Source organism: Apodemus sylvaticus, chromosome 5 (genome assembly GCF_947179515.1).
Source record: "Apodemus sylvaticus chromosome 5, mApoSyl1.1, whole genome shotgun sequence".
Taxonomy (NCBI): domain Eukaryota; kingdom Metazoa; phylum Chordata; class Mammalia; order Rodentia; family Muridae; genus Apodemus; species Apodemus sylvaticus.
This window is the reverse complement of record NC_067476.1, coordinates 131,764,131-131,836,219: the sequence shown is the minus strand read 5'-3', so window position 1 is coordinate 131,836,219 and position 72,089 is coordinate 131,764,131.

The following is a 72,089-nucleotide window of genomic DNA, read 5'->3' as shown; positions in this document are numbered from 1 at the left end:
TCTTCTATTTTTCTTTTACTGAAAATATTCTGATTGTAGTTTCTCCTCTCCTGGCTTCTCCCAGCTCCTCTCCACCTCCATTCCCACCCAAATTAATACCCTTTCTTTCTTTCTTGTTAGAAAACTTACAGGCATTCAAAAATTAATAATAAAATAAAATAACACAAAACTAAACAAACCAGAATATGACAAACTAAATCAATAAACACAAAAAAAGAGTCAAAGAAAAAGCACTAGAAACACAAATAGATGCACACACACACATTCAAACACAGAAATCTCACAAAAACTCAAAAGTGGAAACTACAACACATACACAAAAGACCTGTTATATAAACAAACAAATAAAAACTGCCCCAATGGCATTGAGTTCTTTTTGTGTTGGCCATCTACTGCTGGGCATGGGGCCTGCACTTAAGCGTGCTTTGTATAGACACTGAGATACCCGGTGAGACTCATTGGAGAAAACTAACTTTTCCTTTGCGAGCAGTTATCAATCAGAGACAGCTTCTGGCTTTCCTAGCTGGGTGCCCAGTGAGTGTTTGTACCCACTTCCTCTCTCAATGCTGGGATTCCAGCTGGCTCGGGCCCATGCAGGCCCTGTGCATGTTGCCACAGTCTCTGTGAGTTCATATGTGTGCCAGACCTGCTGTGTTTAAAAGGCCTTGTTTTGTTTTGATTTGTTATTTTTTTTTTTTTTTTGGTGTCTTCCATTACCCCTGGCTTTCACAATATCTCTGCCTCCTCTTCCACAGGGACCCCTGAGTCCTGAGGGGAGGATACAATCCCAGGTTTTACTAACACTAGATGGCCTTGGATGGAAATAAGATCTCCTATGTATTGAGCATTTAAAAGACTCAGCACGTCCTAAGTGTTACAAATTATATGCTTTATTTAAAAGTGAAGAGACATGGACTTAGACTTTTATTTAGGTTATTTATTAATAAACGGAATACAATTAAATAGTTACATCAGGACTTGGATTGAAAACTGGGATCCAACCCTGGAGTTTTAGTCATCATGTCCTTTTGTGCTGAAAAGACTTAATCCCTTCTTTCCAAGAGCACCTGTGTATATATCCCTAATGTAAGTTCCATATTGTACTGGGCTAAGAACAAACCTACTCCCTTAATTCATAGAACTATGGACTGGTCACTTTACAATGTGACCAAATGGGACCACATTCTTAGAGTCACTGACTTTGTAAGTAGTTAAATAAAGACAAGGGTACATTGGAGCAGGATTAACCTTAATACAACCGAACTGGGGTTCTTATTCTTATAAGAGGGAAATACACACACACACACACACACACACACACACACACACACACACACACACACACTGAATATTCTGAAGTGTAGACTCAGTCCCCTCAGTGGTCCCCTCCCTTCCCTTCCTTTCCTCACTCTTCCCCTCCTCTCCTCTCCCTCCCTCCCTCCCTCCCTTCCTGCCTTTCTCCCTTCCTCCTTTCCTTTCTTCTCACTTTCCTTCCTTCTTTTGTATGTGTGGTATTGTAAATGCATGCTGCAAGTGTGTGTGTGTGTGTGTGTGTGTGTGTGTGTGTGTGTGTGTGTGTGATTGTGTGTGTGTTTGTCCATGTAGTTAATACTGGGTGTCTTCCTCAGTCTTTCTCTACGTTAATTTTTGGACAAAAATGTCCTGAGGAACCTAGAATTACCTGTTTAGCTAGAGGGGCTGGCCAGTGAGCTTCAGGGATCCGACTGTCTCTCCTTCTCCAGCATAAATGTGATTGTAGAGAAACACTGCTTTCACATGGGTTCTGGGAATTTGAACTTAGGTCCTGTGAAATTCCAGCCTCCCTTCCACCCTTTTTTGCCTGCATGAAGCTACAGTGACTCTTGATGTAGGATTTACAGACTCGTCTTTGGTTAGTAAAGGGATATATATTAATGCTACCAGAGAGCATGCAAAATAAGTCTGCTTCAGGAGCAGCGTGGGGCTCCAGCAAACTGCTTTGGGAAGCTTGCATTTCCCAAACAGCTTTGGCAATCGGTGACTCACTATTTCTCTCAGAGGGTGTTGTTTTTGCTCTTTTATTATGTGTTATGGAAGCCACCAGGTCTCAGAGCTGAACAGGTTGCCAAGCTCTTTCAGGCTTAGTGTCAGAAGCCTAGTGTAGGGGCAGGGCATTCAAGGCTTTAACTAGGGAAGCAAGAGCCAGTGTGGACTTTTTATGACAGCTAGTGTTCAGAATCTCTGGAGCCAGTTGTTAAATACAGTCATTCGGAACAATTTATGTAAACTTATAACAAAACAAATCATGGTAAAACACAATGTATGCACCAAATATTACTCTGACGCTTTAATGTCTGTGCTCTTAGGTTGCATGGTGTCTGTGCTGATGGTGCTTCCAGGTCCTTCTTCGCCAGCCTCTGTGCTCAGTGACATCCTGCTGGCGGCCTGGAACTGGCCTCAGTGGAGCATTCACACCCGAGTAAGGAGCAAATGTGACACATCGGTACTTTTCCACTTTCATTTTCCAGCACCAGTGGCTGGCCCAGGATCCTCGCGTGTCTGGAACGTTTTTCTGGAGATAATGATGTGGTCAGCCAGGCTCAGTCTCCAAGATCGGGTTGGAGAATGCTGAACAGCCCACCCACCCATGTGCAGCTCTGCCAACCTGTGTCTGCTTGGCGTTTGAATACCTTAAAGGCAGGAGACTCACTCCTGTTCAGCAGTCACTGGAAGTTTCCTACTCAGGCAGAGCTGGAATCTTTTAAACATTAAGCTATTTAATTGTTGCTGATATATATATTTAATTATATATAGCATAATGAATATATATTATAATATAGTATATTCAAGTATGATGACTGATATACATATATGCTGTATATGATTTCCACAATCAAGTTAATCAACACCCTAACATTACCCATGGTTACCATTTTATATTAGGTAATGAGGGACAGAAATCTCTTTTCTTGTGTTTCAAGCACACTATACAGGATCATTTCCTATAGTAAACACCCTGTGGATTAGATCCTTAGGCCATCATCCTTTTTTTTTCTACTGTTAAGTTTTTATGGCAGTTCTAATACACAGATACAGATACAGATATAGGAGATAGAGAAAGAGATAGAAAAAAGAGATAGAGAAAGAGATAAAGAGATAGAGATAGAAATATATAGATATAGATAATCTCAGTTGAGTTCAAATACTAAAGAAGTACACATGACCCAAGATAACTTAGCATTGTTCTGAGGCATTTCCTGATTCTCCAGGACTAGATGAAAACAAGTAGTAAGAGCAACTAGACCTTATGGAATATAAAATAACCTTTTGCTTATAATTTATTAAATGTTTTATTTTATTATTATTACAATTGGTGATCCTCTCATGACCTGCAAATACAGCTGCATAGATACAGAAATTTTAAAATTCAGAAACTCTTTTCTAAAACTTTAGGGTGAATAATTTATTTAAAAATTAAATACACAAAGATTTAGTGTATTACAACGTACACCATGCAACTATTTCTTCTGTCTTCTGTTACTGAAGTTTTAGGACTCAAACTAATTGCACATGCCAAAAAACCAGCAAAAATCCTTAAACTTGGCATATCATAAAAGTATTAATTTGTTAGTGTTGTGTCTTCTTTGGATTAGACAGAGAGTCTTTCTCAGCTCATTTTGTGTTTTATTTGTAAGGATAGGGTCCTGGAAAAAAGTCACTGACCACCAAAAACACCCTGAACCAGGGGTTTCCAAGTCTGTTCTCTCTCACTCAAGAAGAATAAGGGAATACAGAAAAGAAGTGAGCAGTAAAAGTAGAGTTGTTAAGGAAAAGTAGGGAAGAGCTCTCAGGAGTAGGAAGGGCTCGAAGGGAGGAGTGGTGCGTAATGCCCTGCTTCGTGAGCTTTTACGAGTCTTATGAGGGAGACTGAGGTAATCTTTATTGGTCATTTATGAGAGCATCATGGGCTGAGCCGAGTAAAGAGGTCACATGCCCTGTGGATGTTCCCTAAACCTGATGAGAAGGCTATAATTTCATGCAGGGTCATGGCCAGGCTAGGCTCTTAACTGCTATCTTATTAGAAGGGAGTTCCGTTGTCTAACTGCTAGGTTGTACTCTCTGATCAGTGTCTCATTCTACCTTATATCTATGGGTTTTTAAATAGAATCTATTTCTAGGTGTCTTTGTTTGATAGCTGGCCCTCAGTGCTCTTGAATGCACTCTCAGTTCTGAGACCACTTTGTCTCTTGAAGCTATCCCTTACATTGGCATCTTGGTGACCTGGATCCAGGAACTAAATGGCTCTGTAAGCAGCCAGGGACACTTTTTTAGTGCCTAGAACATTGTATGGTTCACTTGGAACCTTGATTATGCTCAGTCTATGATGAGGTCACTACAAGGGTCATTGCTCCTCTAGAGAGGAGTCCTCCGAGTGATTGCAAAGAAGTCCAGCCCTGCTCTTTGTCTGTCCTCTCCTCTATCACATATCACTGCTGCTTCAACCCGTATCCCCTGGCCTCTAGGTGCCATCAAATACTCTCTTGTTTGCTTGCTACTCTTCCCAGTTAGCAAAAACCTTTGTGAAATTAATTTCCCCAACCAGTCTTTTCTTTGTACAGATAGGTCAACTATCTGTCTGGCCACCCATGAAAATATTACATGGGGTGAGACCTAGCAAAAAACAACTTTATATGAGTTAGTCAGCATCTAATTTGTTTTCCAACTGCTATAGACAGTTTAGCTATCTGTCAATAGCATTCTCTACTTTTACAATGAACCAAGTTAATAAGAAACAAACCAAAGAGCTATGTTTCGCCCACTGCCAATCCAGAAAAAATTTTTGTCATAAGGTTGTTTCCAGGCACACAAGTTAGGTCTTGTACCTATCACACTCTACTCTGAAGACGTCTCATCTGCGTCTAATCTGTATCCAAGACTTATGTCAACAGAGCTGGGGTCTTGTTTCCATGGAACCTTCTTTCTGATTGATGGTTCTCCTTCCTTGTCCCTACTACTCAACAGCGATTGATTAAAAGTCAAATGAATCATCAAGATGAAATAGATAGTTCTGGAATGTCACAGGCCATAAAGATGGACTTAAATGACATTTATGGAAAATACCAAAGAGTTCTTATTCAATGACAGGGTGACTGAAAATGCTGGGAACAATGAAGCTATTTGCCTGTCTCCCATGCGCTTTTGTGTGTTGTACATGAGGTAGAAAGATGTCTCTGGCTGCTGAAAGAATCTGGGGAGGCATACTAGGACCACTGAGTCAAAACATTCTGATGAGAGTCCTTACTGTTTAGACCCTGTGATATCAGAGATATTGGTTATTTTCAAAGGTCACTTTCCTGCTCAGGGCCTGCTGCTCTCCACCACTCTGGAAAGGTGCTATTGTATGCTTCTCTTCTGGACTTGCAATTCAGGCTGCTCTGGGTCTTGGGGGGAATGTAAGGCTAGACCTGTTGGGATAGTAGGGGCATTTCACTTGATGTATGCTGCCCTCAGTACAACCTGACCACTTCAGGTTCTATAGGACTTCACAGATGACTCTCCTGGACAGTTTTTTGGGTTTACCCTCACTGGGGCTGCCTGTGTCCACATCCTAGTTGGTCTCATTCACTCCAAGGGCCTCGCTTGCAAGTTACCTCCGTTGCATTATGTCCACCCCTGCCTACTCAGTATCTCAGCAGTACATTAGTACTGCTAATTAGTGAGCCACTTCTCCAGCTACCTCCTGCTTCTCTTCCTTTAAAATATTAATGGGGATTGACAGATGGCTCAGAAATCGAGAGTACTGGCGACTCTTCTGGAGACCTGAATTTGATTCCCAGCACCTATATGGCAGCTCATAACTATCTGTAATCTCAGTTCTAGGTGATTAAATGCTCCTCTTCTTGCTATACCACTCCTGGGCATATACCCAGAGGATTCCCCAGCATGTAATAAGGATACATGCTCCACTATGTTCATAGCAGCCCTATTTATAATTGCCAGAAGCTGGAAAGAACCCAGGTATCCCTCAACAGAATAATGGATGCAAAAAATGTGGTATATATACACAATGGAGTACTAGTCAGCCATTAGAAACAATGAATTTATGAAATTCTTAGGCAAATGGATAGAGCTGGAGAACATCATACTAAGTGAGGTAACCCAGTCTCAAAAGATCAATCATGGTATACACTCACTAATAAGTGGATATTAGCCTAGAAAACTGGAATACCCAAAACATAATCCACGTATCAAATGAGGTACAAGAAGAATGGAGGAGTGGCCCCTTGTTCTGGAAAGACTCAGTGTAGTAGTATAGGGCAAAACCAGAACAGAAAAGTGGGAAGGGGTGGGTGGGAGAACAGGGGGAGGGAAGGGGGCTTATGGGGCTTTTAGGGAGTAGGGGGCCAGAAAAGGGGAAATCATTTGAAATGTAAATAAAAATATATCAAATAAATAAAATAAAATAAAGGACAGTTCAAAAAAAATGCTCCTCTTCTAGCCTCTGTGGACACTGAATGCACATGGTACAGAGACATATACCGTCAAAATACTTACATATGTAAAATACTAAAAGATATTTTAAAAAACTGAATGTATTTATTTTATGCATATGGTTGCATGCCTGAGTCTATGTTTGTGTACCATGTGGATTCAAGAGCTTGCAGAACTCAGAAGAGGGCATTCCAATTTCCATCTGTTGCTGAATTTGTTAATGTTTGAAGATGCAGAACCCTCTTGGCAGCTTCCACAGTAGTCTAGCTCTGCAGGCAATTAATTGGACAGGAGTATGAACCCTGCTTTTGCTTTAGGCAAAAGCTCTTAAACTTCTTTAAGTTCTATATGTAATATCCTCTCATGTATAGAGTTGATGCTTCATTAAATTGTTTGAATTTTTAGAAGAGAGTGAAGTTAATCAGGGGAGTATAAAGGCTTGAGTAACAGGGGCTGATAGAAGTGGCCAGACAAATACAGCTAGTTCTTGAAGCTGGCACAGGCAGAAAAACCACAATCAAGGGTTTGGTGACAGATGTTTAGATACAGGCATCTCCTCAGAACTCATTTTATGACAGAATTACTACTTAAATAGTTTATAAGACAACATCAACTGGGAGCCAGCTCAAGAGCCCGCAATTCCTTCATTAGATTTCAAAGTCCTTTCCCTACACAGAAAAGAACAAGGAGCAGAGTGTCTCTTACTGGGTGGGGAAGGTGTGCTCTCTACAGGTGGTGAGATATGAAGGGATGTGACTCTTCTGGGTGAAAGCCTGGTAATATCCAATATCAAGTACAGTGCAAATGACCATGTATTTTGACCCTATGGTCCTTCTAAGACTCAATCATCAGAAATTAAATATGATCTAGGAGAGTATGTGGTGATGTCACTAAGATTGCTTTTAGTACTAAAAATGAGAAGTGGCGTATGTCCAAAGTTGAATTTGAATCTCCTTTGCATTTCCTGCTTCTGCTGATCAGGGAGAAATGACAAAGCAGGTTTTTGGTCAGAGCACCAGTTCAACCCCCTACCAGGAGCAGGAGGAAGGTGCTTCCTTACCTCAGCCTCCCATACTATTGTTAGGATCCTCAAGGCTCATCAGGTATTTGCTTTCCACAGGGATTGTGTGGGAAGGCTCAGATGAGCAAGGAAGATGTGACCCAAGAAGAGGAAATGACATTCTCAGAGAGACCAAGACGACTGGGACTGCAGCATATGCATAAGCATATGGGAAAAGCAGCCTTTCAGAGAACTAGGGATGATGGGATGTTCAACAATGACATTTAGACGCAGTAATGATATTTGGATATGCATTTGAAGGGAAGCAAAGCCATTTTAATGTCATTAATGCTTCTGGAAGTTATCACTGAGAAGGAAATAGAAATAAAAATCGAAATCTGAGTTGGCACACATGGGACATTGATACGAATACGGCAAACCCTGTAAAAGGTATCAAGCAAGAGATCGAAGTACAGTTCCTTCACTCTGCCGGACAGATTCTTGTTATGCAGCCCACATTGTCCTTGAATTTTTAGTCTCATGTCTCCGCCTCCCCAATGCTGTGATTACAGATGTGTACCAAGCTATCTGACGATCTTCTCCATCTGGTGAATGAACAGGCCGTTCCCCAAAGAAGAAAAGCAAATGGCCAACAAGTACTTTTCGAAGTGTTTAACATCCCTATTTCCCCATTTCATCAAAGAAATGCAAATTTAACTGCTTTGAGGTAGAGTTTCCCCCTAGTCAGAATGGCTATCACCCAGAAATGGCAAGTGCTGGCAGGGATGCAGGGAAGGAGGTACCCACTGCTAGGGAGAATACAAACTAGCACAGCCATTGTGTAAATCAGTCTGAAGGCTTCTCAAAGTACTGAGTTGAATATGACTCAACTGTATCACTCCTGGTCATTCATAGATATCATATGAATATTATATGTTAGCATTCTGTCTAAGCTCCACCCCCTAGTTGCCTGGCAACAGCCAGCTAGGTCTGACCCACTATAAAAGGGGCTGCTTGTCCCCTCCTTGCTCTTGCTCTTCCCTTCCTGCTCCCATTCTCTCCCCTTCCCCTCCCCACTCTCACATGCTCATGGCTGGCCTCTTCCCTTCCTCCACTTCTCTTCTCTCTCTTTCTATGCCTCTACTACTCTCTTAACTTTCCTCTCCATGCCCTTAATAAACTCTCTTCTACACTACACTGTTGTGTGGCTGGTCGCTTAGGGGGAAGGGATGCCTCAGCATGGGCCCCATGAGGCACCCCCTTCCCCCATACTTGACTACACCTCCATAAAACATATCCTTCGTCTCTTTATCTTTTTATAAACACAACAGTGGTTCAATATTGTCAATACTGAATTGTCAATATATACAGACATACACACATACATATTAAAAGGTCTCTAAATCCTATCATAGAGACACTTGCACATCCGTGGTTATTACTACCCTATTTGTGATAGCAAGGAATTGAACCATTCTAGACGTCTGTCAACAGATGACTACATACTGAAAATGCAATACACATACATGATGGATTTTTCAACTGTAAATAAAACTGCAACTATAATATTACTGGATGGATCTGGAAAGGATAGTATGAAGTGCGGGACCACACTCAAAGAAACGAACCTCGTGTTGTCTCTGGTATGTGGCTATGTGTATGAACGGGTGTGATTGTGGGCAAAACCTAAGAGAGGAGAACAGGAGACGGCAAAAAAAGACACAGAGGAAGTGGGAGGGGAAAAAAGGACTTGCTGACCTGAAAGCAGAAGATTAACTAAGGGGACAAGTCAGAGACAGATAGGGACATGGAGATGAGGAAGGAGGAACATTTACTAAAATATACTTGGTTGGAAAATGTCATAATATTTAGTATGGTGTTTGCTAATGTAAGAAAAAATGAGAAAAAGACAAAAAACTTCTTGCTATAAAAGGTATTCTACCATCTTCAGGGACATGTAAATTAGTAAAAAAAAAAAAAAAAAAAAAGAAGATTAGCAACAGTGGGGAAGAGATGTGACCAGGTTGCTCACAACAGAAGGAGTTCCCCAGCCAATGCAAACATTACTGGAGTTCAGGGAAATCCACACTGGAACATTCATGAGGTAAGACCTTGGGTCTATCAGTCAGCAAGCATTAAAATGTGTGGTGATTTCAGATCTGAGCAGGTGTGGGAAACAGCTGTTTTCAGTGGGGGAGAACAAGTAAATACAGCTACTTTGAGAAAAGACACACGCTTTGATTCAGAGAGCTCATTTCTTTGCATTTCTTTGCATCCGTTCTAAAGAAACAGATGAGTAGAGGGTGGTGTGTGAAGATGTTAACCGGGGTGGTATTTAGTGGAACAGGAAGTCACGGGAGGCAGGGAATGTATGAGTATGGGGCTGTCCTTTTCACCTGGTAGGATTCTTGCTGTATTTTCAGGTACTGAAAACAAATCACTGTGTAAACAGATTGGATAGCAGAAGGCTGGGGATGTGGTTTAGCAGTTGAGTGCTTGCTAAACATATGCAAGCATACATACAAGCTCAGAAGCTTATTTTAGATCTGTGTGTGGCTCGAAGGCTTAGAGCCTATAATCCCACTACTTGGGAAGCAGAGACAGGAGGAGCCCAAATTTGAGGTTATCCAGCATTACATAGCCAAATCCTGCTTCTAAAAAGAGCATTACACATAGGCATTACATTTTGTGGAAGGCAATGACATATGTAGATTACATGAGGGAAAGAAAAATATGGGAGGCTTAGTGGGTGAATGAGGTCACAGTAAAATGGGATGATAGGCATTTTCAACTTCTTGTCTGTGTCTTTTTTTTTTTAATTTTAAAAATGTTCTACAAAAGTATAGGTCACAAATGCACTTTTTGTTTTTGTTCTTTTTGAGATAGTGTCTTGCTACAAAGCCCAAGCTGGCTTCAACTTCCTATGTAGCTTCAGGTGGTCTCAACCTCAATATTCCTGCTTCAGGGTCCTGAATGTTGGGGACACAGGTGTGTGCAAACACGCCTAGCCTGCACTATATGTTAAACAAGTGTCATCACCTAAAAATTGTCCTGGTTACCTGGACTGAATATAGAGCACTTGGTCTTTTTGGGAGGGGCTGTAGACTTAACCTGAAAGGGGTGGGGTCATGGGTTCTATTCTAGTTTGTTCTCCATTGTGTAATAACCTCTATAACCAAAGCAACTTGGGGAAGAAAAGGATTATTTTTCTTCAGCTTCCAGGTTACCATCCGTCAGTGAAGTCAGGGCAAAAATCAAGCAGAGGCCAAGGCAAAAATCATGGAGGAGAGCTTCTTACTGGCTGGTTCCTTCTGCTTGTGTTTAGCCAGCGTTTTATACAACTGAGAACTACCTGCCCGGAGATGTATCATAACAGTGGGCTGGGCTAATCTGCATCAGCCACCAATAAAGGAAATGTCCTACAGACACACTCACTGGTCAATCAGATCAAGGCAATCCCCTAATTGAGACTCCTTTAATTACTATGGCTTGTTTCAAATTGACAGCTGAAGCTAAGTAGGAAAGAGTCTTTAGGAGAATCTGAGAAGTACACGCCTAAAAGAGGCTCCTCGCCTAAAAGAGGCTCCTCTGCTGTTTGTTTCCAAAGCCAGGGTCTTCCTATCATTCCTGCATGTAGGGGTGGAGTCTGTCATGGCTGGAAGCCTGTATGCAACATGGGCTCTTCTAAAGTGTCCAGTGACTCAGCCTCTTCACGTGGCTTTAAGGGCATTTGAAATGCAACAAACCCAAGGTGCTCGGTTCCTGAAGAGGCAGGACTGAGTGGTGGCAAGCATCCAGGCCAAACCCTTCCAGTTAACCCATCTCCATATCCCCAGCTACTGCCTACTGGGCATTTTAGGCCCTGTTCTCTCTACTCACCTGACAGACTGGGCTTCAAATCCACCGGCTCCTAGATATGTGTCCACAACTTAGAGCTTCTAGGTAGGAAAACCCCTTAGACAGAGACCTCAGGAAGAAGTGTGAGCTGCAGAAGAGCATGGAGTAGCCACAGAGACCTGTCACAGCTGGTGTCGTAGGAGTCAGAGCTTTCTTCCAGGTGACAGAATGGACATTTGAGAGAAGGAAGAGCTAGCAGGAACAAGGTGCTATCCTGAACAGGGAATCCGCACATACAAATAGGGAAAGATAAAGACACTTCTTACCTTGATCTTTTAAAAGGGGACAGTCGCCAACTAATCCATGTCCTGTGATTACCCTGTTCTCTGAGTGAATCCTGGAGATGGGACAGGACACATGGGGTCTTGGTAGAAAGCCACTCCCTAGTGTAGATAGGACTGGATTGGGAAAATGGCTAAGAAAGGAGACATATGGATATGTTGGGTACATGTGTGATTGCTAATGTGCCTCTGAAACTAACTTGATGTGGGTAGGAAGTGACTGTGAAGGAGGTGTGGAAGATGACGTCTATCTCTACACAGGAGAAATTGGTGGAGGGTTGCCATGGTGACCAGACACCCAGTGTTATAGTACCAGTTCTTCCTTTCCCCATGGGTTGGGTCACCCTCTTGTCAGGCACCGTCCTAGAATACTGGTTGTAGTCAGAGGGCCAGTTTGAGGTGTCAGTTCAGCTGCACTGGGGTTACAGTGGCCTTTGGGCTCCAGGACTAACTGGGCAACCCTGACAGTGATACACTTCCTCAACAAGGCCACACCTAGTCCAACAAAGCCACACCTCCTAATAGTTCCACTCCCTATGAGCCAAGCATTCAAACGCATGAGTCTATGGAGACCATTCCTTTATTTATTTATTTATTTATTTATTTATTTATTCGATAGATTATTTACATTTCAAATGATTTCTCCTTTCCTGGATCTCCCCTCCCTGAAAGTCCCATAAGCCCTCTTCCCTCCCCCTGTTCCCCAATCCACCCTTTCTCCTGCTTCCTGTCCTGGTATTCCCCTACACTGCTTCACTGAGACTTTCCAGGACAAGGAGCCCCTCCTTCCTTCTTCTTGGACATCATTTGATATGTGAATTGGGTCTTGGGTATGCCGAGCTTCTAAGCTAATATCCACTTATCAGTGAGTGCATACCATGACTGTTCTTTTGTGATTGGGTTACCTCACTTAGGATGATATTCTCCAGTTTCACCCATTTGTCTAAGAATTTCATGAATTCGTTGTTTAATGGCTGAATAGTACTCTATTGTATATATATACCACATTTTCTGTATCCATTCCTCCGTTGAGGGACATCTGGTTTCTTTCCAGCTTCTGGCTGTTATAAATAGGGCTGTGATGAACATAGTGGAGCATGTGTCCTTATTATATGCTGGGGAATCCTCTGAGTATATGCTCAGGAGTGGTATAGCAGGGTCCTCAGGTAGTATCATGCCCAGTTTTCTGAGGAACCACCAGACTGATTTCCAGAGTGGTTGTACCAGCTTGCAACCAGCAGTGGAGGAGTGTTCCTCTTTCTTATGGAGACCATTCCTACTCAAACCACCACCACACTCAACAATATGATGGTGATTGACTAACTTTCTGAAACTGTAAGCAACCTCTCAGTTAAATGCTTTCTGTCATAAGTTGCCTTGATTTTATCATAAGCATTGTCACTTTCTGGGCTGTATTAGTGACACCAAATTTGCTTTATAAATAGTTGATTTGTTCTCATTTTGGAGAGTTCTTTGATTTAGTTTTTGATTTTGGGGCAAAAAAAAAAAAAAAAAAAGACCAGATTCACCATGGGTATAAGAATTACTGAGATGTGCCCAGATGTCAGAGCACCCACTGGCGTGCTAAATCAGGAAAACAGCGAAAGCAAAGCCAACAAACAAGAGCTACAAACGAGAGCTTGGGAGGAAAGTCTCAGCATCCTGTAAACCACAAGCACTGTGCTTCCAGTCTTAGCTGGGCTGGCTCCTGCAGTTCAGTGCATGTACATAAGGGAAAGTGAGGCTAGCACTCCACCTACCAGCACAAGGGCCTCTGCTCTTGCAAATAAACAGTGTTCATTTAGGAACAAACAAAACAGCAAGGATGGTGATTGAAAGACAAGTTTCTGAAACAGAACTTGAACTTTTACAAAGTATACCTGTTAGTTTTTTGTCAGCTTGATGCAAACCTAGTCATATCTGGAAATAGAGTCTCAGTTGAGGAATTGCCTCCATCAGATAGTCCTGTGAGCATTTCCAATGCCGATGGAGTAATATTAACTCCTATGGTAGGATTCAGGATTTCAGAAGAATCTCTCTCTCTCTCTCTCTCTCTCTCTCTCTCTCTCTCTCTCTCTCTCACCTTGATTCCCTCTCTCTCCCTCTCTTCCTTCCTCCTTCCATCTATCTATCTATCTATCTATCTATCTATCTATCTATCTATCTATCTATCTATCATGTCTTTTGTAGAATCATCAAGTATACCTCCTGTATACAAGCATGTCTGTGAGTCAGATCCCAGTGTGGTAGTGTGACACACAAGTGATCATAATTCCTCTTGACTGCAATTCCCTGAAGGAATGTGAACACAACTGAAGCAGTTCTATTTGCATCGTTAAAGTATGACCATGAAGCTCCACACAGATTCATTGCTGGTCACAGTTCACATGCTAGATCTCACATACCACAGCTTACTACATGGGAATTTTCATTGTAATGTCTTGCTCGGGAACTCACGGGAAGACAGAAACAAGATGTTGTTTTGAACAAGAGAGCCTCCAACCTGCAGTTTCTGCATTGACCCCATGGCTACATGCTGTGCACTTTTCTTTATTTGAAGGAAATCCAAGGGAGGGCTTACGTGATAGGGCACCAGGACCATTCCTGGCCAGATGCAGCCCCTACCCCATATCCTATTTTTATCTTTGAATAATATTTTTATCTTTGACTTTATATTCATAAGGTAAATAATGAGATTGGCCATAAGTGGTGAGTCAAGGGATACCATGTAGTTTCCTGAACAAAACACCCTCCCACCCCAAAGCATCCTGGGGATAGTGCAGCCTCCTCTTTACCACCAGGGCTAGGAGAGGCCTGGACATTTGTTTTTGTTTGTTTCATTTGCTTTGTTTTATTTTGAACCAAACTGTGGCAAGGCGCAGTGGTGCTCCAGGTGTGGTTTGCCCTGGTCTCTGCCTGGGCAGATGTAGTTTTTCTAGAACTGTGTTTGCCGTAAATCTATCAGTTCTGCTCTGTTGCTTCGGGGTCGCTCAGTCTCTTTGTTAGGTTTTTCTACACACCAATTAGCTTGATATTTTCACTTCGACTCTCGTGCTATGTGGTCCAAGCTGGCCTAAAATTCATAATCTTCCTCCCTTCCAAGTACTGGGATTATGAGCATCCTCCACCACAGCTGGCAGAACCACTTTGAAGACACTGTATACATATAACAGATGGCATACTCTGGCTAAGTATCCACTTACCTGAACTATTAGGTATAAAGTGTGCCCAGGTTTGATTTGTTATCTTATAACTATATATCATTACTATAGTCTGTCAACTAAATTTATGCATTTAGTCATGAAGGATTTAAAAGGCTGATTTTTTTGTTTTATTTATTTAATTTTTATGTTATATGAAGAACATTATAGGGATAATTGGTGGAATCAAAGTATGGACTGTGGGTTAGACAATATCAAGGCAGAGTTTTCTGGTTTTGAGAACAATTGTTTAGATGTGTGCTAATAGGTTGTCTCTTTTTAAGGAATTAAACACTGCAATCAATGAGAGAATATACTTCCAACTTAGTGTCAAAAGTTTTGAAATTAAACGTGTATAAGTGTGTATTGGGTGGGGGAGGACAAAGCATGTGGAACAATATGTAATTAATCTGTATATCTGAGTAAAATGCAAAGAGGAATTTTTGCGCTACTCTTGCAACCCTTTAAAATTTGAAACAATATTAAAGTAAAAAGTTATCTCAAGTGGTATGTTGGGAAGAAAACTGCATGGGGTATGACCCAGAAAACAAATAGAGATGAAATATGGTCTTCGTATTTATTATCAATAAAATACGTATTTATTTTTGTTATTTGTCTTAACGCTTTAAAAACAGGCAGATAGCACAGTGTTTCTTCCTGGACCATTGCCGGCTTATGACAATACAGACTCCCTTAGCCCATATCTGCCATTCCTTTTAGGGCCACACGGTGGTGCTATTGGCAATGGAGCTTACAGTCTGTGGCAGAATGACTCTGACCTCTGCAAAGGCTGCCTTGAAAGTGCAGGGTAGCTGACATGTAGGCCATTGTGGTGCAGGAAGAAGAGGGCAGAAGTCCTTGCAGGGAAATGTGGCAGGGCTTACTGTGGTGATAATTTTAACCTTGGTGAAAAGGTTTTGTTTAGAAGGAGACCAGAAGTCCCAATTGCATATGAAACAGCAAGCAAATGTGGAAATGTAGTGAATGAATGATTTTGATGGGCTTTTCCCTGGATACTGAGAAATGTGTTCCACCTCTTCCAGGGTCTCAGCATTTGCAGTAGAACTTGGAGGCTCAGCCTCTTTTCTCCCTTTGAACCTGATCTGACTGTCTGTCTATTGTATTCTAACTGGAGAGTGGGACCTCAACAGCAGAGCTGGACTTTCCACACTGAGGTCAGAAGAGTATCTCTCCCTAGCAGCTTCTCTGTAGACAAGAGTTAGGATACCCATGGTTAAAAGGGCAAAAGGAAACAGACAGACAGACAGACAGACAAGCAGACAGACAGACCCCCAAACCATGACAAGACAAAACAAAATAAAAAATCAAGAGAGAAAACATGGAGGCTGTTTAAAAGCATTCTTGTAGGCTAAATCATGGACATTCACTGACAACAACAACAACAACAACAATGACAACAACAACATGAACTAGTAACACTACTACTCCTCCTCTCTACTGCCCAGAGCCTGTGAATAGATCCCCCTATGGAGTAAAAAGATTCTGACTAGGCTCCTGACAGTATCCTGGATGCTACAGGCAGGTTCTAGTAAAAGGATCATAAGAAACCAGCAGAACAGGGCTGGGAGCAAGGATGCCAGAGGTGTCAGAAGTCTTGAGAAACCAGAAGAGGGGAAGGAAGGGTTTCCCCTTAAGCCTTCAAAGGAAGAAGCCTTAATTCTAGCCCAATGTGGCTCACTTTGCATGTCTGATGTACAGAACAGTAAGAGGATTAATTTGTAGTAGCTCTGTGGTAATTTATTACATCGGCCATGGGAAACACATTTAGCCACTAAGCTTCTAGGGATCTCATTATGCACCAGAGGGTGGAGAGAGAGAGGAGAGAGAGAGAGAGAGAGAGAGAGAGAGAGAGAGAGAGAGAGAGAGAGAGAGAGAGAGAGAGAGAGAGAAGGGAGGGAGGGAGTCACTGAACTTGGAAAGGGGTTGGAAAGGGGTGTATTGAGAGAAACTAAAATATACCTTGCCAGATATTTTTTTTATTTGATATAATTTATTTACATTTCAAATGATTTCCCCTTTTCTAGCCCCCCCCCCCACTCCCCGAAAGTCCCGTAAGCCCCCTTCTCTTCCCCTGTCCTCCCTCCCACCCCTTCCCAGTTCCCCGTTCTGGTTTTGCCAAATACTGTTTCACTGAGTCTTTCCAGAACCAGGGACCACTCCTGCTTTCTTCTTGTATCTCATTTGATGTGTGGATTATGTTTTGGGTATTCCAGTTTTCTAGGTTAATAACCACTTATTAGTGAGTGCATACCATGATTCACCTTTTGAGTCTGGGTTACCTCACTTAGTATGATGTTCTCTAGCTCCATCCATTTGCCTAAGAATTTCATGAATTCATTGTTTCTAATGGCTGAATAGTACTCCATTGTGTAGATATACCACATTTTTTGTATCCACTCTTCTGTTGAGGGATACCTGGGTTCTTTCCAGCATCCCTTGCCAGATATTTTGAGGAAAATTTATAGCATAACATGCTGTTTTAATGTATATTTGAACAGGCATCTCAGAGACACTAATTTTCTTGTGACTTCATTACAGAAGCTTATGTACAATATACTGGAAGTGAAGAAATGAAACAGATTCTGTGCATGTTAGAGTTTGGGTGCATGCTCTGCTAAGGTCATCTGTGAGCCTGTAGTGATCTAGGAGGGAGTGAGGCCTCGTGGCTGGTGTAAGGTCACTGGGGTGTCTGGGGTGTGTCTTTGAGGTGGGATGTTGGAACCCTGATTGCCATGAAGAGAAGAGAACAGCTTCATGCTACACCGTGTTTCTCTCATCGCTTTCAGCTTCACCACCAGCCCTGAGTGACAGGCTGGGCTAACCTTGGAATGAAAACTTTGAAAGCGTGAGCCACACAACTCTCTCCTTCCTTTAAACTATGTCTGGTGCCTTGCCACAGCCAGAGAGCTGACTAGTATAATGCCCTCAGGGAAACTTCCCATAGTAGTGTCCAATCCTATGTCCCCCATCCTTACCCTCATGACCCCCCTCTCCCCTCCTCTTCCCCCTCCCCATCCTCTAAGGATAAGCTCCCGTGACGGGGTAAAGGCAAGGGCTTTTACCCATACACATCCCACATGCTCCCTACCTGGGCTGGCTTTACCTTTTCATATCTTGCCTCTCTCCTCATCAGCTCCTTTGCCTCTACAATTTCCTTCTTTCTTTTTTTATTGCTGTTATTGTTGTTGGATAAACATTCTGTGTTTCTGCTGTCTTTCTTCTAAGGTGAATGGACCTTCAATTTTTCTTTTTCTCTTTGAGACAGACCGACCTCAAAAATTCACTTTGTAGCCCAGGATTGGTTCAAACTCACTGGGATCTTCCTATCTCTCCGCTAAAGTGCTGAGATAACAGTTATGTGTTGTTGATACACCGAGTTGGGTTTAGACTTTCTGAAGCAGCCATTCAAGCTGTCAAGTTTGCAGTGTTGGGAGAATCTAGATGAGAGGGTCAGTTTTGTCTACAGAGGGCCTCAGCGGATCCAGGGAATGTGGTGTGTTGGCCAAGCCTTCTAAACCACAACACTCATGTTTATTGTCCCACTCACCACACACAGGTCTTGTGTTGACATGTGGCCGCTGGCGGCTGGGGTGGGGCTTAGTGATAAAAGCACTTGTAAAGGCTGTGGGAAATACTGGGATCTAGCCTCAACACCACCCACACACGTCAAGGAGCTGCATTTTAATTAATCTACATTCTTAAATAAATAGCTCCAGACTACACCAAAACACCCTGGAAGAATTTTTAGAAGGTCAAAGAAGCAAGTTTCTTTTGTGAAGAGATGTGATGGCTTCTTTAAATGACGGGTTTGTGCTATTTTGATGATGAAGTTGTACAGGGATGGAAGCAGTGATTCGGATCATTTCCGTCTAGAGGGAGTATCTTTGAAAAGCAATCCTTTTGTCACCCAGGGTTACACACATCTTTAAAAGATGGCCAGAGTGAGCACTGACTCACTTCGTTTTTCCTTAAAACCCAGCTGGACTGTATGTCGGTGACTAGCCCTTGTCTGCAGGGGGCAGTCGAGTTGAGCCATTATTGTTTTCTTTTTATCAGATAAAACCACCCATCTGAGAAGGCCATGCTTGAGTCCATCAGAAGCAAGGGGTTATGGGCAGAGTGTGATGTGGAGATCCTTCTGCATAAGCTCAGTTGCAGAGGAGACACATCAATCATAAGACCTGCAGGTGGGGGTCTCAGGCAGCCCACCTCTTGCTGAGGAACTCCTGGGCTCTCTCAGAGTAACTCATGTTCTTCCAAGTTTGCACCACTTGGCCGGGGGAACTCATCTTTTCATTCACTCTCAGAATGAATTAGCATCTTAGGCAGAATAAATCTGGAGAAGACTGGGAACTTACCCCATGTTTTGCTGTGCTGTCTTGCTCTTGCTGGGACCATGCTCACCTTAGAGTCCACTGAGCAGGCCCGTGGGACACTTATAGGAACAAGGTCTGTATGACCTGAATGTGGCCCATAGCGTTACCTTCTGTAGGCTCAACCTGATGCTGTATATCGGAATCAGACCAGCTGCCTTAGTCCACGCACGGTGCTGAAACCCAATGACAATGAGATGTTAGGCTTAGTTGCAGAGGAGATAAATCATATTCCAAGTATAGTAGATACTAATGCAAACGAGAGGGCTCCACTCTTAAGACCCAGTTGCCTCCCAAAGACCCCACCTCCTAATGCCATCACTTTGAGTGTTTGATATATTCTGCACTGGCACAAGTCAGTGCTTAAATGAAGACACAAACAGACCATGTATTGGCAGAATGTATGGCCAACACTGTCACTTGACAAAGAAGGTGGTTCTAGGCTATTGTGTACTGATGAGAGGTCTTCTGCATCACCAGGCACTAGGCTGAGTATCTTGGATAAATGTCTTTGATCCTTGTATTTTTGTAACGTAGATGACTGATAGAGATAATGGAACTAAGACTTAAAGGGCTAAGACCTCAGGTTGGAGCATGGCAGAGGCAGGAGATCAAATGGCCGCCTCTAATTCCTAATGCCTGTGATATGTGCACCAGGTCAACACCTCTCCACTTCTCTCCTACCTTGCACACTTTACCTTGGCTGTGGGAGAGGACATCCTTCCATCACAGAATGATTCAATTTACTATGAGAAAATGTCAACCTAGAGGTGTACAAGTCGGTTGTCAAGTGTCTGATCCCCCCCTACTCAGGCCGGGGAGGGGGATGTGAGGCTTGCAGGACAAACCTTTGTGGAGGCTTGGGGTCAAATGATTTGCAACTTCACTCTGGCCCTTCCTTGGCTTTTTCTGGGTAACTGCCAGCTCAGGAGCAGGTCTCCGGTGTGAATACACCCTGGTACAAGTTGTCCGAACACCACAATGAATTTGGAGGATTTTTATCTCATCTTGGGTGCCAGATTCCTAAACCATGGTAGACCCATAGAGCTTAAGTTTACATCCGCAGAGCCAACTAGGACTTCCTGTTTTTAACTTCTGGGAGGTTTAAAAAGCCTAAACAAATGGAGGTTGTTTTGAAGCAGGAGTAAATATTCCCTCAGAGTATTTTGCACAAATAAGCTTCCTTCAAAATACACACATTTCAGAGGAAAGGGGCTCAGGAAAGCATATCCTGGACTGTTGCCGAGTGGAAAATATAGCTGGTTTTGTTCTCACCTCTCTCTCTCTCTCTCTCTCTCTCTCTCTCTCTCTCTCTCTCTCTCTCTCTCTCTCTCTCTCTCTCTTACACACACACACACACACACACACACACACACACACACGCGCGCGCGCGCACACATTCTTTTCCTTTCTCCTTCCCTCCCCATTTCCATCCTTCCTTCCTTCTCTCTCTTCTTTTCTACCTCTCCCTCCCCCTTCTTCTTTTGCTCAGTAGTTAATCCTATCTTGAATTTCTGCAGCAGAGCCCAGCTCTCCTAACATGTGTCCCTTGTTAACATTCTCTTGAGAATTTACACATACTGTGAGTAAAACTTGCTGTCAGTCCTAGGGCCCCACCTGTTCTAGTTGTGGGCAGGGGAAAGCAACCCTGGATCTGGAAGATGAAGAATGGACTCCCGACACCCAGGGAAGTTGCTGCAGTAGGTTCTGTCTGGCTCCACTTTGAGTCACCAATCCTAGTCTTTGCTTCTCACAGCTGGTATCATCCCAGAGAAGCCCTAACAACAGGCAGGAATGTAAATGTGCATCATGCTGGGTCTTACCCTGAAGAGAAGGGAAGCTTTTGAGAGGAGATCCACGTACAAAGAGAACTTTGAGGGAAGGAATTGGAGGATAAGTGGATGGCCAGACTTTAGGAACTCTCCTATATGTAGTCATGGTGACCAGGATGTGACCTTAATCCAGACTCCCAGAAGCAGGGTATTAGACTCTAAGGTGTATGACCCATCCCTAGCCCAGGAAGAGACCTCACTGCTATCTTTCAGCTTTGAACAAATGGGTGTGTTCCTAGTCATTCAATTCCTCACCACACTCTTATCTGTGTACCCTGTGTTTTATTTTGTGTATACTTTGAAAGTTTCGACCAGCCTCTCTCTTTCCCTTCCTTCACTCTTTAAAGGCATGGATGTCTATTTTAAACAACACAGCAGCAAATCTTAGCCCAGCTGTTTGCTTGCTAGGTACTGGAAGCTGGGTTAAGGACTTGTGGGCCCCGTCCATTCTGCACACACCCCACAAGTGTCATTCTTGATTTATTCCAACCATCACCATGTTAGAACAGGGAAACTGAAGCACAGGGACCCAGTGAAGGAGTGAGGACAGAAACAATGTGGCTTTTTAGCTTGCCTGTTCCTTGCCCCATAGAAACAACTTCAGTCTAGGGTCACAGTTGATCATTTTGCCCCCAGCACACCTCAGCACAGAGCCTTAGGCAGAAGGGGCTGTTGTCTCTGGGAGAATTACACTGGGTTTCTGGGCTGCTCGCAGGAGTGTCTGCCCTGGCAGTGGGTAGAGAACCAGGAGAAGAACAGAGTTTGGTGAACTCTGAACTGATTTAAAGTAAGATAGCTATATGTGTTGTCCCAGCAGGTACACAGGCAGGATATGTGGCCTTCACATGAAGCACTATGTTATTCTTGACTGCTGTCTCCTTTGTGGGGTGAACTTCGCCAAATTCAGAGCAAGACAAGTTCATCCCAAGGCCCAGGAAATGGTAGAGCCCCAACAAAACTCTGCTCCCACATAGGGGGAGAGAAGACAGGGATCATAGCATAGGGTGTCATGACTTCAGTTTTTCTTTTGTTGAACAGCCAAACTTGCAATTAGAAAATGACTTAGTGACTAAAGAATTGTTCTAGTGGCTGTGTGGTAGCGACATCCAGATGCTGAGATAAGAGTACTGTGAGTTAGAGATTAGTCTAAGTTACACAAAACCACTCTGTCTCAAACAAACAAAACAAGCAAACAAACCTTAGTAACTGAAGTCATTGATCATGCCACAAATGATTAATTATCCTGTGAGCAACTATCAGTACCTTCTTGGTTGCCAGGCAGGAAGGGGAAGGAAGCCCATAACCCAGGAATCCTGATCTCTAAGCATTGTGGTATAGATGGGAGCCCAGAATGCTCACCACATCAATGAGTAGAAAGTGGGTAACAGGATCACCAGTACCTGAGAGTGCGAACACAGGCATCTCATATGGCCAGGCCAGGACTTAAAGGGGAATGAATTCTATACAGCATTTCATTTCTGTCAGGATGATCTATGCATCCACTTTTCAGTCTTGTAGAGGGAAGCAGAATGTGACCCTCTCAACACATCTTGCTGTGTATTTAGTTTCAAATGCAACATTGGTTTTAGCCACATGGGAGTGTGTTATGAGGTTTATAAATCAACACTGCAGGGCTTTAGACAGCGTAGGTTTTCTACAGTTCTAATTTTGATCTATTAGATTTAAAAGGCCCATTGAAGGGCCCTATTGGTTTTTCATTTCTGAGGTTACAAATGACCATAAACACAGTGGCTTAACACATTAGTGTCTAACTGATGTGAACTGACTAACAGGCATTATTCAGAAGCCCAACACTGGTCATATTGTGCTAAGTCCAGGGGTTTGCAAGGCTTCTCTGCTCTGTAAGTTCTAGAAGCAACTAAGCAATCTGCCTCCATTTCCATGTCTGGGCACCCTCGTGTTTTCAAAGGCAGAGCCATTGCTCCTACTCTTTTGTCCCTTCTGCCACTGTTAAGGACTCTTGTGATCATGTTGGTCGGATCTAGATAAGAAGGATAATCTTTTCCCTGTGTAAACATTGTTATAATTGTTTGTTATTAGTTATTGTTGTCAATCTCTTTCTCTGCCTAATTTATAAATTAAACTTCATCATAGATGGGTCTATACAGCAAAAGATATCAGATCTAGCATTTGGCACAAACCCTAGTCTTTTGGCATCAGCTGAGGGTCATGGAATGTGTCCCCTGGGGATCAGGAAGGACTAGTGGGTAGCATGCTTCAAAGGAATCATCAAAAGTACTAAACTTATAATGACTATTTTAAGCAGTTTATATGAAATTGCTCAACTACTAAGCAAAGAAGAAATTAAAGTCTACTTAGATTTACATGTATTTTCTAAAATGTACAAGTAATAATTTGTAATTCAAATTTAATATTTATGGGGACATTGAGGATTCAAATTTTAGCACAAAAAATCTCTCCTCCTTGGACACGGGAGTTATTGATGGAGCTCCCACCCCAGTGCCTCTTTCAGAATCTACTCCATAACGCATCTGTAGGGCTTCTGGTGGCTCAAGCCTTCTAGAGAATTGCCCTGAGTTCATAAGGCCTGTAGGCCCAGCCACCCCTTAGAAGTGGGACAGCCCACTTTAAGGTCACAACAGGAAGAGCAGGCTTCCCGTACTCATGGAGTCAGATGCAGCTGACTCTGGGGAGCTTCTTGTTGACGGTGTCTTCTGTGGTTCCTGTTGGTAAAGCTCCTCTTGGGTTTGGCCTCCTGTCAGAGAAGCACCACCTTGGCCTTGGGAAGCCCATGGAGGTTAGATTCACAGAAGCTCAGGTGAACGAGTTAATTTCCCTAATGCACTTTGGTCACATTTGTTACCTGTGACATTTCCTCTAATAATTATATGGAAGTAGCCTTCACTGTTTCTCAGGATTCACTTTTTCATATACCAAACAAAAACAGTTACGGGAGGTTTTCTGTTAATGACCTAGAGCTTTATTTATCTATTTGGTGACAATTAACCCAGTGCCTTGTGTGTGTACTCTAACCACTAAACTACACTTCCTATCATATTGATTTAGAAATAGAAGTTGGCACTTTAATTATATGTTTCTTGACTTTCAAAATATTAGCAGATTTTATAAAACAATGTGGAGCTTACAGGAGAAGGTTGGGGTCTTATTTGTTATCTCTATAGCTGTGTGTCCACAATTATGCCTGTCCAGCACATTTTAGTAATGCTTTCAGCAGCCAGCAGAGGGTGTCAGATCCTCTAGAACAGTGGTTCTCGCCTTCCTAATACTATAGCTCTTCAATACATTTCCTCATGTTATGGTGACTCCCCAGCCATAAAACTGTTTTCTTGCTATTTCATAACTGTGATTTTGCTATTGATCGTAATGTTAATATATGATATGCAGGATATCTGATATATGACCCCTGTGAAAGGGTCCTTTGACAGCACCCCCCCCCCCCGAAAGCAGTCGTGACCCACAGTTTGAAAACCATTGCTTTAAAATCAGATTTACAGATGGTTGTGAACTGACGTCTAGTTTCTGGACATCAAAGTTGGGACCTCTGAAAGAGCAACAAGTTCTCTTAACCACTGAGCCATTTCTCTAGCCCAATTTCTTAGGTTCTTATATGTGGCATGACATCAATTGGAAAATATTTTTGCTTATGCTGTTTGTATCTATATTTGTGATCAGTGGTTTGTTATTGTTTCTTCTATCATTAACCATGTGCAGTTGTTTTTTAAAAACTTTTTGGGGCTCTTCTGTTCTCTGAAGTATGCTGGCCAGTCTAGGTGGCCAGTTGTCATAGGTGGGTGGCTACTAAGCTTGGCAAGTGCCATTAGCAAGTACTAAGGCACACTGGATTTCGAAGACTTTGCACAAAGCACTAAAATATGAAATATCTCAGCAATTTGCATCTAAGAATGGTAATATTTGGGGTATACTGAACCACATAATATTTATTATAATGTTATAACCTAAATACGCATGTGTTGTCAACAGGAGACAACTCTACTCTTCATAGAATGCCTTCATATAACAGCACTGGAAGTAGAAAAGGACCGGGGGTGGGGTGGGGAGGTAGGAGTGAAGGGGTGATGTGGAGGGGGCTGTTTCTTCTGGGAACGGGCCCATGTCACATGCATGCTTCTCTTTCAGCCCTGGTTTTTAGGAAGATGAACATGGTGAGAGTTGTCTCCATATGAATGGAAAGCCCCTCCAGGGCCTTCCCCTCAGGCTTCCAACCAGTGCTTGGAGGAGACTCAGACCACCAACTGTAAGAAAACAGGAGGAGTCAGTACAGTGCCCGGCACACGGCAGCTTACTCTCCAGGACAGGCTCGACATGACATGCACACCAACTGGGTCTGTAGGACTCTCGCAGTGTGAAAGTGGAGCATGGTGACTTCATGACCTTGCTAAGCCAATTAGTCATCTAACTCTGAGGAGAAGAATAAGCACAAGGGTGGAGAAAGCAAACAGAAGATTGTTCCAGCTGCTCCTAGAACAAACAGATCATTTTATTCGACATTTACGGGGAGCTATTAATTTCATCCCAGACAATCAAATAGCAAAGGATTTTCTATTTATCCTGACAGCAGGAATTCCAGGCTGATACCATCCTTTCATTACAAATGTCATCACTTCAGCTATCATGGAATGTCCTAGGCAGATAAATAAATAAACAAAAAAGAATGAAATGAGAATCTGGTTCCTGGGGTGGTTGCAACTTTGATGTTTTTTTTTTCACTTTTCTCTATGTGGAATGTCTAAGGTGATGGTCACTATAATAAGCTGGGTCATCTTTATAGCAATGACACTCATTTTCCTGCTCTCACAGGTTATATGATAGAAGCCTCAAGATCCAGGGCTTGAGCTCAGGGCTTATCTCAAAGTGTAGGGGTACAACTTACCAATTTATTGGGCTGATATTTGATATCTGTGTAGTGGAGACTGTAGATCCCCAAAGAAACATAGAATACTTCTTTTCCAAAATTCCTTTATAAGAGAATGAAAAAGCACTGAAAGCCTCCCAGGAAGTAGCTAAATCAAGATACCACAGCCCATTGAGGCACTTGCATATTATCACAAATGGACAACTCACTAAAATGTGTGTATCTTGACATTAAGTTTGAGTCAGTGCATAACTTAGTACAAAAATGAATTCCAGGTTTGGATGGATGCCATGATTGTGGTTGGGGACAGAGGGCTGTGAAGTCTGGACTTGGGAATACAGAAGGTGTCCTGATTCTCCTAGAAAGTGAAAGTTCCTATCTAAGCAGAGCCTCTATGAGGTTACACCTACAACAGGTGCTGGCATTGAGGGAGGTGTGGAGCAGAGAGAGAGAGAGAGAGAGAGAGAGAGAGAGAGAGAGAGAGAGAGAGAGAGAGAGAGAGAGAGAGATGATTACCAAGGGAAAGAGCATGGGCTGTGGGCTCTGGAAAGAACTTTTAAAAGAAGGAGACTCTCAGAATTTGAGAAGCAGCCCACTATGGGAAATATGGAGAGGCAGCTCTCAAAATCGAGTCTGAACCCTGGCTCAGGAAGAACTTTGGTGGCTCTATTGGGCGGGAGAAATAATGCTTTGGTAGAGGAAAGAGGAGGCTTTGGTTTGGCTCAGAAATCATAGGCATTCTTAGAGTCTAACAAGAGTTTAGATCTTGATATAAAGTCAGTAGGAAAGACACGTGTAGCCGGGCGGTGGTGGCGCACGCCTGTAATCCCAGCACTCTGTGAGGCAGAGGCAGGTGAATTTCTGAGTTCAAGGCCAGCCTGGTCTACAGAGTGAGTTTCAGGACAGCCAGGGCTATACAGAGAAAGCCTGTCTCGAAAAAACCAACCCCCCCCCCAAAGACATATGTAGCTGGGGTTAGGTGGAGGGGGGGGGGCTTCGAGTAGAGGAATAACAGAATCCGTGTAAAATATCATTATGGATAATGGAGAACAAGGGATAAACTATAAGAGGAAAGATGAGACAGACAGAAAGAACAAACTGAGTGGTTGTGGAAGTGGCCCTAGAAATTAAGGAGGGTTGTAACATGGGGTAGAAGCAGTATAGACATAGTCTTGTGCTCAGAGTCAGCTTTGCCTTATACCTGGTTTAGCATGTGACTTCAGAACCTCTGCGTATTCTAAGCTCCAAGGCAATGGCTTAGACCCCCTCTCCCTTTACTAGTCTGGAGGTTTGTCAATACGAGGCTTTCTATTGGTCCAGTACTTTAAATGACTCATTGCGTCATTTAAAACTCACTGAGATGTTTTCTCAGACTACTACAGCAAATGGCTATAGACTGGGTGGCTTAAGAAATATGTATTTCTTACAGTCCTGGGGACTTAAAGATGGAGTTCAAGATATTGACTGATTCATTCTCTACCGATATGGATTTATTTCCTTCTGTATCTTCAAGTGACAGAAGGGCAAAGAATTCTCTAGAATGTCATGATGGCACTAGTCCATTTCATCAGGGACTTCTTCATGACCTAATGTCACCTGCTAATACAATCACAGCAGGGTGAGTGTTTAAATAAAAATCTAGACAAACCTATCCAGTCTATATAGTTCCAATCCTGTACCCCACCCCATAATCATATTCCTCTTACATAAAAAGATTTTATCCCAAGAGCTCCTAATAATCTTAGCTCATTTTAGACTCTAAAGTATAAAATCCAAAGTTTTAATTTAAATATTATATAAATAGGATATGTATGAATCTCAAGGTTTGATTTGTCTAGAGATAAAATTCTTCCTCATTGGTGAATGTTTCAAATCAGGCAATGTGATTGCTTTCAGACTAAGGTAATGGGATGGGCATAGGATATATGCTCAGTGAGAAGAGAAGCTGGGGAGAAGACAGGAATGATGAATGGAGACAAAGAGTGACACCTGCAAAGTTCATGGGCAACACAATTGCTGTGTCTTTAACCTTGGAAAATAATCCTCTGCGGCTTGATGTTTGACTTATAGACCCACCAGAGCTGTGGTCCTGACTCTGCACCTCTGCTGAGCAGAGGAAGAAAGCTGTGGCAGTGGACAAAGGTCATCTGGCCTGCTGAAAGTGAATCAGTCGCCTCCCTTTTTAAAACCAAGGAGGTGATCTCTGAATTTCCTGTGAGGTCAGCCTTTCCTTGTTTTGAAGAATAGAACACTTTCAGGGCCAATAGCACCATGAACTTGTCCTATAAAATCCTAGACATCAGATAACTTTGCTTCATTCCTTCATATTCTTGTCCAAACTGGCAGTTTTTCCTGCTGGGGTAGCTGATTATGTCCATGGTTCACACCCATACTAACCTTATCAAAGGGTCAGTTGGCCACTTTCTCTGTGTTCTCTTCCAGCTGCATTTCTCCTTTTTGGCCATATAAATAGCCTGAGAGTTTTCAAAGATTGAATGTCTGTTGGTCTCTTTGCTTAATAAGTTTGTCCTGGAGTCACTTCTTCCTTTGGCCTTTGCTATAAACAGCCAAGAGGAACTAAGGCACTCTTTCAACACTGCTTAGAAATTTCACCACTAGCCTTCTCAAACCCTACCTTCCATAGAACACAAGACCACAAAGATGACCCAGCCACGTTCATTCCCACTTCATAGAAACCGTGCCTTTCCTCCAGTTTCAAAAACACATTCCTCATTTTCAGTGGAGATCTCACCAGAATGACCTTGATCATCTGTCCTTTGCTTGCTTGCTATTTTCCTTTTTCATTCATTTTTAGATAGAATCTCATTCTATGGACTTTGCAGGCACTAACCTTGTGACTGGTTTGGGTTCCCAAATGCAGAGGCAGGGGAATTGGGAACATGTCCTACCATCTTTCCTGCTTCATCTGTATTTCCACCAACATTCTGCTCACAGTTACTTACATGATGTTTGAGAAGATGAAGGAGTTCTCTGTAGCTTTCTAGTCTTTAAGAGATCTCACTAGAACTGATTTGAAACCTCACTTCACTATCCTAAACCTTGTCTTCTTCTACCACGCACCCAAAGCTCTTTCAACATCTCATTACCCGTTTCCAAAGATGTTTCCACATTTTTATGTATTTCTTTCAGCAGCTCTCCCATTTATCAGAACCAATTCCTGGCATCATCACCTACATGGACATGTCTTTTCTTCTCATGGTTCTAGAAATCAGAATGTTCAAAGTCAAGGCCCTGGAAAGAGCACTATGTTCTAAGGCCTTCTTGTTCTTCCAATGCTAATCTCCTCACGGAGCCCTCACGTTGTGGAGAAATAGAACAATTATTCTTCCCTAGGAGGGTCTGATTGGTTATTTATTCTTCCTAATTGCCATAAGGTGGATTTTTTTTTTTTTTAATCAAGGGGAGACATTGAAGACGTCAATGACATAACAAATACCCTAGAGTTATGTAGAGGGTGGACACGTGCTGCTATCTATCCATCAAAAGCATAGCCAAGAACACGCAGGTGACTGCAACGCACTTTGGTAGCTTGCCTAATAATTTCTATCAGGATATTTTCTTCTTTTAATGGAAAATTCCATTATCATTGTATATCTTGTGGCCTGGAAGGTAGCCAGTAACTCTAAAATTTTTCAGTCTGTGGCCAGGCTTCAGTCACCTTTTGGTGGCATGCAGCAGATGGAACAGATACATATGAGTATCTTACCTGATGGCTAATGTGTGGGATACCCTCACTAGGGCCAACAGGAAAGAGACATACCTTCTATTTCCTCTGCCTCCTTCATCAAATTATTGGCCATCAGACAGAATTTTTTGTTGCTTTGAGTCTGCATAGACATGAGATTTTGAAGTTTATATTGGTCAGATACAAACTTAGCATATCACTCACTGATGCTCCCACCCTGTTGCTGTAGATAGAGTGGAATAGAGCTTAAGACTATCACATATGAAAATCAAGAGCAGTAATAATAGAAAAACTAAGTATGGACTGTCAGGCAGTATACTCAAAATTATTATATATTTCCAATAAGTCCTTTTAATAACCTTTGGGGTGGGTAATATTGTTACCCAAAGCCATTTTTCTATACAACAAACTGAAGATTACAATGGGACAATCATCACTCTGGTGTTAAATAAGAGGACAGTGGGATGTCTTGTCCCCATGCTAGTCTAGACATACAGTACTATGGAGCTTACAATGACTAGGTCAGTCACAAAGGTTAAACAATGAAAATAGTAACTCAGGACTCCTAGCAGGGCATAAGTGATCCAGTTGCTCCCTTAGTTTAGCTTGGATCCTTGAAGTTCCTGCAAGTATATGTGCACTTGCCCCTGTGGATCTGAATATCACTTGTTGAAACTATTATCCATGTGTGAGGACTTTTTACTTCTTTTGATAAATACAGCAACATGATAAGCTATCTTTCTTCACGTAATAATAATTTCTAATGAATATCTGACAACAGTGGCTTGATATACCAAGGAGGTATACCATTGTTGAGAGCCTCTCAGAGTACACTGAACTCCCTTCTCCCAGCTTCCATTCTTGTTCATACAATGCAGTTTCAACTCTCCACAGAGTCTGCATTCCTGAAGTCCTGAAAAGGTATTTCAGAAACTAGCGGCCACTGGAGGGTCTTTACCTGAGAAAATGATTCTCTGTGGAGCAGCTGAGCTGAGTCATATTAGGTGCTTTTTAAAAACATGTTGTATACTTTGTAAAAGAGAGAGAAGGGTCAGAGCCCATATTGCTTGTGGCAGAAAGATCTGATTATGTTTTGCTGAGATGGATTGTTCTTTTAAGCCATGGGCTTGCTGGAGGGAGCCAGGCTTGCTGCATCTCCAGTGCCTTCTAGAGTTTGGCTCTGCACTCTGGCTTCAGGGCAGGGTGGTAAGAGTTGAGCTGAAGGTTTGCTTTTCTACCATGTTTCAGGGATCATGCAGGGACTGCTGGTAAAGACCAACCTCTCTGCCTGGTGAAATAGGGCATGTTACAGATTTCCAGAGACAGATATTTCTACAGGCCACTGACATATTTTCCTGTCTTTGTTGCCAAATATGGCAGGGTGACCTGGTCATGTGGAATTCAACACTATCCCTGGAGGGGTGGAGACTGATGTATGCTCATGTTTGAACTGCTTCTTAGGAGATTCTCTCTATTTTACAGCTGAGATAACTCAAGGTCAGTAATTAACGGACAAACTAGATGCAGAATCAGGCCTCTTGACGTGGTCAGGGCAGCCCCCCACCCTAGAAGCTTTCCTTCCAGCAATGCTGCACCCTGGTTTTAGGTGGTGGGACAACAGGAGGTTGTATAGTTTGTACTGGTGATCTTTTCCTCTAAAACTTCTCCATTCAGGCACGAGTCTCTGCATAGGTCAGCTCTACAAGGAGAAGATGAAAGCAAACAGGCCAATTGGCAGAGTGAATAGAAAAGCTCAAAGGCAGGGAGGGGCTTGATATCTCACAGTGAGGCACATCTGGGCTGCCAGACCCTGAATTTCTCCTCCTCAACCAAATGAACAATATCGAGAGTCTGAGTAGTGCAAACTATAGAATCTAGCCATAAGGACCTTGAAATGGCTGGCAGATGGGCCATGCATTTTTAATGCTTTCCTACAAGGTGAAACGAATGTTTCAGAGAATAACTAAAGTGTTCTGAGCATCCACATCCGTGACACAGTGGCCATCTTTATAAAGAGAAACTGAGAACTGTGGTTGTAAAAGAGCTGGCTACTTAATGAGGGAAGTTTGTCAGCCCAGAAAAATGCATTTATGAGTGTTTGCGTTCAGGCTGGACTCTCTTTTACAGCATTGGGATCCCAGAAGACCTTCTACTGGGACAAGTGTCCTTGTATGGGAAGCCATAGGAGAGCAATGGTATAGGGCAATCCTAGGCCACTATTCCTTGTTCTGTAGTGGCACCTCTCATATTTGAATGTCATGTTCATCCCCAAGAAACCATATTAAAAAAATTACAAAGTTTCTATAAAGCAAAGGACACCATCAAAAGGACAAATAGGCAACCAACAAATTGGGAAAAGATCTTCACCAACCCTACATCAGATAGAGGGCTAATATCCAATATATACAAAGAACTCAAGAAGTTAGACCCCAGAAAACCAAATAAACCTATTAAAAAATGGGGTACAGAGTTAAACAAAGAATTTTCACCTGAAGAACTTTGAATGGTGGAGAAACATCTTAAAAAATGCTCAACTTCATTAGTCATCAGGGAAATGCAAATCAAAACAACCCTGAGATTTCACCTTACACCAGTCAGAATGGCTAAGATTAAAAACTCAGGAGATAGCAGGTGTTGGTGAGGATGTGGAGAAAGAGGAACACTCCTCCACTGCTGGTGGGGTTGCAAATTGGTACAACCACTCTGGAAATCAGTCTGGCGGTTCCTCAGAAAACTGGGCATGTCACTTCCGAAAGATCCTGCTATATCACTCCTGGGCATATACCCAGAGGATTCCCCAGCATGTAATAAGGATATATGCTCCACTATGTTCATAGCAGCCCTATTTATAATAGCCAGAAGCTGGAAAGAACCCAGGTATCCCTCAACAGAAAAATGGATGCAAAAAGAATGTGGTATATATACACAATGGAGTACTATTCAGCCATTAAAAACAATGAATTCATGAAATTCTTAGGCAAATGGATGGATCTGGAGAACATCATACTAAGTGAGGTAACCCAGTCTCAAAAGATCAATCATGGTATGCACTCACTAATAATTAGCCTGGAAAACTGGAATACCCAAAACATAATCCACACATCAAATGAGGTACAAGAAGAATGGAGGAGTGGCCCCTGGTTTTGGAAAGACTCAGTGTAGCAGTATAAGGCAAAACCAGAACAGGGAAGTGGGAAGGGGTGGGTGGGAGAACAGGGGGAGGGAAGGGGGCTTATGTGACTTTCGGGGAGTGGGGGACCAGAAAAGGGGAAATCATTTGAAATGTAAATAAAAAAATATATCGAATAAAATAAAAATACATCGGGGGGGGGGAGGGGAGGAGAAAAAAGAAACCATGTTAAGATAGAGATTCTCATTCCTGAAGTCCTGCACAAGGTCCAGGAGAGATGAATTTTGACAAACTGACAAGTGTCCTTGTTGATGAGTAAAAGGCTCTAGAACAGTGATTCTCAACTTGTGGGTCCTAACCCCTTTGGAGGGTTGAATGACTCTTGTACAGAGATTTCATATCAGATATTATGCATATCAAGTAGTTACATTATGATTCACAAAAGTAGCAAAATTATAGTTATGAATTAGCAACAAAAATAATTTTGTGTCTGGAGGTCACCACAACATGGGGAATTGAATTAAAGGGTCACAGCATTAGGAAGGATGAGAACCACTGCTGTAGAGAATGCTACTCGTAGATATGAGGGACAAGTGATTGAAATGTGTTTTGTAGGTCGGTGTTAGTGCTGAAGTTGAAACCAGGCTTTGGTTGACAGCTTAAGAGTCAAGTGGAACCTAAGTCTTTATTTCCTTGGAGAGGCAGGGAGGACACTGGGATGGTGAGGCTACAGCAAAAACCTCAGCTTGGACCACTTTCCCTTTGAAGTCAGAATAGACTCAAATAGAATCAGAATAGAAATAGAATTTCATTGGGAGAGGCTGTGGTACTGCAATAGGAAGGGATACCAGCACAGGAGAGAGAAATCAGAGACATGAGTTCTGCAATATTTTGTTTCCATGATAAAATATTTTGACGGCACAACTTAAGGGACAAAATTAATTTTGATGGGAAGAAGGGAGTGGAGGCTAGATTTAGCTTTCAAAACTTGTACCTTTGACCTATTTCCTCCAGCCAGAGCTCACCTCCTAAAGTTTTTATAACATCCCCAAATAGTGTCACCAACCAGAGATCAAGCTTTCAACATAGAAGCCCACAGGGGACATTTGATGTTAAAGCCATAACCGCAAATATCTCGGAGGTCAGATGAACAGAAAGGAAATTTATTTGAAAGGGAGGAGTGCGTGCGGCTACAAAGAACCATTATGGGAAATGGGATGAACAGGTGGCTGGATAGGACAGTTGAGAAGAAACGGACAGTGCCCCTTTCCTGTTCCCTCCACACTTCCTTTGCTCTTTCTCTTTCCCCACAGAGGGTGGTTGTGGGAGACAACTGGTGTTTGGTTTATCCAGACCCAGCATTTGTCAGGCAATTTCTTTGGGTTGGTTAGAGAATCACTTCAGCTGATCATAAATAGGGCAAAGAAGAGAACTGGGCAGATATGTGAGCTTGTCAAAGAGAGGGCGTGTTCGTTAGCTTTTTCAAGCACATGGGGGCACAGTTTTATGGAGTAAGCTGCTTTGAGGAAAGAAGGAATGTGGGCATTTGTTATTTGTGACTCTTTAACAGGAGCTCAGGCTCTGCCCCCTTTATGAACCCAACATATGGGCACCAGCTTTGCAGATTTTTCTTCTTGCACAAAAAATTAAAAACAAGACGCAGAGAATGAACATCAGATGTCCTATTTGCTCATTAGTAAGAATTCAGTAGGAAGCAAAAGCTGATGCAAAGTAGAGAGGGGCTGAGTTTACACACACACACACACACACACACACACACACACACACGTGCACACGCACACGCACACACACACAATCTTGAAGCTGATTGTGGTGACACCTGCCCATTATTCCAACTCTGGGAGGCTGAGGCAGGAGGATCATTATGAGTTAGCAGCAAGCCTGAACTATATAATGAGATCCTGTCTCAAAACACAAAACCAATCTAACCCAAAACAGCTAAAGTTTGCTGACAGAGACAGCACTGGCTAATATCATGCAGGACAATAAACATAATATTGAGGATTATTTCCCTAAAAGATAAAAATTATATATGCCTTTGCTAGGTGAGTCCTCCAGAATATCACACAGTCCCTGTGCCCCACCTTAAAGATTAGTTTAATGGCAGATCACACATAGGTGCATTCCTCTAGGTGATCAAATGGTCTCTGAGTAGTCTGTTTAAACATTGCCCATTGTGGTAATAAAAGTTTATATCCACTTTCAGGTCTTAGCTTAAGTGGCTTTTTGTAACATCCCTCAGATTTCTATACCAGAAAGCCTGCTCATGAGCTGACCAGGAGAACATGTATCCTAGCCAGAGCTGTATCCCCTGGGAGCATCTGTGGCAAGGACAACATCCAGGCTCTTCGTGACTGGCAACTGGTGGTGAGCGTGGCAAGAATGATGTATTCTTGTTTGGCCCTCTGGATTTTCCACAAGGACCATGTAGGAAACTTTAAAGTAGTATGGGGTTGAGAAGGGAGTGTGCTCGTGACATTAGAGAGCAAAAACAGTTTAATAAGCTTCAAAACAAAAATATTTTTCTGAGGGCCGAACAATGCCCGCTACCAGCGGCCTAATGAGTTAAGGCTCTGCCGCAAAGTGCAGCCAAGAGAGGTTATTATTAGTTCTCCCATGACCCAGAAGCCCTTGTTTGCACACCCAGACCGGGCCACACTTCCTAAAACCATCAAAGCCTACTTTAATTAGTCTGTTAATAGAAACTTGTTGTGCACCCGGGTGCTCCCTATGGTCAGTTTTTTGCCTCCAATCTCCGTTAATTTAGCTAAGTATCGCAGTAGCTGGAGGAAGACAGTGATTTTGTTAATAAAAATAAGCTAGCTGACTTATCAAGTGCTAACAATCAGATTGAAAAACAGGAATCATTTGGTGATCTTTCCAGCTCAAATGTGAATAACACAGTGTTTATTCTCAGCAAAACCTTCGATGCTGTATACAATGTGTTATTTATGGAGAAGGTCTGTGGGGGATTGGTATGAGGCTTTCGGGCTTCCTGACCGGCTGAGCTCAGTATTCCAGTGGATATGGAGGATGCACAAAGAGAATATGCGAGACAAAGGTGAGAGTGAGGGCTCCTGCTGGGAGATCTGGGAACGTGCCCTGGTTGAGAGAAGAAGCCATCCTCATCTTCATTCCTGGCTTATTCATCTCTTCCTGTTTCCCTATTCTTCCTCACTGCCCTTATCCCCCTCCAAAATGGAATGTATTGTGCATTTGACTTATTTCTCTCCATCCCCACCCACCTGATATTAATGTTCCTGATCTGAGGTGGAGGCTGTGTTTGGTCCTTGATGTTATAGTTCATTTAATTTCCAGATACCCCAAGACGTGGTGGGTATATTGGCACTGGATAGATGGATAAAATGGGGTTCTGAGAGATGAAATGACAGTCACCTGTGGTGGTGACATGGCTCATAATAAATACAGTAGGATTTGAAGATGTCTGACCTCAAAGATCGTGCTAGTTAAGAACATGATGACACAAAGTCACATTTTGATCAGTTTTCATCGCGTACTGCCACGTCCCCACTGCCTACTAGGACTTAATGTTTCAGTTTCAGGATGCTCATGGCATCTCCTGGCTCAGCCCAGCTGACCATGTCCTTGGTATCCATTGGATGTCATTCTCTCTTCTTCTAGATGTTCCCTCCAGAAGGGAGAGACCTCCCCCTCCCCATTTTGTTTGCCCTGGGAGGCTAGGCTTTGGACTGTTTTCTCCGTACTTATGACTTAAATTAGTCTGCTCATTGTGTAGCTGTTATTTGTTGCCACCAAAATTCAAACTGAAAACTGGTCATTAATATAACAGTAGAGAGGGGGGTGGGACCTTAAGACAGTGATTAGGTTATGGTGATCTATCATTTCGAAGGGATTAGGGCTGCTCTTCCTTCCAGAACTAGGGAGCTGGGTTGATTCTAGAGGAAGTGGATGAGGTCTTACTCATGAGACTTGATTACTCACCAAGACAGAAGCTTATTTAAAAAAAGCCATGAGCCTCTCTTGTGTGCTATCTCTTTCACACTGTTTTATGTCCTTCTGCTTTTCTGCTATGCTATGGTACAATGTGAGGCCTTTGCTAAATAAAGCTGTCCAGTCTTAGAATCCCAGCTGCACCATATTAGCTAAACAAATCTCCTTCTTTAATAAATCACACAGTCTCAAATGGTCTGCTCTAGCAACAACAGATCAAGACAGTGCCTTTTCCACTGTATCTCTTCTGTTGATGTAAATGAGGCTCAGACATAGGTTCCTTGAGGTGAGGTGGGGAGAAATGGGAGGGTGATCAACCAAGCCTGTACCAGTGTAGAATTTTGATGAAGGGAGAACACTTGCCTCATGTGGGTTCTGTGGCTTGGGGTATTGCATGCATACAATCCAAATGTTCTTCCCAAAGTAAGGCCATTTCAGCCACAAGTACACCCGACTCTTTAGTCAACTTGCATGACTACAGTACAAAGCAGAGGTCCTTCACTATGTGTTCAAAATAAGTTTTAGTAGTCCCTGCTACAGGGTGATTGTTCCAGGGGCCAAATTCCCCCATCTCAAATAGGCCTGTAGTGACAATATTTTGAATACTCAAAGTTTGAGAGCCCATATGCCCAGTTAGTTGTGTTCATGATGGCTGAGCACCAGGTCTCCCTAGCCTGGTACCTTGTATCACTAACTACCACATGTTTATTGAGCTGCAGAGGGAATAAGACATAGCCAACTGAACTGCACACTAGGTCCTTTTTCACTGCACCTAGTGTTGAGGCATTAATTTCAATGTACTTTATACTTTAAAAATGATTCTGCTCGATTTTGCAGTGAACCTAAACTTGCTTTGCAAAACAAAGTCTATAAAAATCAAAATAAGCAGATTTCACATAGATTATGAATTAAAAAGAAATGAACAGATCATTGCTGTGTTTCCCTGCAGTCTAGTCAGGGCCTTATTACGCGGCTGCAGGTTCCTTGCCAACAATACAAACAAAGTAAAATATTAATCTGTTCATTGGTAGCCGTACAATCAGGGACTCACTTCGACCTTGGGGCTGAGTCCTGGGACTGCAGAAATAGTGTATATTCACCAGAACAAACATCTTCCCATGGGTTTCTGAGTTAATTGCAGAGTGACCTGAAATCACATGATGCCTGTCCTTTGGACTCTGCATTGCCAAATTTATTAAAGTTCTTGACTGAAAAGAAGAAGTAGAAAAGGTGATTCTTATGTTCCAGAAGCTTTGTGAGGAACCTCAGACATCTCTCTTCTAGTTCGATACCTGTGGATGTTAACTAGAGTTGTTATAGAGTCCAAGCCTGGGGTCTGTCAGTCTCAACAAGCTAGGGCTGGCCACCTTCCTCCAATATACCAATCCAGAGGCGTATCGTGCACCCATTTACTCCTTGGCACTTCATGACAAAATTGTGGTCTGGACTGTCTTGTGTCATATGAAGGTTGAACTTCATTTTTTTTTTTTTGCATTTGAACATGAAGATTTCCTAATACCATTGTTAAGAAATCTGTCTCTAATCTTATTAAATGGTCTTGGCACCTCAAGAGTCCAGACCCCCCCAACCCCCCCCACCCTGGCATCTCTATCCCACTTGTCAGAATCTTCAATGGTTCAGATGCAAGAGGGTCCCACCAAGATCCAGGTTTTCCTGGTAGGGATCTCAGGTCAGTGCTGAACTTGCTGTCTGGCCTCAGTAAAGTCTTTGGGGAGATTTTGCTTTTTCATCTGATCATTGAAACACTTGAATCAAAGCAGTGAGTTTTCAGATGAAATGCTCCCAATGTGTGGAAATGAATTGCTTGCGTAGGCATTCCAGGAGAATGTCCTGGCATTCTCTGTTTCTAATTCTCCAACTTTCCTGCTTCCTATACCATCCATTCAGGCACATTTCACTCTCTAGGGCTCCAAGGAAATGTCTCATCTCCTGGTATGTCAGTCTCTGTTGACCCTGACATTTGGTGACATTTTATTTCCTTCTCTGAAAAGCAAAATGGACTAGATTCGGTTGTCTTCAAAGATTAGCTGATGCCTGTCATTCAGCACCAAAATATAGCACTGAATGGCTGCTATATTTTAGGAGGCAATGAGGCTGCAGTTTCCTCTGAGAGCCCACGGTTTCTGAGCATTGCACTGCCTCCTACTGGCATTAAGGGGTATTGTTTTCATTCTGTAATGTATTTAAGAGGCTACCTGGGTAAGATAATGGCCTCTCATAGAGTGATCCAGTTACATGCTTGGGATCACATTTCTTTTGAGATATCATTTTCCTAGAAAAGACTGTTTTTACTCATAATATAGACTGATGGGTTGAATTCTGGGCAAATGGAACAATTTTAGCCAAAAAAAACGAGCCACAAACAACAAAGCAAATGAACAAACAGAACAAACAGAAGTAATGTTTTCCCAGATAGCAGTTGAGAGTGGTGGTGCATGACTTTCATCTCAATGCCATGTGTGTGGATCTTTGTGAATTTGAGGCCAGCCTGGTCTACACAGCAAATTTCAGGCCAACTAGCGCATTCATACCCTCTCTTATAAAAATAAGACAAAGAAAGAGAGAGAGAGAGAGAGAGAGAGAGAGAGAGAGAGAGAGAGAGAGAGAGAGGAGAGGACAGGAGAAGAGAGAAGAGAAGAGAAGAGAAGAGAAGAGGAGAGGAGAGGAGAGGAGAGGAGAGGAGAGGAGAGGAGAGGAGAGGAGAGGAGAGGAGAGGAGAGGAGAGGAGAGGAGAGGAGAGGAGAGAAGAGAAGAGAAGAGAAGAGAAGAGAAGAGAAGAGAAGAGAAGAGAAGAGATATAGTAGAGATCTAGCAAGGGAGGATTAGAAAGCCTGAGGGACAGAAATGACCATCATGTTTCATGACCATCCTGCTTCTGCCTTGAGAGTGTCCAGGTCACAGAACAAGAGGTAGGGGAGCCCTGACTAGAGCTTCCTCAATTAAAATGTTTGAACTGAGAGTTCAAGGAAACACAGATTAGTAAATGTTTGGGGGAAATATGCCCCATTAAAAAAAACAGGGAGGGAAGACAGGCTTGGGTGGGTGGATGGATGGGGGAGCAACCTTATAGAGACGGGGGAGGGGGGACGGGATAAGAGGTTTCCAAATGGGAGACCTGGAAATGGGAAAACATTTGAAATGTAAATGAAGAAAATATCCAATAAAAATATACACAAAAATATATTTTATTGCTATTTTCAATACAAATGCCTTTCACTTTCTTGGATATGTTTATTTTTAAGTGATTTTTTCCTTAGTATTTCTATAAATGGTATTGTTTTCTAAATTACATTTTCATATTATTCATTGTGAATGAATAGAAATAGAACTAATTTTTCAATGTTGAATTTTCCCCCCCGAGGTATTTTCTTAGAACTACATGTAGACTTAAACAGCTAAACTGAATAGAATTATGTAAAATACATTGTTGTCCAACCTTTAGGCATAGCTTGATATTATACTAAATACATGCCTATGGAACAGAACATTTCTTTCAAACATAGTTTTAATAGTAATTTAGTGTATTGTTACACAAGGCTCTTTTCCCTTATCATTAGATATAGTTCCAAATTCTAAACTTCTATAATTATATTAAAACAGTGATATACCATTCTTGGACATACATATTTATGTTGACCTCTTACTTTTCTTAGATTAAATTCTTAGAATTAGAAGGTTAGGTACAGTGTATTACGGGCCCCTCCCCCACTGGCCCTCAAGAAAGATTGCCAGATTCAGTACTACATGAAAATGGTCATCAATTGTCTTCCCAGGAGCTCTGGGGCCATTCTTCATATCATTTGAATGTTCAACAAAGTTAGTGTTTTGTACTGTTTCATAAGATGGGGGTAATGTGCACCCAAGAGGAGATGCAAGAGAAACAGAACAGTACTGACAACACATCCACAGACCTGGAAAGAGGTCACCACATTCTGTGCAGGATCACAGGGGACATTACTGCGTTTTGGTCAGGTGGCTAAAGATGGGAATGAGGAGAGAGCTCCAGTCTCCACAGCTTTTTACTTTGGTTTCCATGAGAAAGAAAAGAAGGGGACTATCAGTAGTTTAGGATGGGTTTGTTGTCTACTTTGAGGGGAGGTTTATTGTTTGAACACAGTGGTCATCTTGAGTTGTCTGCCATTGGCACCAGGATGATTAAAACAGAAAATAATAGAATTCTCAAAGGTGAAGGAAGATAGAATGGGCTCAATCCCTTAAAAAGGGATGGTCCTTGATTAATTGGTTTGCATGTCAAAAATATTCTCTGGGTACAATTTTTCACTGATTCTGAGAATTGGTTGATCACAGAATTAGCTGAGACTTTTTTATTGTTATTTTTGTTTCATTTAAGTTGTTAAATAACTCACTACACAGAAAACAAACATAAATCTAAGAACAGGTTAAGTGAACCTAGTAAGCTTGGCTCTTATGGCTGAACTGAAAATTGAAGAGGCAACAGGATCCTTCTGGTTTCCATCTGTGCTGGGAGCTGGCCCTGTGCCTCTGTGCCCGGAGATAATCCTGTGCAACAGTGCTCCACACCCAAATACTGTGGGAGAGAGCTGGTCTCCCAGAAGTTTGAACACTCCTGTAAGCAAAGGTAAGACCACCACTTCTGCTCAGAGGGACCCACCCAGAGCCCTCAGGACACAAGAGCCTAGGACCAGCCTGGGAGAGGGTCCTTCTAGTTTCAGTCTGAGCCCTGAGCTCCATACCCAAATACTGCCTAGAGAGAGCTGGTCTCCCAGGAGTGAGCGTAAGACCACCACTTCTCCTCAAATTCCTGGCCCAAGAGGGACCCTTGCAGAGCCATCAAGACATGAACCAAGGAACAGCCAGGGACAGGATCCTTCTGGTTTCCATCTGCACCCTGGAGCTGACCCTGTGTCACAACTCTCCATACCCAAATTCATCCCAAAGAGAACTGGTCTCCCAGGAGTACTGACATACAGGCTTGCAGAAGGGACAAGCCACAGTCAGAGACAGCACAACCAGATAACAGAGATAACCTGATGGCAAGAGGCAAGGGCAAGAAGATAAGCAACAGAAACCAGGGCTACCTGGAACCATCAGGACCCAGTTCTCCCACCCCAGGGAGCCCCGGATAACCCCAACACACCAGAAAAGCAAGACTCTGATTTAAAATCACATCTCATACTGATGATAGAGGACTTTAAGAAGGACTTAAATAACTCCCTTAAAGAAATACAGGAGAACACAGGTAAATAGGTAGAAGCACTTAAAGAGGAAACACAAAAATTGCTTAAAGAATTATAGAAAAACACAAACAAACAGGTGAAGGAATGGAACAAAACTATTCAAGATCTAAAAATGGAAATAGAAACAATAAAGAAATCACAAAGGGAGATAGAAAACCTAGGAAAGAGATCAGGAGTCATAAATACAAGCATCACGAACAGAATACAAGAGATAGAAGAGAGAATCTCAGGTGCAGAAGATACCATAGAAAACATTGTCAAAGAAAATGCAAAATGCAAAAAGCTCCCACCCCTAAATATCCAGGAAATCGAGAACACAATTAGAAGACCAAAGCTAAGGATAATAGGTGTAGAAGAGAGTGAAGATTGCAAACTTAAAGGGCCAGTAAATAACTTCAACAAAATTATAGAAGAAAAATCCCTAATCTAAAGAAAGAGATGCCCATGAGCATACAAGAAGCCCACAGAACTCCAAGTAGATTGGACCAGAAAAGAGATTCCTCCCATCACATAATAGTCAAAACATCAAATGCACAAAACAAATAAAGAATATTAAAAGCAGTAGGGGAAAAAGGTCAAGTAATATATAAAGGCAGACCTATCAGAATTACACCAGACTTCTCACCAGAGACTATGAAAGCTAGAAGATCCTGGGCAGATGTTAAGAGATACAAGTGTGAAGATGGAGATGAGGTATCAAGTGCTTGCTGAAGATCTATAAGATCAATGTGGTCATGTCTGTGTCCTTGGACTCCAGAGGCGGCAGGGGTGTGAGCAAATCACATCCTAGCCTAGGCTTCACATAACCATAGGGCCTGGGCCAAGTGACCGCTGCTGTTCCTTAGTCTTCTTCTCTGTGAAATAGTTACTGCTTTCCTCGTCACTCAGGGTGTCCCCAGGAACCCTTCTGAGCAGGATATCAACAGCTGAGGAAGCAGTGCTCTAGGATCTCAACTTCTTTGGTGGTCCAACACGCCAACATGTTTTAAAATGTCAGAAGCCATTGAATCCTCCCACAGGCCACCTGCTGTGGCAAAACTAAGCAAACAAACAAATAAAGCATGCTATAAGCCCAAATAATGAGAATTTAAATTCCAGACCTAAAATCTATTAGCTTTACAACCTCACTAATCTCAAGCAGCTTCCTTTCCCATCTGAATAATGGGATGGGACCATCTACCAGAGTTTCAATCTACAGCCTGGGCAGACTATGGATACTTGATAAATGTGGTTATCAACATTAAAAGAGGCACGGTGGCTATTAAAGATGGGTGGATGAAGGATGGTGCTGTGAAGGACAGATGAGGAAAATATACTGAGCTAGAAAAAGACAGAGAGTTTTGGTTGGAGCTTCATAAAAGTGTCAGTTATCCAAAGTGGGGCTTCTGGGAATGAGAGTAGACTCTCAAGCGGCACATCTTCCACCACATAGCACAGGATACAAGGAGACTCATTACCAACAGATGTTTTCAACAGAGGGGATCCTGATGCTTTCAGGATCACTAAAGGCAGAGGGATAGGAAGACTGTGTTAAGGAGAAGGACAATGTGTGGTGCTTGGAGACTGGTGACTACCCTCCTGAGGCTGGCTGGATTGGATCTGCCTGGATGTGTGCCTGGCTCCAGGTAGAAACCTATATTCTGTTTTTCTATTTAATAGCTATATGGTGATACTCATCCAGCCCTACTCTTAGGTCAGCTCTATCCTCTCTTTTGTGTACAGATGTCCCTCAAGTTGGGGAGGGCACACTGCTCTGGGACCCTTATCTCAGGAAGGAGAAGACTGCTCCCAACTTAGGATCAGCACCAGGGAGGTCTCAGTGATTCAGGAAGGGTCTGTTCCAGGGTCTCTAAAGTCTCCTCGGTGGCTCTCTTAGTCCTCCAACCTCCATTCAATATAGTGATAGAGCTACAGTGCACAGTGTGTGGTCCAGTATCTGGAAAGAAAGTAAGGGAGGAGTCTGGACTGGAAGAGGTCACTCCAGTTTACTCCTGCTGCTCATGCACAGTCTGCCCAGCAGATGATATAGTCCTGATGCTTTTCTTGACCTTTACTATGTCCCTCTGATCCCTTGGAAGGGTTTGTCCAGGCAACTGCCAATAAGCAGGATGAGACTCAGGGGACCCATTCTAGAGACACCCACATGTAGTTCTATCTAGAAGAAAAGGACATCAACTGAATAACAAACCACCTATTCTGGACTTCTTCCAGATCCTGTCACCACTTTAATGGGCTTAAGTTCTGGTTACTTGTGACAGTAGCTCTGAATTTGTACTTCTTCATATTCCAGGAGGTATCCTGTATCCCTCCTTGTGACTCTTTTCCCAGTTATCTGCTCTTCGTGCTGGAGAGAGATAACCCAGAAATCTTCAGTCTTGTAATGACAAGTAGTCTGTCCCTAATAACTACTTTACAGTTTTTATTCATGACATAGGGCATGACCCACATTAAATAGCACTTCTTTCAGAGCTGAGACCTGCTACCCTCATTGTTATTTGTCCTCATAGTCCTGGCTATAGGTGGGTTGGTGCTGGAAGAACAATCCTAGAAGACTTGGCAGTGCAGCTTTGTTTTGAGAGATGAATTGGAGTCTCCTATGTTCAGTGAGCATGGGAATGAAGATCATACATGGGTCGTTCAATTACATGGGTCAAGGTAGTATATTGAAGGAAGATGACATCGGCCTGTGTAAAGAATAGACAGGTCTGTGCAGAACACTCTTGAATGATGCCTAATATTTCCAAGTGCAGCCTATTCAATTCACTATCATATAACCCCCTCTGTTTAGTTATCTGGGGTCTTGTCTGGACAGCCACTGCTAACCCACATGTTCTAGTTTAAGCACCCCTGTCTCTTCTGGCCAGGTGAACTTATTAACAGCATTAACTCATACCTGCATTCCAAGATATGGCTTCTCAAGCAGAGAACCATTGCTGGAGGCCAAGACCACTTTTCTTGTGGGCTAGTTATTCTGACTCTCAGACTCATCCAATAGAGATGGAGCAGCTGAGACCCACTGTCAATTGAGAAAAAGAGACTCAACAACAATAATGTGTTTAAAACCAATAGCCAAGAAGCAGAGGGTCTTACGATCTGGTTTTTCAACAAAGCATGTTTCTTCACAATAAATACTCATAGGGATTATAGTGACAAGAAAAGATTATTGTAGGGGAAGAAAGTCGCCAGACTTCCTATAAGTGATCTCAGAGCTGGGAGTTCGTGTACACAGAACAGAGACAATGATGCCTGTAGCTGGTCTTTGGGGGAGGCCATCTAGTGTGCATCCTACCTTCTATAATTTACTCCTCTCCAGCTTTTAATCTGAGGAGGTTTGTCTTTCCCAATTCTTCAGGTGAGAGCACTGAGGATTGGCATCTTATGTACATTCAGGTCGCAATGAACCTCCCTCTGTCAGCCCAACAATACAGAAAGACAATGCTGAGAGCCTTACGGCCCCACAGCAACATGACCAGGCCTCAGCTGCTGGGGGAAAGCAAGCAGATAAGCAACTGGATCCTGCCATTGTCTCCCTGAGAGGTGGAGGAAGAGGAAGGGCAGCAGCTCACAGCTCCTGGGTCTGCCTGCCCTGGTGACCACCTCCACTCACATTGGCACTTAGCCGCAACAAGCCACTAGATTGGTTCTAGTTGAGGGAAAATAAAAGCAGGAACCAGGCTGCTACATTTGTTTGAGGAAAGAGCTGTTTTGAGCTAGGGGTGCTAAAGGGAAACATATTCCATCCTTAACCCTTTCCTCTTTAGGGAAGGCTGAGAAGATAGGTGAGCTCACACACTAGTCTTTCCTGTCCCCTCTCAATTCTTAGATATCTCATTGGCTCTGAAATTGTCCCAACTACTAGATCTTTCAGGTACGACGAAAGAATGGGGTAGACAGCATCAGTAGGAGGACTTTTTGCATCAATCCTGTGAAGGTTAAGGTGGTTGGTACTTGATAGTCTTACTTCAAGTGTAGGAAATTTATTTTTATGGATGGAGTCAGCCTTCCATAATGAGGAGACAATTGCTCTACCTCATTCTTCTCATGGCTGTGATAATAGAAGCACAGAAGAACTATGCTTTTTGCTCAAGGTGATGGTTCATTGTCCTTAGAAGGGTGTCTTGTTGTTCACCTTGTATCACTGTGGCCAATAAGCCTGCCTGTGTCAAGGTCATGAGTGCAATAAGCATTACTGATAACATGGCAATAGTGGATTATGGTTAATGAAGAGGGTGGACAGATGCAAAAACAAAGAAGCATGTTTTGTTGCTTCCAGAACAACATATATGGCAGCCATGGGGACTATACTCAACTCTTCAGACAGAGGAAAAAGTAATCCTTTCATGGCAAAAGAAGACATGCTGGTTGAACTTTCAGCAAGATAGATCTTGTGATGGGAAGAGAGTGCCAAACCTTGTTTGAAGTGTGCCCATGAGATCACCTCAGAGATGGGATGGAGGAGGTACAAGATGGGGAGAGGAATAGTAGCCTCTAATATCAACTCTTCTGAGAACTCATTCCACCATGGATTTCTGATGCTTTGATGACTCTTTGGACTTGTTTTAGAGAGGCAAGAGACATAGGTTATCATGACTTGGTTTTAAGAAGTTTTTTTTTTTTTTAGTGATTCTCCTAAAGAAGGACATGCCTATAGAAGAGGTGCTCTTTTCAGCCCAGGCAGTCTTCAAGGGGCTGGGACATGTAGTTGAGATCTCACGGGCCAGGCATTTGTCTTTCACTCCTGGATGAATACAGAGAGCTTTGCAGGAATCCATACTTTTTACACTTCCCCTGAGACATCAGTGTCTCACCAGACTTAAAGGATGCCTAGGCAGCAATTTAGAGATGCCTGTCTCTTTGCAGAGTTCATGACTTCCTGCCATTCTTTATTTGTATCCCTAAGTTTGTCCCTCCAGAGTCACAGGAATTTGTATAGAACCTCCAGGGGCTGAAGTCTGTGTGTCTGATTCTACCGAGAGAGGAGAGTATGACATTGAGCTGCTACCAAGAGAATGAGACACTATCTGGATAATCAATAAAATATGTCCCTCTGAAGTTTCCAAAAGGAGGTCCAAGAGTCTATGCTGGACTGGGTAGTTAAAAAAATATAGTGTATTACATGACAGGCAGATCTCAAGTGTAAGAGCTGGTTACTTCTGAACCAAAGCTTGTCAAGCATATGCCTTTGGCTATAGGACCATCCTGGAAGGACCAAAGGCAGTCTGATCTCCTACCACCCTATAATGGTTGGCTTTGTTTGTCAATTTGACATAGGATGGAGTTATCAGAGAGAAAGGAACTTCAATTGGGGAAGTGCCTCCATGAGATCCAGCTGTGGGGCATTTTCTGATTAGTGATCAAGTGGGGAGAGTCCCTTGTGGGTGGTACCATCTCTGGTAGTCTTGGGTTCTGTAAGAAAGCAAGCTGAAAAAGCCAGGGGAAACAAGCCAATAAGTAACATTCCTCCATGGCCTCTGCATCAGCTCCTGCTTCCTGGCCTGCTTGAGTTCCAGTCCCGACTTCCTTTAGTGATGAACAGCAGTTTGGAAATGTTAGCTGAATAAACCCTTTCCTCCCCAACTTGCTTCTTGGTTATGATGTTTTGTCGAGGAATAGAAACCCTAAGACAAATTGGTACCAGCATAGTGGGGTATTCCTGTGACAACCTGACCATGTTTTGCAGGAGGACTGTGGAAGGATTTTGGAACTTTGGGCTAGAAGATCCATTTGGTGTTAAGAACTCTGTGGGATGTTGTATAGGACCTTGGCAGACAATGTTGAGAACAGTGCAGAAGATGACTTATGAAATTTAAAAGGGGAAACTAAAGACTCTTACAGGGCCATTACTATTTTGATTGTGAAGATTCTGTGATTTTGGTTAGCTGGGGCTGAAGAATCAGCTGTGATTAACAGGATACTGGAACTATTAAAGTGAAAACTTTGCATTACTGGGACTATTGATGCTGGTTAGCTGGAGCTAAGAAATTAGCAGTGATTAAGAAGAGACCAGAATCATTGAAGTAAAATCTTCTGGGAAGTGTTTTCTGAAAGCAGAGCCTGTGTCCAGATATAGCCAAGGTTGTACCTTGTGCTGTGGCTGGACTTGGTAATGTGTTAGAGTCACCTAGGTGGCTCTGGTTTTGAAGGTACGAAGAGGTCATGAGGAGCAGCTGAGGTTTGGCACTGTGAAAGACCATGTAAGATTATTGGTGAAGGTGCAGCCTCAGTTGCAATTGATGGCCCAGGACTGGAGGGGTCATGCAGAGGAGTTGAGGCTTGGCACTATGAAGAGAGTCTATGAGAGGCTATTGGTGAAGCCTAGTTATAGCAGAAGACAGCAGTGTTTTGGAGATGCCAGTGCCATGAGATGACCACCAAGAACAGCAGCAGCTGGAGCCTAGAAGACAAGGTGTATGCTACAAAGGGCAGAGCTGGAGAAGTGACCCAAGCACTTGGAAGAATCCAGAAAATTGTGAGTGGATCCCAGACATTGGATGGTTGGAGTTTGGTTTTGCTTTTGATTGTGACTGTGCCCTGATATTTTTCCCTCTTGAAGGAGTAAAGTATTTTAGTGGAGCCCACAGTTAAGAGACTTTTAATTGTAAAAAAAACTTTGAATTTTAAAAGAAGCTGGATATTTTTAAGTGATTGAAATTTGCAAAGACTGTGGGACTTTTAAAGTTATTTAGATCTTTGGAATGAATAAGAAAGTAAGGGTTGAGGCTTAATAGTGATGTGTTTGCATGTCAAGTTGACAAGGGGTCAATTGTACTGGCCGATTTTATGTGTCTCAGTGGTCACACCCACAGTACACACCCACAGTACACACCCACAGTGTAGCATCTAAAACATCCACTTACTTATACACCTGTGGAGTGGCAAGACTGCCTCTTTAAGGTGACAGTCTGCTTAGAAGTCTGTGTTAGATCAAAGCTGATTCATCACTTGTTGCTATTGAAGCTATGCAATGGTGAGGCCAAGGGCTTAAATGTGCTAGCAAGTTCCTTTAGAGCATCAAGTCTGCTGAGGAATTGTTGACTTAGTAGTACTGAAGAAGCATGGAAATACAGTGAAAACAGCAAAATAAAAACCTCCTGAAGGGTGTTTTCCTGGGGTGACCAGGTTGGACTGTCGTCTGTTCTGATTTGCTTTAGTTGCTGCTAAGACAGTTTATGCTATCTCGTCATGCCAGATGTTTTGTGCTTGCTTTGTGTCTCAACTGAGGTTTAGAAAATAAACATATCTTAGAAAGAGAATCAGACCAACTAGAATATAGTAGGAATTATGCACTAATGATCTCTCCTGGAGGATTTCACCTTTGTTTATCATGTCCTGCCATTTCCCCTCCCTGGCCCTTCTCTCTGCTGTAGACTTGAATCCCACTTGACTTTCATTGGCGATGCACTTGGTTTCCAAGGCATGTGCCACAGCTGTGAAGGCCAGGCCCCCTCACTGCAGTGCCCTGGGTCCCTCTAGATCGCTGACCTTGTTAGAATGGCTCTGGAACACGCATTTTCTTAGAGCTCCTTGCATGGGATTAATCTTAGCCTCCTGCCTAAGGACACTGGTTTTGTGAAGTAAAGCTCTTTGAAGAAGCTACATCTGTATTAGGCATCTGAAGACTGTTGACCATGGCTAAGTAAAATGAAGTGATTTCACGATAGAACATTTCAAGTCTCAAGCCAAGATTATCTTGGGGTAACTTAGTGCTTTTAACAGCCATTTACTCTCAGCTCCTGTATCTGATGCAATGTTTCTGTGACTGTGAACTGTAATTCTTAGAATTGCTGTGTGTAGCTAGTCTTCAGTCTGCATCAGTTCTAAAGTCAAGAATGCTATAACACTCAACATCTATGAGAGAGAGAGTGACCTTGCTCTGCAAAATCCCACTTTTCCTTATGCTACTGTCAGTATGTCCAATAAATGCATAGATTTATTATCTTATGTTTTCTGTGGCTACAGAGTTCAAGCCAACTCTTCCATGAAAGCACATGGCTCAGTATCTATATAATTAAGTTTGTGCTCCTGGACCTTGGTTGTTCATATTGTGCCAGTGTAAACTATTTTCTGTTTTAAGAATATGTATTTATGTGTGAGTGAACATAGTATGTGAGCATGTGTGTATCAAGTTTCCTCTTCTAGTCTGCTCTACTTTATTACTTTGAGGCAAGGTCCTTTCCTGAACTTGGAGCTCACATTTTTGACTAGGCTGGCATACATTAAGCCCCGGCATTCTTTCTGTCTCTGCCTCCCACAGTGCTGGAGTTATAGGAATGTCTGAGGCCATTTCCAGACTATTTTATAATGCTGGGATCTAAACCCAGGACCTCATAGTTACATAGCAAGTGCACTTAATTACTAAGCCAGTTCTCTAGCTTCTATGTATCTTATATTCTTTAAATCAAAAGCATTATTTTATGTTGACTTAGGGAGAACCTAGATGTGGCCTGAGTGAGAAATGTACCCTAATGAAATGTACCCTATTGTGTGGTTTAAATAGGTATGGTCCTTTCCACAGCTCTGACATATACCTTTGACTCAAGTATTTGAATGCTTGGTCCATAGGGAGTGGCACTATTAGAAGTTATAGCCTTGTTGGAAGAGGTATGTCACCATGGAGGAGGGCCTTTGTGGTCTTAAGTGCTCAAGCTGCTATGCCCAGAATGAAACAAAATCTAGTTTCCTCCTGGCTACCTTCAGATCAAGGTGTAGACCTCCCTGCTCCTCCAGCACCATGTCTTCCCACATACTGCCATGCTTCCCACTATGATGACAATGGACTAAACATGTGAAACTATAAGCCAGCCCCAATGAAATGTTTTTCTTTATAAGAGTTACCTTGGTCACAGTGTTTCTTCACAGCAATGGAAATTCTTTTTTATTTTTATTTTTATTTTCTATATTCTTTGTCTACATTCCAATGATTTCCCCTTTCCCCCCTCCCCACAAGTCCCATAAGCCCTCTTCTTTCCACCCATTACCTAATCAACCCCCTCCCACTTCTCTGTTCTGGTAATCCCCTACATTGCTGCATCAAGCCTTTCCAGGACCTTCTTCCTTCCTTCTTCTTGGGAATCATTTGATATTTGTCTTGGGTATTCAGAGCTTCTGGGCTAATATCCACTTATCAATGACTGCATTCCATGTGCGTTCTTTTGTGATTGGGTTACCTCACTTAGGATGATATTTTCCAGTTCCAACCATTTGCCTAAGAATTTCATGAATTCATTGTTTTTAATTGCTGAGTAGTATTCCATTGTGTAAATACACCACATTTTCTGTATCCATTCCTCCACTGAGGTATATCTGGGTTCTTTCCAGCTTCTGGCTATTATAAGCAATGGAAATTCTAAGACAGGGCTCATGGTTTGGAGACTTGGTCCCTAGTGAATAGTGCTATTTGGGAAGGCCTTCATTCTGAAATGTTTTCTGGATTCAGCTTGTGCATGATGTCTCAACTGCTGTGAATTCGTGTGTAATTGCTCTGGTGTGTCTAGAAAACACTGTTTTCTTGTTGCCATCCACCAGTTCTGGCTCTTACAGCCTTTCCACTTATCTTCCACTATAATCCACAGATGTCTCATATAGATGGAACATTTCATAGTCTCTTATTCCATACACCATGACCTGTTTGAATTAAAATGGCTCCATAGGTTCACAGGGAGTATGACGCTATTAGGAGGTGTGGTCTTGTTGGAGTGGGTGTGGCTTTGTTGGAGGGGCTTTGTGCCACTAGGGCTTGGGTTCTGAGATCTCACAAGCTCAGGCCAGGCTTAGTGGCTCACTGTCTTCAGTTCTCACTGCCTGCCGATCTGGATGTAGAACTCTCAGCTGCCTTTCCAGCACAATGTCTGTATGTGTGCCACTGTGCTTCCCACCATGAAGATAATGGAGTAAATCTCTGAACAGTAAACCACTGCCATTAAATATTTTTTTTATAATAGTTGCTGTGGTCATGATATCTTCTCATAGTAAATAAAACCCTAAGACCATTACCATTTACTGCAAAAAGTAGCTTCTGTGGTAAGTATGCAATGTGAAAAGTATTAAATGTGCATCTCATTCTCTTTGTTAACACCTAGGTTAGTTTGATATCTTGGCTATTGTGACAAATGTCTCAGCAAATATGAAAGTGCAGGTATCTTTGAAGTATGGTGACTTGGAGTTATTTGGCACTCCTGTAGCTGGAACTTTTGATAGTTGTACATTTAATTATTTGAGAGATTTCTGCATTGGTCTCCATAGTAGCTTCATCAGTTTCCATTCTTGGACAACATTTTTCAAAGATCTTTAGTGATCACTAAATAGGGATGATATTCAATAACATTTTGGTTTCAAAGACAGGCTAAGTATAAGATTGGTTGTTTCTTTTATCATGATCTGTCCGCATAGAGTTGCTAGTATAGGCTTTCCACAACAGAATTCACAACACACAATTGCTGGCCCAGGTATAGATAGTCATTGCTTCAGTCTATCATCAGCCCTAAGAGGGATGCTGGGATCTGCCTCCTGCTGGACAAGCATCTCTCATGGTGGACCCTCGTGTTGCTCTGCTTTACTTACACTGACTTTATTTTTTGTTCTTTGTCATAGCAGTCCTTTAAGCCTCTGTGATCCTTAAATTCCCTGACCTCCCCAATCACCAGCCTTATTCAGGATCTCTTCAGTTAGCCACACTGTTACCTCAGGTCCCAGTTCAGTGGACAACCTGTCTAAGGAGACACTCTCTGCAGTCCCTATCACAGAATACCATTTAATACTAGTTTGGAAGAAGAACCATTCCCTTGTGCAGTGTTTGTTTGTGGCTATCAGAACTGTCCCCACTGGAACATAAATCCCAGGAGCATAGAGCTCTTCCTGTATTCTCTGTGTCTCCATTTACAGCATCTACAACAGAGCTTGCTTGGCACACGTTGGGTTCAAGAGTTCCTGAGTGAGTGTTGGCTCTTGTTACAGCAGCATTCCACAGATAAAACAGAGATAAAATAGAGCCAGATCAGAATATATGCTGACTCAAGTCCCATTGTCTGGCATTCTTAGGTTATGTTAGAAATTTTCCACATTGCTTAAGATGCAAAATGTAAGTACATTTACAAAGTACAAACTTTTCCTGAGATGCATTAAAGCAGATGCCTTGCTCTTAATAAATAAGCATGCCTTCCAGATGATCTTTACAAGTCCTTCATTCATCCTAGGTATGGTCCAGGAGGCCTTAGGGACTGGGCAGGACCAAAGCCTCTGGTTGCACTTTATGAGTAGTGAGATGCTTCCTTTGGGTTTTGTATTTTTAGTCATTACCCATGAGATTCTTGGAGGAGTCTATAGATACCTTACTTGCCTGTCACCAGGCAACCCATCCAGAGATGCTTTCCCCTCCCTTGGTTGCTGCTTTAACATGGCTTTCAGCTAGAAATGGCTGGGTGCCAAGGTCCGGGTGGCCTGGTGGGACAGGGATCCAGTGTGAGCCTTCAGGAGATGCTGAGCCTGGTGTGTCCCTGATAGGGAGAGACTGGCATGATGACATGGTTTTTGCCCTAGGGACAGAGCCCCAGTATGAGCCTCCACGAATGTGGAAGATTGCTGTAGGTATAAGGCTTGTTTTTGTAATAATGTACATATTTTCACATTCTTCCGAGGAATGTCCTCTCTGTTAATGTTAATGACTCCACGAGAATTAAACAATATCAATCCAGGAGTTAAGGCTATGTCTCTGACAAATGGTAAGTGCTGGGACCGTCAGAACAGTCCTCAAAGCTATGGTTCTAAATGCATTATATATATATGTGTGTGTGTGTGTGTGTGTGTGTGTATACATATATGTGTGTATATATATGTGTGTGTGTATGTCTGTATGTATGTATGTACATATGTGTGTGTATATGTGTGTGTGTATGTATAGGCATGCCTCAACAATGCAAACTATAAAATTATGAGGGGCTTCATGAATCTGAAGGAACAAAGGAACACTATGAGCCAGCTTATCAGAGAGATACAAAGGCAGGCAGATTCCTAAACTGAAGGTCTGCCTAGGACAGAGAGAGGTTAGGCCCAGGTGTGGTAGAAATGGCAATTTCAGGGAACAGTCCCACCTATAGCTTATCATCTATGCTTAACAAAGGCAGGCAGATCTCTGAAGTCTTTTTCAATGTTAAGAAAAAAAATGAATGCTTGCTGATTCTTAAGAGTCAAAAGGCTGGAGTCAAGGGATGCTGATTCATAAGATAATCAAAAAGAAACCTGGAATAAATAACTGAGTTGATGTGTAAATAAAGCTGGACATTTAGTTTGCATAAGATGAGCTAGCAAAAAACAATAGCAGTTCTTTAGAAGTTTCTCTAGCAAGAGCTGAGCTGTTTGGAGATCTCTGGAGAACAACACGGCTCTTCAATGTTTTCTTAACAGGATTTCTGAGTTGCTCTTAAGATCCAATAATTTTTTATAGCAACTTTTCTGACTTTGTTCAGAAAAGCCATGAGCTATCCAGATTGCTTTTAGAACTTTTACTAGCAAAGGGGGCTATCTCAACCAGAGAGTTTTTAGAATAACAAGAAAAAAAGCTTCTAGGGCAGAGCAGAGCAGAACACACACACACACACACACACACACACACACACACACACACACACACACAGAGAGAGAGAGAGAGAGAGAGAGAGAGAGAGAGAGAGAGAGAGAGAGAGAGAGAGAGAGCAAGAGCCAGTCTGGAAAGCCATCTTAGCAGAACTTAAACCTCCATCATAAAGAATTCGACTTCAAGTCATTTTATTCACTGTTTCCAGACATCCCTTTCTCAGAACCCCTCTCCACACCAAGGCTGGTCCTTGCCAGCTGGGGACCACTTGGACATTGCCACGGTCAGTGAGGATATCATGCTGGACATATGAGGTACTTGGGTATCTTCTGAAGACACAGGTCTGCTAGGAATGGGAAATAAGAGATACTGTTGGAAAACAGTGTAGCTGGCCTGGCAGAAATGAATATGTCCTAAGGAGAAGCTTGTGTCTCTCATTCTACCAAAGTGTTGAAACAGTACACCCCAGAAAAATAGGATTTCTCTTAGGAAATCTCATGCAGGATAAAGAAAAGGGCCTTGGACAGGGAGAACTTGTCTCCCAAAAGAGATCAAACACAGTTCTAACAACTGGTTAGACCACCTTACAGGGAAATACTGAGCCCAGATGATGAATGGTAGTTCAGACCATACCTTAACCAGGACTTAGATGTACAAATCCTTGATTCTGTATTTAAACTTTAGGACACCAAAGACAGACTTGGAGGATGGTCTTTGTTCCTTTCCCCAAAGTGGGTGGCTGCATTGAATAAATCTCCCTTTCCCCCTTTCTACTATTAATTTGGTTCTTTTAAATTGTGTATTGAAATGGGTGTCTAAACCTGGCTTGAGGCACAGACTGTGATTTCCAAGACTGAGAACAGTGGAAGGTGTGGCAATGTTCCCTGTGGTCTACTGACCCCTTCCAGGAGCGCTGTTACCAATAGCCCCCAATCCCCCCCCCATGGGACACGCCCAGTCACGACCCTAAAAGGCACCTCCCCTTTTTGGTAAAGGTCATTTTGAATTTGTTCCAATGAAAAATCTTGTCTATCTTCCTCTCTTTTCTCTCCCCATTCCTGCCTCCATCTCCTTCTCTTGGACACTTGCTGAAACAACTTAAGTCACTCCTTTTCAAGGCTGAGCATTTTAGTGGGGTGAGATCTAGAACCCAGGGACAGAAGTACAAAAGAGAAGGGAAAAAGAAACAAGCAGAGAGGAGTATCGGAGGGGACAGATGGAAACTCAACTCAGCCATCCTCCTAACAGAAGAGGGGGAGCCAAACCACATCCCTACAATGTGGCTGGCAGGGTGAATCACGAAATAATATTTGTCCATCAGATAGCTCAGGAATGTGTATGCATTTTCTCACAGTGAATGGAGGCCTTTTCTCCTGGAAAACATCCCAGATGAATAGAGCTGGCAGAGGCAGAAGACAGTGGAAACCAGAGCCCCAATAGCACTGCCTGTAATTCCTACTAGCAGGAAGGAACCCTCTCTCCCATCTTAGAATCATCTTAGCAAAGGACGTGTTTCTGCAAGGTTAATGCACCTCTTCACTGATACAGGCCACCACCAGCTTGTGCCCACCATTTCTTTAACAATGATAGCTAGCTTGATATATCACCTAAGCCCAACCACAGTCCCAGCTGTTTCCCCAGGATAAATGCCGAAAGAGTCTGGTTTGGGACTTTTCTTTTTTTTTTTCTAGCCTAGTGTGAATCAGAGAAGAAGAAAGAAAACAATAAATTCTCTGCAGTTCTGAACTTAACCTTTGTTTTGTTTCAGCTGTGAACACTCCTGCCCCTATAGCCAAGACTGTCCCTGAGGGGACCTCTCAGACTGAAGGTGCTACCCAGCCCAGGTCAAAAGGGCTTTGGAGAGGCCATAGTTCTTTATGTGCCCCACTTCCCCAAAGCATCTATGGTTTCACATTTATTTCCATAGTTCAACAAATATATACACACGTGTATATATACATACATGTTATATATACATATGCAGAGAGAAAGACACAAAGAAAACAATAAAATGCTAAAGTTGGGAATCTAGTTAAAGAGTGTAGAAAAGTTTGTTGTATCACTGACTACTTTTCTGTAGTTTTGAATTTTAAACACAAGGACATAGATTTTAATAATCACATAAAGGTAGCTTATCCTGTTTACAAGTAGAAACACTGAGAAGTATTGATTCAGGATAATGGAATTCTGGGAAGGAGAAGCTTATGAGGGAGAACCTCACAGGAGCATCTGATACTGCAAGTATCTCCACTCAATTATGAATGTTGGATTTTCCTGGGCCCATACCACCAGGGTGAGCACTGCCCAAGCTAGCTCACCCAGTGCCAAAGCAGGCAAGGACAGGACCAGCTCCTCCATGCTCATGCCTTCCTGGGTGGGCTCACACACATTCCTGCCACCAGGGTCAGCTCTACCATGCTGCCCAGGCAAAGTTCAGGACCCCTTCTCCAGAGTGCTGCAGGGGGAGGGGAAAGAACAAGTCTCTGGGACAATGACCCAGAGGCCAGGTCACCCCCTGCCCCCCACTGTAAGTGACAAAGGAGTTGTCTTAAGCCTCAGTTATATCAGAAGAATCTGAGTTAAATCCAGGTGGCCAGGAATTAGAAGCCAGGTCCTTTATAAAGCTTGCCAAGTGATGTGGTATACAGAAGAGTCTGAGATGCTGGCTGTGCAGTAAAACGTGACAGTTGCCAGCAAGGCACCATTGCTAAGATGTGGTCTCTTAGTCTCTGTTCTCATTGCTCGCCACTGCCCTCCCCAGGCTGTGGGTGAGGCTTCCTCTTTGCTCCTTCTGCTGTCCATTGCCAGTCCTACCGGACCCTCTTCCCTCATCTCCACAGAAGAGGAAGAGAAATCTTTGCAAAGGCATATGGTGAGGGCCTAGCTATGTTTACTTTTCTGTCGAATCAAGAGTGGGCTCATATACTTGATCCTGTTCCTGGCCATCTCGCCAGTCTATCTGGTCCCTGGTGTCCAGATGTTTCACACTGACTCATTTCTGGTCTGTGGGGCTAGTCTGCAGATGTGTTTGAGCTTAGTTGTGTCTGTCTCTGCCATCCATTACACTGCTAGCCCAGAGTTGTATGAGTTTTCAACCCTGACCTCATCAGAGCTGCAAACCTGAGGCAGCTTTTCCAATGATGCTTCTGGGACTTCCGTTAAGACTTCCTGTCAAGGGCTGGAGAGATGGCTCAGTGGTTAAGAGCACTGACTGCTCTTCCAAAGGTCCTGAGTTCAAATCCCAGCAACCACATGGTGACTCACAACCATCTGTAATGAGATCTGATGCCCTCTTTTGGTGTGTCTGAAAACTGCTACAGTGTGCTTATTTATAGTAATAAATGTTTTTTTTAAAAAAAAAGACTTGCTGTTAAATCTGTGGCTTTGTCTGTTTGATGTCTTCCTTGCGACCCAGCCACTGGATCTCTCTTTTGAAAACTGCCAATTAAATGGATAAAAAAGAAGGCTCTGGCTGGGGAATACTGTTTTAGAAAAAGGTCAGCTGTGGTCACAAGGGATCAAAGTACTTTTCCTTAGAGGTGTGTGAATGGACACAAAGGCAGTTTCAAAGTTGAAGAGCATGTGTGCCATGCTCTGGGTTCTCTTGCAGCACATGGGTTTGCTGTGTAGGAAACGAAGGGCGCCATTCATATGCCAGGCATTAAGACTTCCCTTCCGTGGCCCGGATGCAGAATACCTGCCTGAATCAGCCGGCTCCCAAACTGGGTCCTGCAAGTGGACGCTGGCTCCTATCTCTCTGACAACTCTTTCTCAACACAAGAGCATAGGCATCTAGGGTCCGAGCCCTGGAGGGGGGAAATGTGCAGAAGAGTCTCATTTTTACATACCAGGCTCTGCCAGCAGAGGGCATGGTTGGCTTCTTTGCTGCCCAGCCCTTCTCTCAAGGCTGTTTAAGATGCCCAGTGGGAGGGACCTGTTTAGGAACTAAGACAGGTTACACATGGCTAAGGACACTGCAGATTATGGCTTTCTTCCTAAAGACTTCCTAAAGCCAGTGTGGAACTGGAGGTATCCCCAGTCAGGAGCCTCCCGCCTCCCTCTCTGTAGCTATGTGGGCCATAAATCCAGGTTCTGCCCAAGCTAGGATCCCATCTTGATGTCTATAGGAGGGTAATGGCAGCCAGCCACACTTTGAGGTTCAAAGCTCCTCCACTAACCTCTCTACTGTTCATGTCTGACAGTAGGACAGCAGGCCACTGCCCATGTTTGTGACAGCAGCACAGCAGGCCACTCCATGTCTTGGGAGACAGAAAGCCCCAAGTTATTCCACTTTTGTGAGGACAGAGTCTCCTGTTCCCATGTGATCTTGAACACTCTGATCCAAGGATCCCTACGGTCCATCTGGGGTGCATGGCACTGCCAGGTGGTGGGCAGACCTCAGCATAGCATCGCTGTACTTCTTCAGATAACAAATGGAATCCACACAGGTGATGGTAGGGGAATGAGGTGTTGCTCCCAAGGACTCCCCCTCCTGAATGTGGAAAACCAGGACATAGCTATCTGGTGAACACATCTGCGTTCTTTGTCCTTTTAGCTCTGAAAAGTCCTGGTCTCATTTATTTCTATCTTGGAACCCTAAACTATAGAATTACTACTGCTGGCATGACACATGCCTTCAGCCTTGGCCATGCTTGGGGTCCTCTTCTTCCTCCTCTTCTTCTTTCTCCTTCTCATTCTATTATTATTATCATTAGTATTATTATAAGTATTTGAATGTGTGCATGCGTGCATGAGTGTGTGTGTGTGTGTGTGTATGTGTGTGTGTGTGTATGTATTTACTGAGGACAATTTTGTGGAGCTGATTCTTTCTTTTAACCCTCATATGGGTCCTGTGGTTTGAACTTGGGCAATCCAGCTCACACAATAGTTAATTTTATCCACTGAGCCACATCACCACCTCTGTTTGGAAGACAGGTCACACACAAAAATGGTTGGACAATGTCCATTCTGTTAATCATCCACAGAACACAGAAAGAGGTGAGTAGGAAACATCAAATGGCTAGATATGTCACTTTTTGTCATCTCAAGTGAGAGACTGCAGAGTTAAAGGACAGGAGAATAACATCAGGAGATGCTTAGTTCAGCATTGCTGTGGTCTGGAGTCTAGTCTAGTCTCAGGCATGGGAGTGAAACCTGCAATTAACCTTTCAGTCTTTGCTTTGGAACTGTGTTTCTTCAACTGACTGTGCTGGACCAGTGCCCATATTTGATTTGTAACACACTCACACACACACAAATCTCAGTAGTGTATTTTGAAAAGAATAGCTGGAAGTATCCATCACATCATGCTAATGCATACACACATCCAGGAAGCCCTCCCATTGATCTCACAGACTGATTCAAGTTCAGTTTTCTTTCTTTCCTTCTCACTGGCAAAATATTACCTTCAAAAGGTGTCATGCACAGACTAGGAGAAAAGTCTTCTCTTTGATGGAAATTTTCCAGTGACCCCTGCTGCAAAAAGTGGTAACAAAAGAAACTTTGTCATCTACTCAAGACAGGCCCATATAGTCCTATCAAATCAAAGCTGCAGACTAGGGAGGCCACCTCCTCCTGGGAACACATCCTAATGCTCACTAGGGTTGATAGACTTACCTGGGATTTGTGGAGAGAGCTACAGCTCAGCCATCATGAATTGAATCTTGATGAAAAAACCCAGGGTCAAGACGTTTGGAAATCCTAGCCTTGCATTTTGTGTCCTGTGGAAAGGTCAAGAATGTCTCCTGTAAATTGCCTGTATAATACAATCCTGGGGGTGACTCTCTCCTTTTTGTCCCCAGTCAGGATGGGTTGCCTAGCCCACCTCTAGCTTGTGCTTCCCCTGTTTAGGAGTGGAGTGACCTTCTGAACAGCCCCCTTCAGGGAGCACATGTTCCCTCCACCCTGCCCACACTTCCTCTGCATTTCCCTTCTACAAACAAGGCGTTGCCCCCTTCCTGTTTCCCAGTCACTAATGACTTCAACCCAGAGAAGGGAAATGTCGCACTAATCCCCTTCCTTTGTCCTTACCTTCAGACTTTGGTTTAGGACTAAAGTCAGTGCATGGAAGGAATAAAAGATGGGTGCATCTGTCCAGCCTCCTACTCTGATGCTTCCTGCTTGAGGAGCTAGTCATGTGGGGGGGGGGGGCGGCGCGCCAGTCTTCAAGTCAGTCTGAAGGAATCACGAATGCTAATATGGTGCTCCAGGCAAAGGATGGAATGGTAAATCAGCCCACATGAAAATCCTGTCACCATGAAGGATCTAACAGCTCAACTGCTTCCTGCTTCTGATACCAGAGTATCAGATACTGATACAAAAAAGTATAATACTGATACAAAAAAGATAATACAAAAAAGTAACTTCTCCTTTTAAGGTTACAACTCTTTATTATAACACAAATAGAGTGAAAGGACAGTATTGGACATTGGTCTAATGCATGTGTCCCTATCATGTCTATGATCTTGTTCTTCGTTGTCAGCACCAGTTCAAGATGAGTTTTACCAAGTTGCTTCTATGTCTGCTGGGGAACATCTTCCCCAGAGACAGAGCTATGAAGAATCTGGAGCAGCACACATGGCCAAGGAGGCGATTCCATCAGCAGAGCTAGTGGGTAGATCCCCCTTTGGTTATGGTGTGGAGAAACACAATGGCCCACAGAATGAGTGGTTCAGGGGCAAGTAGAAGGTCCATTGTGATAGCTGACCTTTCCCCCACTGCCCTCTAGACCTGAGCTTCTGCTTTCAGTATAGAGAAAGAGTGGGGATTCCTTCCAGGGATCCCGCTCCTCCACAGCTGTGCCCTCATTGTTGTCTCTTGAGTAAACGGACATTGCTGCAACTGAAGGATACCTAGTGTCAGCGGCAGTATGGTTTATTGGGGCAGAAGGTACTTTGCTGAGCATTGGTTGCCAATTTTTGACAGTGAGTAGCAAAGATAACAATCCTGTGTTCCCTTCTATATTGTGGATGTTGTGAAGCATTTCTATGAATCGCTTTTAATCCCTTTGGGTAATGCTGGGAAGGACCCTAAATTTGGTCTCTATTTTGTCAAAATGTGGGCTCAGAGAAATCAAGTAACTTTCCCCAGATTACACAGTAATTTTGAAAATATAGTTCTACCGTCTGTGGAAGGAAATCCCAAGAGCTTAATCTGAAACCATGGCCGGTATCAAACCCCAGATATGTTTCCCCTCTATATTCATATCTATGAAAAATTGACCTTATGAATCAGGCAAAAAATGAAGTTTATATTAGCTAACAAGATAGAGCAACCATAGCATTGCTATTTAAAACAGATGAGTTGTTTGTTCCTGGAATTTTTCATTTAATATTTAGTGGGGAGGAAGTGACTGTATTTATGGATTATCTACTTTATTAAGCACCATTACTGCTGCCACATGATATATGGCAGTAGAGGACAGAAGGTCCCTTGGCCCAGACCACAGAGACAATACTCAGCACTTCCCAAGAGTGACCCCGTCATGACAGTTTGTCCCAGAATGGAGCCGGGAAGAAACACAGCACTTCTGAGTGTCCACGTTTGGATGAACCAGGCTGGCCTTTAGGGATTTGCTGTGTCATGCAGACACATGTTAGAGCAAGAGGCACCTCAGCCTCTGTCACTGGATGGCCAGTGGCTCTGATTCACAGTCTGTTCAGCTCACAGAACACATGGTTTTAAGTGAGTTAACAGTGTCCAGAAAAGTGGAATTCAGTGAGCAACACCAGCCTGTGCCCACAGAGAATGCCACCTGTCCCTGGGAGAGATAAAAAAGCCTCTGAGAAATATTATAGGATTTATGGAAAACTAGGGAATGTATAGGAACCAGCTCTGGGATCAAGCCCAGAAAAGTATACATGCAGCCTTGTGAAACAGACTTAAAACATTCTTTCAGTGCAATACTACCCTCCTATTATAAAAAAAAAAGACCCAAGACTAGTCATGGGGAGGGAGGGAAGGGTGGGGAAGGCAGATTAAAGAATAAAACTACATGCCTTTCTTTGAAAGATGATGCAGCCACAAGATCAACTCTTCAGAGTGCGGCAAGAATCTGGCACATCTGAGACGGGAGCCAGGGGAAAGGTATAATGTGCGATTTCATGTTTTTTTCTCACTTGCTGGCAAAGAGGTCAGGCCAGGCCTGATCATGCTGCGATGTGCCCTGCCTCTCCATTCAAGGGAACGGACAGCTGTTTATAGCCTTCTCTTTAAGTAGTAATATTACCTATAAGGTCATATGCTATAGACAAACATTGCTTTTAAAAATTTTCGAGTTCAAGCCGGGCAGTGGTGGTGCACGCCTTTAATCCCAGCACATGGGGGGCAGAGGTAGGTGGATTTCTGAATTCAAGGCCAGCCTGGTCTACAGAGTGAGTTCCAGGACAGCCAGGGCTATACAGAGAAACCCTGTCTTGAAAAACAAACAAACAAACAAACAAACAAAAACAAACAAACAAAATTCTCAAGTTCTGTTGATTTCTAAACTGAGACCTTCAGAAGGCTGAGAAACTGCCTGCAGGGATTAAGAAATGAGTAACTTGAACCTAGTACACGAGAGCCTCCTGCATGTCTCTGTGGCATGTGGCATGTGGCAGGGGATGCATTTTGTAGGAAAGGTTTTCACGCATTGTCTTACCTATTGGCAAACACAGGGTAGAGGCACCTTCAGATCCCCCTTTTCCCTGTGATGGTATGTCTTTGGTTACCATCTTGTCCCTGAAGAATCCTGCCTCTCCCTGTACCCCCAACCTCATCCCCTGCTAACCTCCTGTCCCACTCCCTGGCATCACACTGGCACTGTTGTGGATTGCCCAGTTCTGGGCATTCTTATATTAGATAGGTTTCTGTCCTGCTTTGGGTGATGGACAAATGTATGGTGACTGTATGGAAATGAGTGACGGCTGTATGGGCTGACTGCATATGAGTCTTTGTAAATCTCCCTTTCTGTCTTTCTATCATCTGCAGTACTCTGGGACCAGAAACCCTGTGGAAAGTAGTGGCCACACCTTGGACTGAACTCTGCAAGTTTTGTCTGAAGCAGAGTACTTGTGTGAGCTGTTTTAACAGTCCAACAGTGGGCTTAGAGTTCTATATATTAATTAATCAGGGGAGGCCAGTGTCTGTTTGGAAATACCCAAATATCCCAGTCCCTCTGCTCTTAGCCACTGGTTAAGGAGACATTGTCCATCTGTAATTGGTGCTACATCTGTCTACCACAACCTGACTGAAATGACACAGTTGGTGACAGGCTAGGGTCAGGATAATTATGGAAATGACTCAAATGACCTCACTCTGACCACTACTCCTCAGGCTACAGTGTCCTAGAAAACTGTTTATGATGCTTGGTGATGTCTTTAGAGTACCAAAGAGTAAGCACAGGCTATCATTGATAGGCCCTCAGAGACACAGCTCCTTCCAAGAGAGGTCTTCTCATGGGCTGACAAAGTGCTGGGAAAGTCTGGACCAGTATCTAGCTCATCCCCCTCATGGGGCTTAAGAGGTCTAAAAGTGAAAGCAGGCATTACCACTGAGTCAGAATGCTTGTCACAGAAGCAAGTCCTTGACTATCATTATGAGGTTGGAGGGGGAATGGAAAGGATGATTCTTACTTGTTTTTCTGTTGGGTGGGAAAGAATGGATGATGGGCCCCTCATACCAAACCTTTTCCCATGAGCATCTGGTGCTCATAACTTTTGGAAACCCTTTGTCAGAGCCACACACCCAGGAAAGAGCGTGATTTTCACGGGGAAATTTCTTCCTTTATATCCATTGCTATCCCTTCTATTCCATTTTTCATTTTAATTATAATTAATTATTCATGTGCATGTTTGTGTGAGTAGGTACATGTGTGTGCATGTGCATGTGGAAGCCAGAAGACAACCTTGGGTGTAGTTTCTCATGTGCTGCTTGTCTTGTTTCTTTTATTTTTTTATTTGATATATTCTTTATTTACATTTCAAATGATTTCCCCTTTCCTGGTTCCCCCCTCCCTGAAAGTCCCATAAGCCCTCTCCCCTCCTCCTGTTCCCCAATGAATCCCCTCCCACTTCCCTGTCCTGGTATTCCACTACACTGCTGCATCGAGCCAAGTGGATATTAGCTCAGAAGCTTGGAATACCCAAGACACAATTCACATATCAAATGATGCCCAAGTAGAAGGAAGGAGAGGCCCCTGGTCCTGGAAAGATTCCATGCCTTGTTTCTTGAAAAGGGGTCTTCAATGGGACCTGAAGTTCATAAATTAGGCCCAGCTTGCTGACCAGTGACCCTAGGGATTCCCCTGTTTTTAAATCTCCAGAGCTGGAATTACAGAAACAGACTATCATCCCTGGCTTCTGTACATAGATTTTGGGGTGCCTCAGGTCCTCGTGATTGCACAGCAAACACGTGCCTACCAAGCTATATCCCCAGATCCTTTTCCCCATTAGGCTTTGGTGCACCAAGTATTCCGAAAGATCTCTGTGGTAATGGTAATGGGGTTCCTCTCCCTTTTCCTTTTCAACAGTGTACATTGGCACACTCACCTGCTTATCTTCGGGCCCTTCACACTCCCACACACGTCAGCTGCATTTGGGAGGTGGGGCCATCCTCAGAAAGCCAGTGGTTTGAATGGAACAACTTCTGCCACAGGTAGGATGGTGCCCTCCTTCCTAGTTATCACCACAAAGCCCCAACCCCTAGTACCTCAGAAAGTAACTGGTTCGAAGACCTGCTCTTTCTGGAGGTGACAAGGCCAAGTGAGGCCATCTGGACAGGTCATGATCTAATATGACTGGTACTTTCAATAAGCAACAAGCAGGACACAGACACACAGAGAAAATGCATGAGCTCCTAGCAAGGTTAGGAGCTACAGAGGAGTCAAGATCACCTCACCTTGACCTTAGATGTTTCTCTTCCAGAAACACTAGAACACAAACTCCTGCTGCAAGACTTCTAGAAGAATGCCAATCTGTTGTTTGTGAGCTCTGAGTTGTGTTCCAGATGTTAAAACAGACACCACAGGAAGGTACTGAGATGCAGCTCATAAGCCCTGTGCTTGCCTTTAGGCACTGGTTTCTTAGCTCTGAAAAAAAATCTAGAAGGCGTGGCTTTAGATGAGGCCTTGCCCTGAATCCTGAAAGAACACGATAAAAATGAAAATAGAATCAACGATGCTTAAATTCCAGTCACTTGCCTAAAATGAAGCTGTCTGGCTTTCCAAGAGACCAGGGTTAAATGTTCCCTTCGGGTCAGTCCTCACACTGTGTAAGTGACTCTACGTGATCTGATGGTAACTAATCAGCTGGCTTCCTATTGTTCTGTCACCTCTGGATTATAAGGAACATGACTTTGAAATAACTGGCTCGACTTCTGCATTTGTTTCTTCTCTTTTCAGCCCTTCTCTTCCTAAGAAATGTACCTCCTCCACTCGGCCCAGAGGCCACATGACCTATTTCATGGAACAAAGTTTTCTTGATTTTAGAATAAAAATTAAGCCATTAGCCTCGTTATATTACTCTCTGGTGTAAGCCTTACTCCCCTGTCCTTTGACAGAACCTGGATTGGTGAGGGAGGTTCTAGACTGATATTCACTTTAAACGCGGTGACTAACCCACAGGGGTAACCCAGAAGACAGCCTTCCATTTACTTGCAAATAAAGACTGGGGCATCATGAAGAGAAGCAGTGTAGCTGACAGCCTGTGATGGCTGTTCTTCATTGTTGACTACACCTGGAATTAACTAAAACCCAACTGCATGAGTATTTTCATGTATTATGAGGAATTTTTTAATTTAATTATTTGAAGTGCAAAGTTTTAATTCCAGTCTTTTGAGGTAGGAAGATATACCTTGAATCTTGGCCACATCTTCCAGCAGTCTACTCTCTGGTAAGTTCATTCCTTCACTGACAACAGAGCCTTTTTCTTCAGGATTCTGGGATATACTGAAGACCAGCTGAGACATGGGACCTTGTGAAATGAACAACAACTGGTTTCTTGGACCTTCCAGCCATTATTGAAGTAGCTGGACCACAGCCTTTAAGGGATTCTAATAAATTTCACACACACACACACACACACACACACACACACACACACAAACCTACACTCATTTATTCTATAAATTGTTTCTCTTGAGAACCCTGATCTACATACAGCCCATTGTTTTGTTTCTGTTAGTTTGAAGTTAGTATACTATCTCATAGATATACTCAGAGCAGTATATCTAATGCCATCTCCCCTTGGTACAGTTCCTCATATTGTGATGACTCCAACCATAAAATTATTTTCATTGCTATTTCATAAGTATAATTTTGCTACTGTTATGAATCTTAATGTAAATATCTGTTTTCTGATGGTCTTAGGTGACGACCCCATGTGGAAAGGAGGTTGGACCCCAACAGTCTGACTTAGAGGAAGAGTCTGGAATTAAAGCTATAACTGATGAAATCTCCAGCCTGTCTCTCACTCCTGAGCCTTACCCTGCAGGTTGTTTCTTCTTTCCATTAACTTCAAAAGTGCAATCCCAGAATATTTCAAAGCTCTGAGTTAAGTTCCAAGTGCACCACACCTATATTTCTTTTCCCCCCTTTCTATAATAACAGTTTAGGAAGGCCACCAAAGACAGCTTATGCCCTAAATGCTTAAATTTTGTTCCTGACGAAATACATAAAATGGCTCAAGCATTACTTAAGAGAGACATGATTAACGCTTATTAGCTAAGACATGTGCCTCAAAGTGAAATGCTACGCCTTTAGTCACCATCTGTGCTTGGGGCGAGGGTCTGGAATGCCTCATTCCTCCATGGAATTGGTGACGCCTGTGACCCAGGGGCCAGTGCTTCTGATTCAGACATGCTATTTTCTGCTGGTCTTAGCTAAGTGACTTCAGGTCACGTACCATAGTCACTGGGGTTATCGCAATGGTGTTCCCCATTCCCCATTAGGATGCAAGATCTACCTCAAAGGTGACGCACACACGATGACAAATGGTAGCAATCACAGTGACTGTATAGTGGGAAAGCACAGTATCCTTTTGACACAGGAGACTGCCAGTAAGGAGACAGGCTTGTTGACTGGTGTTTGGCATGTAGAAGGTTTCCTAAGGCGAAAACCACTGTCAGGGTCTTTAGGATTACAATGAAGCTGTAACCAAATTGCTTAGCAGTAGGGATGAGAGATGGTCTTTTCCTAATATTCTCATTTTCCCTCAGAGCAAGCAGGGCTGCCACAACATTGTTTGCCTTCCTCAACCTACACTGATGCTATGTGGTGACCTTAGTGCTGCCAAGAAATGCTCATACATGTGCAGTCCCAGGATGGAGGGATTCTCACTTGTAAGCTCAGCATTCACGAAGCTAAGGCAGAAAGATCACATGTTTTAAGGTCAATCTGGGCCTGTGTCAAAACTCTGAAAAGTAAGTTAAATAAAAGAATGTAATCAAAGATCAGTGTGGTAGAAGAGACTGCCTATGCTGAGTCTAAGTCTTTAGAAGGGCCTGTGGTAATCTTGCTGGTGGTCTTGGATGGTTCAGTTCTGGGTAATGAAAACAGAGCCTAGAGTGGTCATACAGAAAGGAAGATCATGATACAACACAAATCCTGCTGGAGCCCTGGCCTTGTGGCTACCAACATGGTGCTGGCTTTGTGGGCCAGCCCCGTGGATATTCCACCTCAGGTGAGCCCTGAATGCCATGGCACATCTAGTGTTACATACAGAAAAAACAAAACCAAAAACACCACACAGCCTGTTAAACTTGTGAGAAGTGGTTAATGGTTGCTATTTAAAACAGTGAAGTTGTGAGATGACTTCCTTGTAGTAGATGTAACTGAGACAGCTATAAATAAATGGTCTGATGAGTCTTGACCCACATTCAAACCCAGTTTTGGAACCTGTGCTTAACTAAACACAAGTAACCTGTCTGCATAACCTAGGTGATGTGGGCATAGTCACTGCATCAATAGAAGGAGAGATAGGCCAACAGGGTCTGTGCAGGGAGTTGTTGTAATGACAGCTTATGTACGCATTTCAGTGCATGTGTGCCCTTATTCTCCAAGGTCACTGACACCCGGGTGAGTTGTGGTCATGAGATTTCCAATAGAAACAGAGGTGAAGGTTATGGTATATGGGGATCAGAAAAAACAGGTGGAGACCTCCGTGTTTAGTATCTCCTGTCTAATTAATCCTCTTGGCAACTCAGCATCAGAACAGTTCTCTCCCATGTCCAATGCTTAAGAAGAGGAAGGGGTTCTTTTCTTAGATTCCTAGTGGTTGCTAAAGAAGACAAAACTGCTTGTGTGACTCCCTAGTGTGTGTGTTAGCACACACATACACATGAGAGAGAGAGAGAGAGAGAGAGAGAGAGAGAGAGAGAGAGAGAGAGAGAGAGAGAGAGAGAGAGAGAGAGAGAGAGAAAGGAGAGCAGGGTGTGGGGAGAGAAAGTAAAACAGATACACGCAGAAACAGTGAAATAGAGAGAAAGACACGTAAACAGACACACACACATACACATGGGGGTAGGTTTCTTATGGACAATATTCTCTCTTTCCTCTGATCAGGAGCAATAGAGCTTCGGGGGCCTTTGTTCTCTCTGGGGCAGTGGAAGAGGTTTGGTTGCTGTTGTGGTGGCAGAGTGCGGCTGCACGGGAGACCAGGCACTAATAATCTGGCTTCTGACAGTCTTTACTCTCTAGATCAATGTCAGCTGCTCAGCTTCCTTCATTTTATCTCTCTCCTCTGATTGTCCAGCTTTTAAATCGTATCCTATCAATTATAGAAAGTATCAAATGTCAAAGATCAACTGTGGAAAGAGACCACTCTCTGGGGAATGTAAAATGCAAAGAGGTGCTTCAGTGGGCAGGACAATGTACTGTGAGTTCTGCATGAAAGTCTGTTACTCTAGACAACCAAAAAGGGAACCAGGCATGAGGAGAAAGGTAGACTGAGGCCAGAGATACAAACTGCATCTGATCTAAAATGATAGAAATGGATAGAAATTAGGATAGAATAGCAATGTTGCTGTTTAGAGTCAAGCTCAGGACGTGCACTCCAAGAGATGGGACGAAGCTTGCTTCTCTCACTTGCTGTGGAGAAGACATAGTTTGGACCTTGCACAGGTCTGGGTCTTGGGCCCTCAGCAACTGTAGGAGACAAATCCTGTCTTTAGAGAACCTGACACCTGGGGACCTGGATCTAGATGTTCTCCCATGAAAAATTGACTCACAGAGGACAGCTGCATGTCAGAAAGGGAGTCCCGCAAACATGCACCTTGTGTCCCTGATTGTCCCTCTCCGTGAGTAGCTTCCCTATCAGAGTTGGAGAAGGTGACAGTGCATGCAGACTTTGGCTGGGACAAACCATGTTCTCATGGGACAGCCATGTTCGTAGTCATGGGAGGCCGAGAGACTGCGGTTGTGTTGATTCTGAGGTCTCTTTGGATGGACCATAGGGTTACACCACAAGATCTCAGCCCTCCAACCCACTGCCAGTGCCCTCATGGGAACCTTTGGAAGTCACAGCGTGGAAATAAGGAGCCATTAGTAGGACGCTGGTGCAACTTATGGATGCACAGGCCACCCCGTCTTCATCTTCACCTGACCTCAGTGTGAGGAAGGTAGCACAGGCCTGCTAAGTGATCTGAGCTTGGCTACAGATCTTGCATGCTGGACCTCAGAAGAGAAAATGTTGTCTTTGGGCCATGGATGCCTATCTTGTTTATTCAGTTGGTAAGAGAGGAGCCAAAGAAGACATAAGAGGCACACCCACAGGTTTAAAAGACTGAACACAAAACAGAGCAGGACCTGCCCTGTGTTCCCTAATATTAAAGCCAGGGGTGAGGGTGATGTGTATGTTTGTTTGTTTGTGTGTGTGTGTTTGTTTGTTTTGTGTGTGTGTGTGTTGCTTTTTTTTTTTTTTTTTTTTTTTTTTTTTTTTTTTTTTTGGCATTCTGCCTTTTCCCTACAGGATTTGAGAATGAAGAGGAAGCAGAGGAAAATAGCCAGTGTTAAACTGGTGTTTGGAAATCAGTAGTTTCAGTGTGTGGTGCTGGATAGAATTCATAATGTGAATTGTTATATTACAACACAATTCAGTTCTCTGGGGACTTGAGAGAAATACAAATTCCTCAGCCCACCCCAAATTCAGTGTTTTGTATGCATGCTCAGATGCAAGGGCCACAGTTCTAAGAATAAGGAAAATCTCTTCTTTAAAACAGGTACCGCTGTCTAAAATGAGGCGGCGAATCACAAGTCTCTGGGGGCATTCCAAAGAAGACCCAACAGCCATAAGCCAAGTGTGTGGCTGTGAAAGTGAGCACGCCAAACAGAGAATACATTGAAACCCCTATGTGGTTGCCCTTCTATTTAGCAAACATTGAACAATGTGGTGATAGGTGACAAAGAGGAGCATAGCAGACGCCCCATGCTTCAGAACCTCTGAATCCTGGCATCCTCCTCCCTATTCTTTTTGTTGCTTTGACAACCAGACTTGGGCCAGTCCATGTGACTACTGACTGCGGGATGGCTTACTTCGTCATTAGACCTCCCCACAGACCACTGCCTTCCTGTATGCCACTGCTTCATGCCCAGAGAAGGAGCACAAAGGAAGAAGCCATGACCCCTGACTGTCCCCTCTAGGCCTGGAACTCCAAGTGAGAGGACTGAGGCAACTTCCTGGCCCATGCACAGTGACGCCACTTTCTCTGTCTTTTTGAGTCATGTCTTGTCACCCTTGCGTCACTGATTACTCAGCTGGGCTAAGAAATCCTGGGCTTGTATTTCATTTGTAGGGAGAGGTGGGGTCAGAGGAGAAAGCTGCGTGCCTTACCATGAGTTTGGTCCTTTGGGCACAATCTCCCAGGCAAATGGATGTTCCAGATTCCTGAGGCTTAGCACTTATGACAGATATGGAGCAGGGAGTAGCTGTTTCCATTTACTTAAAAACATGAGCTGTTATGCAAGTGAGGCACATTTGTTGGAGGAAAATCAGCCAAAGTAAAGAAATGAACCCAAAGTAAAGAAATTACCCCCACAACAATGGCTGAAAATGTGTTAGCAGGAAAACCAGCCTGTGCATATCTGTCTCTGTCTCTCTCTTTTCCCTCTCTCCCTCCTGTATGTGTGCGTATGTGTGTGTGTGAGAGAGAGAGAGAGACAGAGACAGAGACAGACTGATGGAGATAGAGACAGAGCGATAGACAGATACAGACTTACACAGAGAATAAATGAGTACAAATTGGGGCAATAGGAGAATCATGTAATGATATACCTCTCCATGGAAAATTCTGTGGATATTTTTCAATTTTCCAAATCCATTAAAGCTATGGATCATTTTGCTGATCTTGATGTTTAATTTTCTAAGACTATAATTACTTCTGTGCCTGTATGCATTATATATATATATATATATATATATATATATATATATATATACACACACTGCTGTGTTCCTGTGTGTGTGTATGTGTGCATGCATGTATATATATATATACATATATATATATATATGTGTGTGTGTGTGTGTGTA